At 40.5% G+C, this 72,089-nt stretch overlaps 1 protein-coding gene across 2 annotated transcripts; it reads right to left on the bottom strand.

The window, feature by feature from the left end:
* Positions 1-25,852: 25,852 nt before the first annotated feature.
* FUT9 (fucosyltransferase 9) lies at positions 25,853-69,954 on the bottom strand. Of its 2 annotated transcripts, none has more exons than XM_080998753.1 (2): positions 69,670-69,954; positions 25,853-28,485 (listed from the first exon to the last, which is right to left on the bottom strand). In XM_080998753.1, the coding sequence occupies exons 1-2, from the start codon at positions 69,809-69,811 to the stop codon at positions 27,401-27,403; spliced, it is 1,227 nt and encodes a 408-aa protein (XP_080854879.1). In that variant the 5' UTR covers positions 69,812-69,954; the 3' UTR covers positions 25,853-27,400. The 2 variants fall into 2 exon arrangements, with proteins under 2 accessions (XP_080854879.1, XP_080854880.1); XM_080998754.1 differs by lacking the exon at positions 69,670-69,954 and adding an exon at positions 68,817-69,575.
* Positions 69,955-72,089: the final 2,135 nt, after the last annotated feature.

Below are 72,089 nucleotides of genomic sequence, written 5' to 3'. Positions count from 1 at the left end.
AGCTGCAGAGAATAGATCCTTGTGATTAACAGCTCTTTAGTGAGCACCTGAAAGGTAAATAAATCCTAAAGTATGCTTAGAACCATTTGTTAGGCTAGAATGGGACTTATTAATTATGAAGAAATGAATTTAGTAAAGCTGGCAGAATGAAAAATTGTCATACGCTTTGCAAATCATTTGTAACCTCTGGAGACCACACAGGCATGCTCGCCCATAGGCAAAAGATTTATAATGAAAAACCTTGCTGAAAAATGGGAAGTTCAGTTCTTCTCCCACCTCTTAAATATATCAGAAATCCATTGCCTTCAACAAGGGTGTGACTGCAGTCCCATGAGCAAGAACAATGCTCTAATTGTGGGGGGCAAGGTAGTGGGAAGCTTAAGGAAGTCCACATGCCAAGGTGTTTTGAAGGAGGCCTGGCAATGGCCACACCAGGCAGAAGCAGAGCTGTGATTTGTGCCAGGTGGGTGCAAGTTGCTTGCAGTTTTAAGACACTGTCAAAAATATCATGTGGCACCATGCCTGGGTGTTGGGGGAAGAATAAGTGACTAGGGAGGGACCACAACTTAAAGTGAATGGAGAGCCAGTGTGGTGTAGTGGTTAGAATGTTGGACTAGGACCTGGGAGACCAGAGTTCAAGTCCCCACTTGGAAATGAAGCTCGTTGGGTAACCTTGGGCCAGCCACTCCCTTTCAGCTCAACCTTCCTCACAGATTTGTTCTGAGGATTAAATGGGGGGAGGGAGAACCCTTGAGCTTACTGGAGAAACACCATGAGCTTACTGGAGAAACAGGTGGATATAAATGCATTAAACAAATAAGTAAATAAATGGCCCACTTGCGCTGAGGAGTGCTGGGACAATAGTGGCATGTCTAGCATGGGCACAGCATGGCTGGTGGACTAAGGTTGTGCTAAAGTCCAATGCGGCCCTTCTTCGTTCTGTTCTTAATGTACAAAGGAAGCAGAAATATGCCCAAAGCCAGCAAGGTATTGATTCTCCCAGCACCATAATTCAACAATGCCATGTAGCTTTTTCTGCAGATGGTTCCTGTCACTCTTTCCTCTCCCTTCCTTTTCAAATTAAGAAAATCCTTGTTAGAGTTTCAGAATTAGTACTTCAAGAAGCAAGGTGTTTGGCAGATGGTTATCAGAGGAAGAGGGTGTTACAGGGATTCTCAGGCATTTAAAAGCCTATGATCAAAATTAACTTCACAAGAGCAAATACAAATGATTCAGCAGTTTGTTTGTTTTAAGTGGGACTTGGAAGAAGTATATGTATGGTTCCTTTGAGAACAATTGTATCGCCTGTACAGGGCCAGCCCACCCATGAGACAAGGTGAAGCAACTACCTCAGGTGGCAAGATCCACCAGGGCAGCAGATCCCAATCTTTCTTCTCTCCCCCTGTCACTAATGTAGATCTCCCCTCACCCCTTCTTACCTGGCATAGGGATGCTATTTTGGAGACTACCCCTCAGGTGCCAAAATGTCACAGGGCAGCCCTGTACCTGTAAAATGCATCTCCCTTTTGATGGCTTTTAGAGGTTCTAGAAAGTGGGCAGAAATGTTTGTGGACACTGCATGCTAGTGTATGGCGATGTTAATCATAATGCAGAGTCATTCATCAGCTTGGAATCCTGTGTGTCATTGTTTGAAACCAGGGGACAGCATCTGCCAGGCTCTCCTGGTGGATCTCCTAAGAGGGAAAATGTAGTGCTTTGTTTATGAAACTGAAAATTAAGGCATTCACTTCCACTGAACAGTACACTGAAAAGTAACACAAAAAAAATCCTGGAGCACTATGGAATTTGCAGTATCAAGAAAAGTATGCTGCTGCCAGCCATGTAATGCTGCATCTGGGAACATCATTATGTCTGGACTAGAATTGGGGAGTGTGAGGATGCTTGGTGTTGTGCATGCACAGGACATGAGTGCAGGCTTTATAAGCTATTCCTTGCACCCAGTAGCCTATGTTCTAGTATATGTTCACCAGTCACTTCATGACCGAGTAGGAATTTTTTTGCCTATCTGCACATTGGGCAGGTGTGGGTTTTTTTTGCCTCAATTTAGGTGGTGTTGGTGTTTAATGTCCAGTGCTGTTAAATAGGTTGATTTGTTTTCATGCTTAAGTTGGTCACATTGTTGGCAGGGAGATGCAGGAAAGGTTAAGGTTAGCTTAGGAAACAGGTTAGCATCCTTAGGGACCTTTGAAGGTGCAGAGTGTTTCCGGAGACCAGCTGCTTTAGGTCGTGAGGCACATACCTAGGATATGGAACATCCTTGAAGCTCACCTGCCAAACCCTCCCAGAGTTGTGGGGCCCAGAAGGTGGTGAGTCAGGAAGACCTCCCTACTTGCCATAATGCATTGGGGCAATGCCTCATCATGCCCTTTGGAATAGGCAGGGTTTGAAGTTAAGCTAGGTTTCTGCTCGTCTAATTTCCCCTGCAGATATAGTTTAAATAAAATGCGGTCCTAGTTCAAGCCATCACTTGTGTCTCGCCTCTTCCTTCCCGGGTCTGGTCACAAATAACCTCTCAAGCCAGAGCTGTTGTTCACCATGTGAAGCAATTTCTTGCACAGGGAGTCCAGCTGGTCTTTTGATGAAATCTTTGAGGACTGTGAAAAGCAAACTTCTTGAAAATTCAACACAGACTACGAAACATGTTATCGCTGCAGCATAATTGTAACACTACAATCAACCATTCTCAATAATTGTAAAGAGACTGGGTGGTTATGAAGTGGGGAGCTGGGGGCTGGATGAGGCCTGCAGAGATCTGATAACTGCTTAGTTTCTGCCTCTCTGCTCCATAATTGTCCCCTCTCCTAAGCCTCCTTTCCTCTTGTTCCTGAACTGAACAGGGGAGGGAAGCAGCACACAGCACAAAAACCAAGTGGTGGGATGGAGGAAGTGTGCATGTATGCATGTGATTTGGGTGCAGGTATGTGTGTACCTGCTTGTATGCTGTGGCCTCACTCACTCTGGACTTCAGCTCTAACCATTGCAGATATGTGGTTCCTAAACAACTTTTCCTAAGGGAATACAGCCCCATGGTCAGGAGTTTCCCCATTTCTGCTGTAAAGGAACCTACACAGGACTTTAAAAGATACTGAATTGATCTTTTACTGGTAATGAAAGGTTTATGGATATGGAGGGTTGGTGAAGTCAGGTCACCTTGTGTGCCACATCCCCAGGTTCCTATTTCTCCACATTATGTCTGTTGCAAGAAATATGGAGAATGAAAAGAGGGGGTTGGCCTATCCCTAAACCTTTAAACCTTTGGTCTGGAGAAATGAGCTTTATTTCATTAGAGGAAGCCTGTATCAGGTTCCGTTGTTTGCAGTCTGCACTTTGGAATGTGATCTGAATATCCCATTCCTTTTTAATTATATTGATTGAGACTGTCTTTTGTGAGCAGAACAACAACAAAAAATCAATCCCTAAATAGACTTGTGGTGAAGATCAGGTGGCGATTCAATGATGTGTTCTTTTCAAGGTATTTCCTATACTTCCTATATGTGAAAGATAAAATTTGCTCTCATATTGCTGAACTAAGGAGGAAGACTGTGATAACAAGCAATTCTGTTGCAAGTTCTCAGAAAGTTAAAATGAAAGCATACAAAGGAATTATAATATGGGTTATGACTTCATATAGGCTTAGGTTGCAATCCTACCAGTCTCTAACATTGGATGTTCTCTGGGTGGTTTTTTTTTGGGGGGGGGGGGATTCCTGAATGCAAATTGTTCTGGACAGGGTTGCACTTTTTTTTGTGAGACCCAGTTTGCAGTTTGGCAATGCTCCTGGACCCAGAACCGCTTCTGAACAGCCAGGTGGTTGTGTGGTTAGGAGTGCCTTTGCCTCATTTCAACTAATGCACCAACTAACTGTCCCTTCCAGCTGAAAGCAGAGATTGCATCCAGGTTAGGTTACTGTGACGCACTCTATATGCTGCCCTTGGAAAGTGTTATGTACTGAGTTGAATAGGATCCAAACTGTAGCAGTCTGATTGGTCCTAGAACAATAGGATCCAAAAGGCAGCAGTCTGATTGGTCCTAGAACAATAGGATTCAGAATGCAGCAGTCTGATTGGTCCTAGAACAATGCAGCAGCATGATTGGTTGGCAGGAACCACCCAATCCTGCTCCAGATAGAAGTGAATCCACAACCTGATTGGCTTACAGTAGAATTCCAGAATTAGCCAATCATGTGCAGCCCATTGTGTAAATAATGTATATAAAGCAGATACTGTGAGGGGACTTTTATTCATTCCTCCTCACCACTATGAGCTGAATAAAGAGCATGAAATCACTTTGCGACTCTGAGTATATTTCACTGGCGACGAAGGTGGGATCCCGCTGAGCTGACTGCCACACACAGCACCGCAGCACCGCCAACTGCCGCACCGCTGCCTTGCACCGTGTATCCAGGCTTCAGCTCCGGGGCACAAGGAACTCAGAATGGCAGCCAACAGCAGCTTCTCGCCATTCAACCCAGCATCTGGAGACTGGGAAGCGTACGCCTCCCGTTTCACCTTCCTCCTAGAAGCCAAAGGGGTCACCGACGAAGAAGACGCCAAGAAGAGGGCGATATTCTTCAGCGTCTGCGGAGAGGAGACGTTTGAAATCGCCCGGGCTCTCCTTGCGCCTGAAGACGTCGCTACTGTTCCATACAAAACAATAATGGAACAGCTGAAGGGGCACTTTTCGCCGCAGCCCTCAGTGGTGGCTCGTCGAAATGCCTTCTACGCAAAGCGGCAAGCCCCTGGGGAAACCATAACTGGGTTTGTGACCTCTCTCCGCCAAGCCGCCCGGTTCTGCAACTTCTCAGAGCTGGAGAACATGCTTCGTGACCGCCTCGTCGGTGGCCTGAAGGATGAGAAGCTGCAACGACGCCTCTACGCTAAGAAGGACCTAACGTTCCAGGTCGCTCTGGAGGAGGCCCTGGCAACAGAAGCTGCCGAGAGGTCGACCCAAGAGGCACGGCCGAGCCTGCCATCCCAACCGAGGGTCCACCATGAAGACCTCACCGACGACTCAGGATCCGACAGGGAGGAGGTGCACCGAGTACAGCAGCGCACTCAAGCAGCGCACAGACCACAGCTGCCTCGACGAGAAGGAGGGAACTGCGCAAGCTGCGGGGAGAGTCACGAGAGGAGGACCTGCCGTTTCCGCAACGCAGAGTGCAGGCAGTGCAGAAAATCGGGACACATCGCCCAGGTGTGTCGGGCTCGGCCCACCCGACACCAGGCATCAGATGACCAATCCAAGAGCCCCAGGTCCCGGGGCCCAACGCACCAAGGCAACTCGACGGAGCTCACGGACTTCCAGGTATACCAGTTGCCCCACCCCAACGTAGAGAAAATTTATGTAGAGGTACAGATAGAGGGGGCCCCATGCCGCATGGAGCTTGACACGGGTTCAACTCTATCCATAATCTCGGCAAGGACCTTAAGGAAACTGTGTCCCACTGGGGGTCCCAAACTCTGGCCGGCCCCATTCACCCTCCGGGACTTCCAGAAACGTAAGGTCCCCACAATGGGGGTGGGGACCTTCAGGGTGCAATACCGAGGGCGGACGCGGCAACTGGACTTGCTTGTGGTCAAGGGCCCCTACATTAGCTTACTGGGATTGGCATGGTTTGGACCACTGGGGCTAGCTGTCACCGGGGTGAACCACACTAGCTTACAAGTGGACGTGGACGCCATATGCAAGGAATTTCCAGGGGTTTTCGATGGGAAATTGGGACAGTATACGGGCCCCCCCATTGCGCTACAGCTTGACCCCGCAGTACGACCGGTCAGGCTCAAGGCCCGCCGGGTCCCGTTCGCCTTGAAACCCCGTATAGACGAGGAATTGGACCGACTCGTAGAGCAAGGAGTGCTGGAGCCGGTGCCTAATGCTCCCTGGGAAACCCCAATCGTCACACCCGTCAAGCCTAATGGTTCGGTCCGCATCTGCGCAGACTACAAATGTACCATAAACAAGGCCCTCACGGCCCACGCATACCCAGTGCCAGTGGTCAGCCATGTCCTTGCCACCCTGGCTGGGTCGAAAATTTTTGGCAAGCTGGACTTGGCCCAAGCATATCAACAGCTGCCAGTAGATGAGGCCACAGCAGAGGCACAGACGATTGTGACGCACAGAGGAGCGTTCAGGGTAAAGCGGCTGCAATTCGGTGTCAGCGTGGCACCGGGCATATTCCAGAATATAATGGACTCTCTCCTTAAAGGGATTCCTGGCGTCACCCCCTTCTTCGATGATGTGTTGATTGCCGGCCCCACACCAGAGGAGTTTGAGGACCGCCTCCGCACCGTTCTGCACCGTTTCCAGACGGCGGGTCTCAAGGTGAAGCGGGAAAAATGTCTACTAGGAGTGCCTCAGGTGGACTTTCTGGGATTTATGGTGGACGCAGAAGGGGTCCACCCGACTGGGGACAAGGTACGGGCCATTTGTGATGCCCCAGCGCCCAAGAGCAAGACTGAACTTCAGGCCTTCTTGGGACTATTGAACTTTTACCATTCCTTCCTTCCCCACAAGGCGGCGGTAGCGGAGCCCCTACACAGACTCCTGGACAAGCGGGCCCCTTGGGTGTGGGGCCAGCGCCAGGAGGCCGCATTCCAGGCAGTCAAGGACTTGCTTGTCTCAAACTCGGTCTTGGCACACTTCGACGAGAGGCTGCCGGTGGTGCTAGCATGCGACGCCTCACCCTATGGCATTGGAGCTGTCCTGGGGCACCAACTCCCGGATGGAAGAGAGGTACCGGTGGCGTACTTTTCCCAGACACTCAACACAACCGAGCGGAACTACTCGCAAATCGACAAGGAGGGTCTGGCAATCGTAAAGGGAGTAAAAAAATTCCATGATTTCTTGTACGGGCGGCCCTTCACCGTGGTGACTGACCACAAGCCGTTGCTTGGCTTGTTTGCCCCCGAAAAGCAGACCCCCCAAGTGCTGTCTCCTCGCGTCCTCAGGTGGTCAATTTTCCTTGCCAGCTACCAGTATGCACTGATTCACCGACCTGGGAAGGCGATGGGCCATGCGGACGCCCTCAGCAGGCTACCACTACCGGAAACAGGCCCTGACCCAGCACCTGCACAAGAGGTTATGAGCCTGGAGCTGCTTCCCGACCGCCCCATTCAGGCACAAGAAGTTGCACACCATTCCAAGAAAGATAGGGTCATCTCCCGGGTCCTGGACTGGGTGTGGAGGGGATGGCCCAGCAGCAGCCCCGGGCCAGAATTCGCCAGCTACACAACCCGCAAACATGAACTGTCGGCCCACAAGGGGTGCCTGTTATGGGGAAGCAGAGTCGTTGTTCCCCAGCCCCTCTGCAAAAGGGTCCTCACAGCCCTACACGAGACACATCCAGGGGTAGTAAGAATGAAGGCCCTTGCCAGGAGTTATGTGTGGTGGCCGGGGATCGATGGAGAGATAGAGGCCTGGGTCAAACACTGCCAGGCCTGCCAAGAATCCCGCCCAGACCCCCCAAGGGCCCCAGTCCAGTCCTGGGAGTCCGCCCGAGCACCATGGTCACGCCTGCATGTGGATTTCGCTGGCCCCTTTCAGGGGAAAACATTCTTCATAGTGGTGGACTCCTACACCAAATGGCTGGAAGTCGCACTGGTACCGTCCACTTCCACGTCCGCAGCCATCCGGGTACTACGCAGGCTGTTTGCAACCCACGGGCTCCCTGACACTCTCGTCTCAGACAACGGGACTGCATTTACGTCAGGAGAATTCCAAACCTTCACAGCGCAGAACGCCATCCGCCACATCCGTTCGGCGCCGTTCCACCCTGCCACCAATGGCCAAGCAGAACGCATGGTGCGGACCACCAAGGACACCCTTCGCCGCATGACGCAAGGGGACTGGGAGTACCGCCTTGCCACATTCCTTCTAGCACAGCACAGCACCCCCAGCTCAACGACTGGCCGGAGCCCCGCTGAACTACTAATGGGTCGGCGCCTTGCAATCAGATTGGACCGCCTTCACCCCGATAGAGCTCAGGATGAGGTAGTGGTGGGGGAAGGCAGGAACCCCCGGACCTTCGAGGCCCAGGACCCAGTGTACGCAAAGAATTTTGGGGCAGGCCCAGCATGGGTACCCGCCACAATCACCAGGGTCACTGGCCCCGTGTCGTACGAGGTGCTAACGGATGGGGGGCAATGCTGGCGCCGCCACTGCGACCAGATACGGCGACGATTCCCGGGAGAAAACCAGGAGGAGGACAGGTCAGAGGAGTCCCAAGGGAACAGCGGGGCAGTGAGGCCCATAGAGCAGGAGGGGCCAGCAGGAGAGGCAGAATCAGTAAATACAGAGAGGACCCGTGAGGCCGAAAGGACACCGGAACCAGAACCACGACTGAGCGAGCCGGTTGCACCAGACCAAACAGCCGCATCACAGCCAGCATCCTTGGAACACGAGCCAGAACCCGGAGCCCGGACCAGGGAACACCCCAGGCCACAACGCACACGTAGGCCGCCGGCATACCTTGAGGACTATGAATGCGACCTCCCGGGCAGGACTGGAACTTAGAGGGGAGGGGTGTTATGTACTGAGTTGAATAGGATCCAAACTGTAGCAGTCTGATTGGTCCTAGAACAATAGGATCCAAAAGGCAGCAGTCTGATTGGTCCTAGAACAATAGGATTCAGAATGCAGCAGTCTGATTGGTCCTAGAACAATGCAGCAGCATGATTGGTTGGCAGGAACCACCCAATCCTGCTCCAGATAGAAGTGAATCCACAACCTGATTGGCTTACAGTAGAATTCCAGAATTAGCCAATCATGTGCAGCCCATTGTGTAAATAATGTATATAAAGCAGATACTGTGAGGGGACTTTTATTCATTCCTCCTCACCACTATGAGCTGAATAAAGAGCATGAAATCACTTTGCGACTCTGAGTATATTTCAGAAAGCATCTAGAATAGGCACCCCCAAACTCAGCCCTTCAGCTGTTTTGGGACTACAACTCCCATCATCCCTGGCTAACCAGACTAGTGGTCAGGGATGATGGGAATTGTACTCCCAAAACAGCTGGAGGGCTGAGTTTGGGGATGCCTGATCTAGAAACTTCAGAATGTGGAAAATGCTGTAGCCAAAGTAATTTATTGCACTCAGTTTTCTGACCATATCTTGTTGCTTGTTTTATGAAAACCTCAAATGTCTTGGGACCATGATCTTTGAAGGATTGCCTCTTCCTGCAAATGGGAAGAGATAACAGCATCTTTTCAGTCGCACATCCAAATTGTGGGGCTCCCTCTCAAAGAAGGTTAGATCGGTCCCTTTTCTGTTGCCATTCAGCAGGCGGTTAATAGATTTTATTTTTGTTCCACCAGGCTTTTAACATATTTCAGTTCAAGGTTTTATCTGTTTTCTGTCTGTGGTTTTTTGGGTTTTTTTTTTTTTTTTTGCTCCGATTGCTGTTGCTTTAATTGCATCGGCATTTTATTATTGTAAACTGCTTGGGGATTATTTGTAAAGCTGAAAGGCAGTGTATAAACCTTTTATAAGATTTTAAAAATAAATCAGCAACTGACAGCTCCCCTGAGAGATATTATCACAGTATAGAGTGACCATTGAACTTGTGGGTGATACAGAGTTATTGTATGGCAACCCGGCACTCTTTACCTCCTTCTGAAACAAGCTTTTGCCTGAAAATAGATGCTCATCAAGTACAGATTGATATTTTTGTGTGGAACAGAGAGAGGCATCTGTCTCCTTCATTCATATTTGCCTGTACCATGATGATAACGTTACTTTTTTTAAATGTCCCATCAATTTCAGTAAAACTTACTTCTGAATAAGTAAGGCTGCAATTCTAGACACACTTACCTCATATTTAATTCCACTGAACTCAAAAGGGTTTACTTCTGAGTAGACATATAGAGGAATACACTCATTTAAAGTTGTTAGCTTTATATTCTGATCCTAAGCATGTTTTGCAGCCTGTGCCTACAATCCTAACCGCACTTACCAGGGAGTAAGTCCCACCTAAATCAATAGTACTTACTTCTGGTTAGACATCATTAGGATTGTGCTGTAAATGCCCCTTATTTCAATATACATAATAAGTATGGCCTGGCCAACGTAAAATTGCCTACAAAATTGCCCTTTAATTTGAGTTCAACATGCTTCTGCTTAAAGAAATCAGGAAAAATATATTTACTTGGATTGATCGTATCTAAATGTAGGCCTGGAAATCCAAGCCCCACAAATCGGGTGGGGGGATTGAGATTCCCCCATTTTTTTATGAAGCCTTTTTGTCATCTCCCACCCCAAAATTTGCAAAATGGGGGATGGGCTATGAAATATTTTCTTTAATACTGGTGGAAAAAAAGGTTTAGACAAAGTGTTCACATATTTACTCCCACAAAATGATTTCTAAAACTGTGTAACAGAAAAAAACTTTTATGTAAGACTGTGTACAGTATCAGACCATTACCAATTCCTGTATTCTCAAAAGCAAGAACAAGGTTCATTTCTGCCTCTTGGAGGGCACTGCCACTGGCAAAAGGAATAAAGCCTTCCTCTTATTGACACAGTTGGTGGATCTATTTCTGTCCTCTTGACTAGGACTCAAAGGATTGGGAGAAAATACAGAGCAACATAATTTTGTGGCTATCAAATTCATGTTGCTGTGAGTCTATTTGATCCAGGATTCAAAGGCGGATATTTAAGTGATGACAGAACAGCTTCTGCATTTGACTTGATTATAGGCAAAGGGGAGAGAAAAGGCAGAACAGGTGAATGCAGGCTCCTTATGAAGATGCAAAAAGGGGCAAGGGTTATTTTTCAGTCAGGATTCTTCCCTTCTGAGTACTGTGCAATCACTCTATATTAAAAAAATGGAGCATTGTTTGCTTTCCAGGGACACAGTTTATATTCAAAGCACATCTTCCAGTGCTTTGAATACAAACTGATTTCTCTGCAGAAGGAAAAATGCTCTGGTCTGGGGAGCATTCTCCCCTCTACAGAGACTTCAGAGGGGCTTTCTGTAACCTTGATGCCTCTTTGAAGGTGCACTCCCTGTGCCACTCAGCTAATTGGCAGTTAAGAGTGACCACCTTTTGAACTGGACAGGTGCGAATCACTTGCTCTCATTGTGACATCAGGTGATTGGCAGGTGGGTGATAAGATGTCTTGCTGGGAGTGAGAATAGGGGGCTGGACCCAGTCCCACACCACTGCCCTATGTCCACTATTATCCCAGCCTGGGTTCCCATTTGTATGCAACTGTAGCATTGGTCCCACTAACCTGTGGCCCATGTGTGACTACTTCAATAGCGACATCTTTCCCAGCTGGTTATTGCCCAGTGTGGAATGAGTTTATGACTGGGTGACCCGTATCATGGGGCCTGCCCATATAGTTTCAGTTACATACAGCAGTTACACACGTACCACAGGGAAGCATCACTAGTGGTACGTGTGAAGAGAAGGCACAGAATGAGCATAGCATGAAGTGGCTCCTTTGTAGAACAGGTGCAGCTGGCAGGAAAATGATGCCTATTATAAGGAGAGAAACAATGACGGATTCAACAATCAGAGGTTCAGTCGGGTGTAATTATAATGAGTTGGTTTTAATATACCATGAGAGAGGTATACAATATTTTATGGCTATGGTGGATTAGGTAGGGAGTTCTCTTTGGGAAACACATTAGAAAATAGGATGCACTCTCAGGCAACAGATCAATAAACATAATTAGCTGCACAAAAGATTAACACAAATTATTTAAAAAGTATTATTGAAATTCTGTTTGGGAACAGTGTAATGTGATGTATGTTAGCGAACACAGCAATATAGGAACAATGTAATCAAGAATGCCTTTGTGCTGAAATCATTGTACGTCTTGGAGAATTTTAATTACCGTGTTAATAAGATATGCTGAAGAAAGCGGTGTGATTTATTATTGCCTTATTTATTAATTTATAAAAGTTCTCTGGGCGGTTTACAATAAAAGTTTGACAGTTACATACAAAATTAAAGCTATAAAACCTAAATGCAACTTAAAACTAGCAGCAGAGGATGGAACAGTGTAATAAAGCTCACAGCAGCACCGAAACATTTCTGAGGTCTTAAAACACAAGGAACAATGAATTCAAAATTCAAAAAGATGAAAAATCCTGAGAAAATCAGAAAAATGATCTTCACTTAACATCAAAGAGATCAGGGCATAAGCCTCTAGCGAACCTGTCTGGGGAGAGCATTGCATAGCATGGGCACCATTCCTGAAAAGGCCTTCTGCCTTACACAAGGTTTTTCAACAGTGTCATGTTTCTTATGTGCTAACAAAGAAAGCCTTGATTCTTGGGGCTTACTTGTTCATGTCTTTCTACAGTTCTGATCTTCTCTCTTGTTTCTACAAAGGCCATTGGACGAAGCTTACAAACTAAGGGTTTTATTCAGTGTTGGTCATACTAAGAAATTATTTGAAATTAATGAACAAGGCCAATTGAGGTCCATTGATTTCAGTGGGCCTACTTTGAGTAAGGGATTATCCACACTTACCTTTCCTCTGTGCTTTCCAGCCACCCTTTAAAGATCCATGTCCAAGTACTCTTCCCCCATGAAAACCTGCTCTTTAAAGCTGAATCAGAACTCAAGCCAACTTTATGAATCCAATGCACAGCCTTAGCTTCTACAAATAACCTCACACACATCTCTCTATCCAGGTAACCACGCACACATCTCTCAATCCAGGTAAACAAGAGACACTATCACAATTCAAAGATGCATCCCAGCCAGGTGAAAGTACTTGAGGGGGGTGTAGAGCAGGGCTGATGGAGGAATATGGTATGGGAAGGCATGTCCCATAGCTGTCAACTTTCAGATTTGAAAATAAGGGATCAGCAGCCTCGAAAATAAGGGCTCAGCAGCCTCACCTGTCCCGGGGACAGTCTACAGGATATCTAACAATCCAGGATAGCAGTGGGAAGCAGCGGGAAACGGCGCTGGAATAAGGGAATTTCCTGCAAAAAAAGGGAAGGTTGACAGCTATGGTATGGCCTAGTGTTGTGTTGGGGTAACACATCAGGAGGAAAGCAGGTCTCTCAAACACAACACTCCCTTGCTACTACAAAACAAGAATGGAAAAAGAAACTAACTCCGGAGCTCTGCAGCATGCAAACCAGAGGCACTTAAGAGGTCCAAAAAGTATTACCTTGAAACTCAGTGCCCCTGGCATACATAACACCTAGGGCATCCTTTGTCAACTGGTGTCCTCCATCTGTTTGGGCTACAACTCCCATCAGCACACTGTGCTGACTATGGATGATGTGGCAAAGGCTGGTCTGGGGAGTGTCCTGAGGGCTGGAATGCTGTATTTGTCCAGTGCTCCTGAGGTTTCCTAGCCTATTTGGACTTTAGGAATAACCCCCCACTGGTTTGTCTGTGTCTAGATCACATGTTCTTATGAACACTCTTTTCATCTTTATAGCCTGCAAAGCTGCAGTGGGAATAGAATATCTCCTCAAAGATTAAGGTTGTTTTTACCATTTTTCTAAGAGGCTCTGAGTAATAATGTTAAGTGATATTGCTTTCAAAGCATACGGGTAAGAGGATGCCTTTTTGTATCAAACAAATAGCAGATAAGAACATCTCCTTACATGCAGCGCAAAAGATAATTTGGCAGAGGAGGCTGACTTTTGATGACGGCCTGAATTTTTAGCTTACAGTCCTTTAGGAAGAAGAGGTTGAAAGAATGATGCACTCTGACCAAATTAATTTATGTTTGAGTTCCCACCTCATTCCAGATCTCAAGGTCTGGCTGGCGTGACAGACTGGCTTCAGGTACTGACTCTCAAGACAAAGGCTTTCTGCCTCAGTAGAATCCAGGAGGGAATGGGAGAAGGAGAGCACAGCTTAAGTTCATACTCTCCAACATGCCCCAGAGGAAAATTGGGACCCATGTCTTTTGGGGCTGTGACCCCACAGGAACTAGGTGACTCACATAAGAACATAGCACCCCAAAATGTATGTCTTTCGGGGCTATGATTTTGTGGGAGCCAGCTGACTCATGTGAGAAGATGACTTCCCAAAATGGGATGTATCACTTAAATTGGGACAGTTGAGGGGTATATAAGTTGCTTTTGGGACTTGTCTATTGGGGAGAAAGTGAATTAGGCTGAAATAGAGGACCTAGGTGATTTGCTCTAAGCCTGTCTTTATCAGATATATAGTTGTCCTATCCTTTAAATGACCCTAGGGTTCTGGATAGGGCTGGCCCAAAAAAGCACAGAGGAATTAAAAAATGTTTCACCCACACTGCTGTTTTCTTTTTTTTTTTTTTTAAAGCAATTTATTGGGTTTTACAATAAAAGTAAACATAATAAACAATATAACATTTGTCTTAACATAGTTTCACATTTTCTTTGGACTTCCTCACATCTCCCGCTCCCACTTTCATCGTTGTAACATTTTGTCAGCAATTTATCATCTTATTTAAATTCTTATATCCCTTCTATATTTCATAATCTTATAATTCTCGAAAAGAGTTAAATTTTCACAGTCTTGCTTATTTTCTTAAAAACTTCTAAATTTAGTGGTGCTCAGTTATTTTAGTCTAGCATCTTATTTAGCATTCACTCAAATTACAATGCTTTTGTAAATAATTCTTAAATTTCTTCCAATCCTCCTCAATCCTCTCTTCTCCCAGGTCACGAATTCTGCCGGTCATTTCAGCCAGTTCCATGTAGTCTATCAGTTGCATCTGCCATTCTTCCAGTGTGGGTAGATCTTGAGTTTTCCAGTGTTTTGCGAGAAGTATCCTTGCTGCTGTTGTTGCATACATAAAAAATGTCTGGTCCTTCTTTGCCACCCCTTGGCCGACAATACCCAAAAGGAAAGCCTCTGGTTTCTTAGTGAAGGTATATTTAAATACCTTTTTCAATTCATTATAAATCATTTCCCAGAACGCCTTCACTTTAGGGCAAGTCCACCAGAGGTGGAAGAACGTTCCCTCACACTCTTTACATTTCCAACACTTATTATCAGACAGGTGGTAAATTTTTGCGAGTTTGACTGGGGTCATATACCATCTATAAATCATTTTCATTACATTTTCTTTCAGAGCGTTACATGCAGTAAATTTCAATCCATTACTCCACAACCTCTCCCAGTCCTCAAACATGATATTATACCCAATGTCCTGTGCCCACCTTATCATAGCCGATTTAACCGTTTCATCTTGTGTATTCCATTTCAACAGCAAGTTATACATCCTTGAAAGTACCTTAATCTTTGGTTCTAACAATTCTGTTTCTAGTTTCGATTTCTCCACCTGGAACCCTAGTTTCTTATCATTTTTAAAAACTTCTTTAATCTGAGCGTAATGTAACCAATCTCGCACTTTGTCTTTCATTTTCTCCAAACTCTGCAATTTCCAATTGTCTCCATCCTTTTCTAGTATTTCCCAATATTTTGGCCATTTAGCCTCCATATTGGGTCTTTTTCGGGCCTTAGCTTCCAGAGGTGAAAGCCACCTTGGTGTTTTATTTTCCAGCAAGTCTTTATATTTTGTCCAGACATTAAACAGTGATTTTCTGACAATATGGTTCTTAAAGGCCTTATTTGCTTTAACCTTGTCATACCATAAATATGCATGCCATCCAAAAGCATTGTTAAACCCTTCCAAATCTAACACATCAGTGTCTTCAAGAAGTAGCCAGTCTTTTAGCCAGCAGAACGCTGCGGCTTCATAATACAACTTTAAGTCTGGCAGGGCAAAGCCCCCTCTTTGTTTTGCATCGGTTAATATCTTAAACTTAATTCTGGGCTTTTTGCCCTGCCAGACAAACTTAGAAATGTCTCTCTGCCACTTCTGAAAGCACTCCGTTTTGTCCAAAACCTGAAGTGTTTGAAATAAAAACAACATCCTTGGCAATACGTTCATCTTGATAGCAGCAATTCGGCCTAACAAAGAAAGTTTCAATTTTGACCAACTATCTAAGTCTCTCTTAATTTCTGTCCAGCATTTTTCATAATTGTCCTTAAATAGACTTAGATTTTTTGCTGTTATGTTTACCCCTAGGTATTTTACTTTTTTAACCACATTAAGTTCCGTCTCATTCTGAAACCGTTCTGACTCTGTATCAGTCAAACACTGCTGTTTTCTGTTTGAATGCTTCTTCTTTCAAGAGATGCAAAATCACTTTGGTAGACTGGACAATCAGAGCTCTGACAGTATAAAGCTAACAACTTTTTAAAAAGGTGAATTTGGGGGAATCAAAATGGCTGCTACAATGAAAGAGATAAATTATAGCTCTATTCAGATCACATATAGAACATTTCCACTGAAAACATTGGACACAAAAAGCAATATTTATTTCAAATCAAGTGAGATTTGGATCAGAATCACAGGCAGAGATCTCTAAATCAAACACAAAGGAAAAAGTACTTTTAAATTGTGTCTTTTATTTTAAATATACCTATTACAACAACTTTATACACATATTGATAGCTATTTACATATCCAGTGTTTATCATCTTCTGGGGAGAATTTCTGTGCTAATCTTTTAAAAAATCAATGAAGTGCTTGAAAACTTGCGGAAAATAAAATTCCACACATCATTGAAGTCTTTATTACAGTTCCAGTTCCCTGGCATTCCACAAAAGGGAGTTTTGCAGACTGTCACATGTAATAGGTTTTCATAAACAGAACCACAGATAATCAGACACACAGAAATTCACAACATAAAGGAGGAGGGGAAAATGCAACCACATATTTATACTTCCACATATTAAGGTGGCAAAATAGTAATCCAAACAACAGGAAACCTGGCTTTATTTGAGGTTACACTTGGGAGCACAAAGAGGAAACCTTCAACTTGTAATTAATATAAAAGTATACACATATTTTTTACAAGGCCGTTTGTCCTTTCATGGCTTCTTAAAATGTATATTTTAGAAGTGAGCTATAATTTCCCACTGCAGTTTATATCACTGTTGGATATTTCCCTATATTTATGTACAATAAATGATATGATAAACACAATGGTGCAAGTGTCTGGAATAATAAAGCAGTCCTGCTTTAATATTATTATGCAAGTAAATGGAAACTTGGCTTCTGAATTGCTGGGTGTGGGAGGAAATACAAAAAGGGAACAACCCCTTTCTGCAAGGCTAGAGTAGTTCACCCAACCAGAAAACTGAACCATGCTTCTGAACTCCCTATGAATTTGGTTGTTAATACTGAAAGTACTTGCTTTACCCAAAATCCTGTTTTACAAACTCATACCCATGTGATGTGGGAGCTGCTTCGCTCTCTGTGGGTGAATAAGCCATACCCTCTTTCATTTCCCAGCAACCAGGATATTACATTGTCATGACTGGGTAAATTCTTCAGTTTGCACATGCTACAGCGGCCTTTTCCCTCTTGACAAAACCATGTGGAGTTCAATCATTGCTTTTGATAGTATGCAATTTAAAGAGTTATGGTGCAGCAAACAAGACGGCTCACTATTGTTTTCAGCTCTGTTCCAGCTTCCACCGGATAATCAGTTATTGATAATTTAACCAACACATATTTATTATATGTCAACATTATTCACTATCAGAATGAAAGAACAGCAAGACTAATAGCACCCTTTTTCATTTTGTAAGACATTTCAAGTAATTTGGCAAGCTAGTGATTGCGTAATTCAAAAGCATCTTGGCTCACAGTTTCAAATGCTGATCTGTATCTTAAGATATTCTCTAGCAACCTGCTATTCTACATCAATGTTAGCTAAGGGTTATATATTTCACAGACATGGAAAAATACAAAAATAAGTAGAAAAAGTGATTTATGAAAGTAGCCAATATAAAAATTAAAACCATTGGTGTGTTGGGTGTGGTCATTGTTGCTTGAGTCAAAATAGTTAATTATACATCACATTAACACTCAGAAAAACAAGATAATTAGATAAAGTCAGCAAAATATTTTACATACTGTACATTTGGCATGTTTTAGATTTTTAAAGTTTTTTACAAAGTAGTGCAAAATTACAGTGCATTAATACAAGATATAAGAAGTCCTATATAACAAATATTTTGCCCATTTTTAACCTTTGTGCTCATTCACTGGAAACAAGTTTGCACATTAAGACTAACAGCACAAACCTATGCATGTTTACGAAAAAGTGAATCCTGCCGAGTTCAGTAAGTTCTAAGTAAATATGCATAGGTTTACAGCAGTTGTCACAGAGAACATCCATTAATTGGCCCTTGAAATATTTAAAATGTGTGAAAGGATGTAACATTTCAATATTGACTTTCTGGTTGCATGTTGACATAATACAGAAACGTTGGAACGGCCCAGCAATTCCTTCTGCAATCCATGTCAGAGAAGAACAAAGGAAGTCCCCCCCCCCCTTTTGCTATTGAAGGCTTGATGGATTTTCCATTGGGTTTACTAAAGGTGTTGCCTTCACCCATTTGTAAGTGCTCCTGACATTTGCATTCGTTTGCCTCCCTTGGATTAAAAATTGATCATTTTTTTCTTTTATTGTCTAGAAAAGTAAGTTGGAGGTTTAACTTGTAGAATTAATCACAAGAAGCATGATCAACCAGAAATTAAGAACTTTTACGTCTCTCTCATTTCAGTAGTAGAATTATGCCAGTACTAATATTGGCTCAGTCACTCTCAAAATCCTTTGCGTACATCTAATACATAGTGAATGATTTCACTGACTAAAACTACTTAAACCTCTGCACTTTAAAAATTGCCAGTGCTGCTAATAACATCCTTAGGAAAGCTCATGTTTTCGCAATTCATTCTTACTACACTGTGTTACTCCAGGATGAAAAAATTATGGCTGTGATATAAAAAGACCAATGTGCAAGGACTTGAGAGAAGACGTTTTAGGGTAAGTGAGAGACAAAACATGGTGTAAAGGGGAAGTGAAAAATCTCCATGAGCAGAAGACCATGGGTAGCTTTTCAGACCCTAGTTTATAGTCTTCCAAAAATGGGATACTTGGTTGAAAGTAGGAAAGCTGCCAGCAGTATGTTATAGTACACATTCTCCATTTTTGGAACACATGCTCAGTGTGTATAATATATATCCCCCATTTAAATACATTTTTTGGCATGTGCAATAGTGATTCTGATATGCTTCAATTAACACTATAGTGTTAATTCTGATCTGCTCACTTATATCTGTGCATCCAAAACAAGTGTATGGCCCTTCTGATTGCCCTCAGTGAATGAACAGTTTGCAATCAGATCTTTAGCCACTAAAGACTGAAGTGATATATTTATAGTTCACATTAAACAGCTATCAAAACCATTTTGGTTTCAATTGGATTATCAGCCAAAAAACAAAAGGCTTTGTATAGCTTTGTCACATCACTATGCTGACCGCCTCTCCATGACTACACGCAAATGGTACTTTGAGTTAGCTGTAAAGGGACACAAGCTCCCAATGAATTTCATATAACATAATGAAAAGAACGTATGATAGCTTGAAGGAGGCTGTTTTCCTGAGGAATTATTTCTATAGGAACACATATTGTGTAAAGTCATGCTTTAAAATTGTCCTAGTTTGCATGTGAGCATTCAGTACCGGTTGTACCACTTAAAGGCAATTTAGGATTACAGGTTTAAAGGTTGTATGGGGAAAGTAGTCCTCTTGAAAGCACAAATTCAATGCCCGTAATAGAAGGAAAAATTAAGTCGTATGAAGATTTTGTTAGGAAAATAAAAAAAGGAGTGATTCTCTTATTTTGATTGACACACTAGATAAATTAATGGAGAAGTGCTTGAGGAAAGAAACAGAATTTAAGAATATTAATGATGAGTATAAATAAAGGCATGTTATCTACAGTATATCAGATACTGATAGAAAGTAGAAGTTTAAAAGAAGAATTGCTCAGGATGGAACAAGAATAGGAATATAATGGATAACATTTTGTGGTATTTATGGACAAAAGGAATGAAAATGTCACACTGCATTAAGCCTAACTGAAGAAGTGTTTATATAAAGGCATTTAACTCCATGGCATCTGACTCCATAGAGGCTAAAATAAATGTATTCAAATATATCTGCTACCTGTTGGCACTGTGGTTGTATAGTAGAAAGTGTAGTTCGAAAAGTTGTGCTTAGGACAACTGATTTAACATCTCCTAATGGATAGCAGTGTTTTAATAACCCAATATTGGTGGAAAAGGAGGTTTCCATCAATAAAGCAGTAAAAGAAAAATGCTGGTTATTATTAAGTTGCTTAAAACTCATATATGCATTGCAATACAGTGAAGGTAGAATTCAATATATTCAAAATGTTGAGATGATATACGTTGGTTTTTTCCAAAACAGGAAAAATAATGATTTAAAAATGTGTAATCGAGTTAAGATGATGGCATACTGTGGTACCCCAGTGAATACCTGGTTCAGATATAACAACCTAGGATATCAAAGCATGGTTTCATCCCAGCTTGTTTTAGGTGCTCATAATACAACAGTTCCTACCTCAGAATAGGGTTTTGATTGAATTAAATACATGGTGCTCTATATCACCATAACATGATATCATTTTACAATTGTAGTTTATGGATTTGTGGTTTATTTCTTGGATGAAAACTTGAATAGGTGAAAGGAAAGGAAAAAGGTGATGGAAAATATTCCAGTAAAATGCAACTGGCAGATGAAAAAGGTAGATGGAAGTGAAGCAGGAGCCTCACATATGGAACAGGATTAGCCCTACCATGTAAATGAAGAACCCCTAATGAAGAATCCCCAAACCTTAAAAACAAATCTCTTTAGAATAGTTTCCTTGGGACTGAACTAGATTTTTCAGAAGATCTGCAGCTACCACAACTGTACATCTCTTCCCCCTCTTGCTCATATGTCATTGTTAAAACACCTGTGAGTTCCTAGAAGAGCATGCTGAGTGAAGAGGTGGATTGTTTCATCTGGCAAGCCAAAATGTTTACACTGACAAGAATGATCAAAAGAGCATGCAATTGAATTCCTCCTGCATATGATAATAATAATAATAATTATAGTGTTATTTGCTCCCTAGGAGGGGTGCTGTGTGGGATTTTTGTTTTCACATCAACTGCCAAGATGGGTCCTATGCACCTATGGGTGGGGAGGACATTTCCAGTTCTGATAAAGTATTTTGGGCCAGCCATGCTTCTAATTACACAGTGAAACTATGTCACAGCAGGCACTGGATCTAGATAAGGAAGAAAGGGTAGAAGCTGTGTCAGGAAATTATCAACACACTTGAAAAATTGCCTTAGATGCCAGCATCCTTCAGAGTTGAGATTGGTCTGCTGTAGTTTCACGCATTCCAGCAATCAACAGAGTGTTGAAATTAGCATAATTGTAACATGTGTGACATTGTCCATCATAACTTACAACTGAAGTTTTTGCTGGGCCTGTTTTTGCTGGTCTTCAGAGAACTAGAGTGACATCACAAGCAGGACTTCCATTCCTCTCATCACCCTTGCACCCCACAAATCTGTTCTGGAGAGTTCCCCTAACCCTCTGTAGCAGATTTAGGGGGCATGCATGGGCTTGCAGGGAGAGGGGGATTTGTTCAAGCTGTGATATCTGCTCTTAGGTTTTTGCTATTTGTTTTGATTTTATGCTATGCACCAGAAAGGTAGCGCCTGTAGGCAATTATACAACTTCAAACCTACTTTAACATTTTGAACAAGCAAAAGGAATCCATCTAGTTTATCAATTCAAATATATGTTCTTCAGTACAAGACAGAATCAGTTGCCATTGAAAACAATACAATGCCAATATGACTCAAAAGAAGAGAGCTCAGGTTCTAAATTACTTCGACATGGTATGCTCTTTTGGATTCATTTCCCCAACACAAAATAACACAGATTTGATAATACAACCTTCAGTTTGCTTTGCAGCATATTGCTTTCCAAAAAGCAAAACAAAACACATAAAACATACAAACATTGCCCATATATTTGATTACACACATACACATTCAAAGAAAATTTGCCCTAAGGACTGAGAACAATGTTTCACTTACAGGACAGGGCTTTTCAACTCCAACCTCCTCACTCCAGCTTCCAGCACCACTGAAAGCCAATTTTGAGGTTTGTGAATGCTGTGGAATATGGCACAGGACACAGTGCATGGAGCTGGGAATCTACATAAATCATGGGTCTCCCTTATGTGAGCAGAAATGCCATTCAGCTCACAGTAGCTACCTCTGAATCCAAGCCAGGATTTCCCTTTTAGATAACGAAGGTTAAGATTTCATTCTATCACATTCATGCACATTATCAGTTTTCTCTTGTAGTGTAACAATGTTAATGCTGGTGAACAGCGGAGATTCACAGTTTCCCGCAATAGAGCTTTTTTTTGAAACAGTGGTAATACCTACACAGATGATACAAATGTGTGTGTGCATAGGGGAAGTATCAAAGTTTCACTTGGAAATAAAGGTGTCAGCTTCCCCCTCTAATTTAATAGCTTTTTGTTCTTAAATGTCACATTTTCCAAACCTTTGAAGATACTGCCCTGATAAAGAGTTCCATGCTTCCTGTAGTGCAGGAATTCCCAAACTGTGGTCCATAGACTCCTAGTGGTCTGCAACCTTCACTTGGGTGGTCTGTAGCATGCCCACATTGAATATTCATACTGATTTTTAATTGTATTTTTGTTGCTTCTTTTATTTTTATTGTATGGAATGCAAACTGTAATAAAATAAAATACAATAGAAGCAATAAAATGCAATTAAAAATCAAAGAGCACCTAGCACAGCATGGCACAATGGCTACAACAGATAGAAAAATCATTAAGTAGTCTGCTAAGACAATCTGCAACTTTTAAGTCTTCTGTGGGAAAACAAGTTTGGGAACTACTGCTGTAGCATACAAACAGAGCTCTAATGAACAGAATGCTTCCTCATTCAGAAAAGAACACCGAGATCTGTTTCCTCCATTGAAATAAATGGGGAAGCTGTTGCAGCCATGTCTTATCACTTAGATATTAGGTAAACAATTACCATCTTCTCAAACAAAGAAAATGGAAAAGATCGATGCATTATAGAACCATTTGCCTAAATGCTCTGGGGAACATGCAAATCATTTTGAAAGTCCAAAGTTCATACAAAAATGAGCTCAATTTACATACAATTAACGGACACAGAGTTTCATTGCAACCCCACGTTATATTTCAGATAACAAAGGTTCATTTATACAATATCTATCACTTAAAGATTATCCATTATTCATTATCCTTATTGCCCAGAGGTCACATAAGAATAAAGCACTAAGGACATATTTACATAAGTTGCTAGACTGGGTATGGATGAAAATAAAACAAATACAGGGGAAAAGAATTTTGAATCACAGATAGAGTTATCACAATGCATAGTTGTACAAACACTGTAGCCCTATTTGGGTGCTCCCAATACTTGTTTAAAAAGAATGGGGCTATGTCTGCTGATCCTGCCCTTGCTGGTTATGCCCTGATACACTGTACGTAGAAAGGTGCCTGTTCTACGTACAGTATGTAGGGTTCTCCTGCAATGTGGAACCCAGATCTCCCTTCATCATGGGGAGAATCCATGTGTGTAGAGGGTGTGTCCTCTGCAGACATGCTCTCACATGCATGCATGGTAAAGGGCAAGGACACGATAGGAGGATTTGAAGCTAGCTCTCCCTCTCATATGATTGCTAATTTTGTTGATGGGCAGACATCAAATAGGGCTTGACAGAAAATGAATTCCAAATGTTTGCCCCCAAAACTCTTTTTTTTCCTTTTTTTTTTGCTGAGAAATATGAGAAAGGTAATGCTTCATTTTGAATTCTACTGACTAGTAAACGTATCACATACTGAAATGTGAGCCTTAGAGTTCAAAGCACAACTTTTGTGCACAAAGACATATTAGTTTCGTAGATGGGTGCAGGTTCAAATTCAACTGCTTTGTATCATCTTGTAGTTGTGCATTAAAAAAAATGATTTGTTTCTGAGTTGTTCTGTGCACCTTTTCAATCTGATTTCTGAGCAACTTTATATAAAATTGAGCTTTGTGTGCCCCATTCACTATCATGGGGAGTTTAAGAACAGCTATAACATTTTCTCCTTTCTCCCAAAGTAGATGGAATTTACAGGAACAGGAGCCCCAACCCAACCTCCCCCAAAGCAAAAAACCTCTTTGTACAATAGGATGGGCAGGGGCCCCTGCTGAGCACCAAGTGTGTGTGTCTGAGGGCACCACACCAGGGACCCCTGTTCTAATACCTACAATTTTTACCTTTTTAATAAAATACATTTAAGCAAACAGCTTAGTCCTTCTCTCAGGGGAAGTGTCTACTTTCAGTGCCTAAAAGGCTGTTCTTTTTTATTGCATTGATTTAGTGTTAACGAAACCCTCGATTCATACATTCATAAAAGGACAGGAATAGATTTTAGCCACAAAGTACTGAGACAATGTAAAACCCTTTGAAACAGAAGGATGGGTGCTTCTCCCCAAACACATTAAGAAACACATGGATTGGACTTGCTATATATAGGTAGATCAATGTATCTTAGGGGCAATAGTATTCTGCAAGTAGAAAGCCATCACCTAATATTCAATATCCTATGTGCCAACAGTCCACACAATGTGGGGCATTTATAAATGTGATCCAAGTAAATCAAAATGTTCTATTGCCATTGCCCATCAAAATAAACCACCATTTTAATCAGGTTTCTGCTCACTGACAATAGTGGCCAATGTGGTGGGGCAGTGCCACAGATTTGCATCCAAACACCAGTGTTGCTACAGGTTACTTGGCTAGTGCTGGGGCAGGGACGGAGCAAGGTTAGGGCTGTGCAGGTGTGCTGGTGGAAGTGCTGGATTGGCTCTGCCAGCCCCTATCTTCCCACTGCTCTGCCCCAGAGCTATTCAGGTAAGCTGCCTCACCTCACTGGCTGCTACTGCTCATTCCTTCTGAAAGTGTGGAGAACATGGAGCACCACATCTGTCATCAACTCCCAAACTGTATGCACAACCCCTTTGGAAGATAATGAACACTGACAACTCTGAAGACATCGACAACCTTCTAGTCGCTGTCCTGCTTTCTCTTCTTTCACTTTCCCAACAGATGAAAGGTTCTGTCAGCCTTCATGATTCATTCTGCAGCCTTCTGTTGTACTGTGGTCTTGATAATCATGCTTTTATGTTTATTGTTAAAACATGAAGTAATCAAAAGCATTTGTATTCATCAACTTAGAAAGAAATATGAACTGAAATGTTTGCTTAGATCTCTGACCTTAAAATATTTGTGCCCCAATAAAAGGCTGCAGTATCATCACAACATAATGACATAGGGGAGGTGCATTAATATCACCACTGAGAAACTCTATTCTATGGGCTTAAATTCAAGCCCAAAACAGCTGTAGCCTGATCTAGCAATTTGCAAACATTTCCCACCAGTAAGTGTCCCAGTACTGTCTTAATTGTGCACACAGCTCAGGGATCACTTCTGAGACTGAATATTCCTATCATAGCAGCCTGCTAATGGCTGAATCATTGTCAGATGGTTACATCTGAGAAGTAGATAATTTGCAACTGTCAGAAATACAAGGCTAACAATAGAATTCTAAATAAAAAAATCCTTCCAGTAGCACCTTTAAGACCAACTAAGTTAGTTCTTGGTATGAGCTTTCGTGTGCAAGCACACTTCATCAGATACCAAATACTTCGTATCTGAAGAAGTGTGCTTGCACACGAAAGCTCATACCAAGAACTAACTTAGTTGGTCTTAAAGGTGCTACTGGAAGGTATCTGAAGAAGTGTGCTTGCACACGAAAGCTCATACCAAGAACTAACTTAGTTGGTCTTAAAGGTGCTACTGGAAGGATTTTTTTATTTTGACTATGGCAGACCAACACGGCTACCTATCTGTAAATAGAATTCTGTGCACCCAGCTACCCAGAAGTCCCACTTAGTTCAGTGGTGATTACTCCCAGGTATAAGATTGTCACCTAACTGATAAATCTTTTACTCTTTTCAAGGCATTAGATAAAATATCTACCTACTGTTGAAACAGTGGTCCTATCAGATAAACAACAACAAAAAAGATTGCTTATTGCTTATGGGAGGGACCAAGCTCAGAAGTGGAGCATGAGCTTTGTTATGCAGAAGGCCCCAGGCTGAACTGGTGGGATCTCCAGTTAAAAGCATCAGGTAGCAGTTGATGTGGAAATATTTCTGCATCCTGAAATGATGAACAGCCTCTGCTAGATGGACAAATAGTCTTACCTGGTATAAAGCTGCTTCCTTTGTCCCCAAATGGAAACAGACTTTCATTTGCTGCCTTCTGAATCTTCATTTCAACAAAGCACTCAGTTCGTATTTAATTCTGACTGTGTGGTTTCAAAGCATGCCACTTAATACTTCGCCAAGGATAGAAAATGTTCACTTTGTCAATCAACTAGCATTCTAGAGTAGATGGAGGAAAATGCACATTTTTAAAAAAATGTATTTGTTTACCAAGGCCAGATTTCAAATAATTAGGAAACTAGTTCCATGAGCTAAACGGGTCTTTAGACTTATTTTTACTCAGTAGAAGCCTTCCATGCTTCATAGAAAACTGCTTTTGGAACTGTACCTTGTACGCAGTATATAAAATGGCATAGAAGGTCACATGTGTATTTCACTAAAGAGTTGAACTCACAAATATTTTTTCTTTGAATCCTATATTGAATCTTAGCTAGAAATTTTAATTTTTTTTCTAAGCCTGTTTTCTCCCAGAAAGAAACTATCTGAGCCAGTGTAAACACCATTACTCTATGTATTGGCCAGTGACTGCTGTATTACAAACAAATAAAAAATGGGGGGAAGTTTTAAAAAGAAATGGTAAACAATAAATTACTATTCAGTGCACATAACCAGCTATATACATAGCAGGATTTCCAACAAAATATAAATAAGATAGCATGCCAGTGGCTCAGGAGGAATAATTTGTGCAACCATGGTGCACCAGTTTCACATACAGATCTCTAATAAGTGTCCACATAAGTTACTTCTCAGTTTTTCTCAGTACACATTGCAAAAAATGATATTTGTGTTTGCATTTGATGAAAATATAACAAGAAGTCACCATAGCGCTGATTGCTTTAACAAAATAATTAAACTTCTGTTCAGGCTGCCAGCTCTTAATTCCTTTTCAAAGTCACATCTATATAAAATAAAATGATCAACTCTCCAAATAAGTCAACAACACAGAACATGGCCAATGTCCGTGACATCATTAGTCTTTTTTAATGAGATACCTTTCTGTGGAAAGTAAGGAGAGTTTTGGATGAATGATCCAGAGATAGTGTAACTGGAATATGTTGTATCCAGGAAACAAAGATGTCACATATTCTGGAGGGATTCCCCCCACCATCTTCACTTGGAATAATGGTTTTGTTAGATTTTAAAAATATATATGTAAAGTGCAAGTAAGGGATAGGAGTTTAATTCCAAAACCATTTTTCTAAATTGCCAACCGACCTGTATTCCTGGTGTCTTTTTACATGGTCACAGGCAAGGCATGCATGTGATTCCCAAAATCGAGGAAGGTGCACTGAAAAATCCTTCCTCCAGTCGAAGTAGCTAACATACAGTTTATCATTTTTGTCGAGCAAAAGAAGATACTCTGAGAGGTCCCTTGGAGAGAGAAAATCCTCCACGTGAATGAAAGAACTAGCAGGGATGTAATTCTCATAGTTTTCTCTAGGAGGACCTAGAACGACTGGCACAGATCCAGCAAGAAAAGCATTGTAAAGCTTCTCTGTGATATAGTCTCTGTGGATAGAATTCTCAAAGGAAAGGTAAAACTTACAAGCGGAGATGGTTGGGATCAAATTTTTATCACTCACATAGTCTCCAAATGCTTGTCCATAGGTATGGATCTCAAGGTATTTACTTAGTTCATTATAATATTTGACCCTAGCATGCTCTGGGTTCCAGTTACTCACCACCCAACACACCAGTCTTTCTTTATTCGGCATTTCAAATGGAAAGGAGCTTGTGCTAACTACCATAAAGCCATAAGGCACTTGAATGTCTGAATCTCGACGATAAGTGAGGGTCAAATTGAATAGATGCTCAATCCCACTCTTTTGTGGAGTGTGTGTTGGTGATTCCAAGTTCATCCAGATCCATTTTTGAAATGGTGGCCTAGGTTGCTGAGGTAAATTAGTCAGATCCCAACTGATATCTCTGTGGTGAATAAGAACGGCATGAGACTGGTTATATAGTGTGCGGTCTGTAGTCAGATGGCACCCGTGGATGTTAAATGTTGGGCAGAATTTCAGATCAAATGTCTGGCCAAACGGCCATACCCATATCAGAATAGTTGTCTCATTGATATAATCATTTTTGGTGGAGAAGAAGTTCTTCATTTTTAGAACAGAGCTGGCTGATTCAATGGGACCAGATATCCAGCTGTTTGTCGGTTTGATATAAATAAGCAGACATGCCATGAAGCATCCCAGCACAATGAAGATAAACAGAAATGGCCGGAAAATTCCTTTGGGTGATGATGTCATAATTTGATCTGTGAAGGGAAGATGGAAATAGGAAGTCATCATCAAGCGTTAAATTATTGTAATGTTACCCCATGGTAACAATGTCATACATTATACATTATTGTTCCACTAAGTGGTGGAACAACACCATCTGAGAAAAATCTGCTTCAGGAATCCTATAAGTAAATAAATGGCTCACTGGTAGAGCAGTTGTTCTGCATGCAGGATTTCCCAAGTTGAGTCACCAATATTTCCTAATGAGTTGTTGTTTTGTTGGCAAAATTTTCAAAATATCAGGAAAAAGCAGGTGAAACATTTGTTTGAGCTATATTTGTAATTGATACATCTCTTTCCATAAGTGTAAATCAATACTTCAAGGGACATTGGAATCTAATTTACATCTCATCTAAGTTACTGTTACTTCTTCCCATATTCCCCCTTGGATAGAGAATATGTCAGATGGATGGAGTGATATGCAAGGAAATCCTTTATCAAACATTATCTCCACAACCCCTCAATATTCCTGCAAGCAGCTGCCTTAGCAGAAATGAATTAAACTCTGCTAAAGTACCGTATTTTTCACCCCATAGGACACACTTTTCCCCCTCCAAAAATGAAGGGGAAATGTGTGTGCATCTTATGGGGCGAATGCAGCCTTTCGTTGAAGCCTGGAGAGCGAGAGGCGTCGGTGCGCACCGACCCCTCTCGCTCTCCAGGCTTCAGGAAGCTATCCGCAAGCCTCGCGCGCCCGGCAGGAGGTCCCACCAGGCGCGCAAGGCTTGCGGGTGGCAGCCTGCAGCCCGAAGCACGGGGTGTGCTGCAGATGTCCGCAGCCTGTTCTGGGGGCTGGGGTCAGGGGAAGCTCGGGCTTCCCCCACGCCAGCCCCGCGCCTGGGGGGAAAATATTTTTTCCCCCCTTTATTCCCCCCCCCAATCTAGGTGCGTCCTATGGGGCGAAAAATACGGTAGATGGGTGGTTACATTTTTACATGTTTTAAATATAATAGTAATAATAAGTTTAATAAAATATTTTATGGAAAGATTTGAAGGAGAGTAAAATGACCTGATAGCAAATAAACAGTCTAATATTCTTTTTTCTTTTATTTATTTATTTCAGCAAAAAAACAGTCTTTGTGGCAGCTTAAAGACACAGTAAATTTTAGTCACAGTAAATTATTTTCCCAGGATACTCAAATCACAGTGATTGGGATTTTTATTAAAATCGTATTGCTTATGTTTGATGCATTTTGTATGTTCTTTTGATACAGAAGATCAATTTAATTAATTAATAAATTCTACAGAAAGGTTTAGTTCAATTTATGGGGATTTCTATCAATAGCTCTTAGCTGTGATAGGTACATGGAGTCTTTAATTCAGAATACGAGAGACAAGTCCGGTTGGCTGCTGTTGGAAAGAGATACTTGTTGCTTTGTGCAAAACTTTGCTCCTGGTTTCTATACCTTACTACCACCCTTAATGTCCCAAACAAATTTTGATTGCTGCAAACTGGGAGCCCCAGTGAATGCTAACTTTGCACACCCACCATCATGTTAAACTGTGAAAATTTCTACCATTGATGCAGGCCAACACAAGTTCTCATGGTTGTAATCCTCTTGCTAAGAATGAATCTCAATGAATGAAAAAAATGCCAAATTCCTCCACGGAGAGTTTCTGTCTTCTCTCATTCATCCTAACAACATAAACATTTGTGTTTCTTATACAGTGTGAATCATATAAGATATGCTAGTTAAGTTATTGAATATTTATGTTTTCCCAAAAAGATAATACAATCTGAGTAAAAAAGGCAGAACTTCATTTTGTTCTGACTAATTATTTTTAATAAGACACTCTATAAATTTAGTAAAGTGTATTGATTTCTGGAGAAAAGGCAATCCAGAAGAAGAAAGAGAAAGAAAAATGTGTCTTTACATTCAGGAGAGAAAAGTCCCACAGAGAAAAATCAATAATGCTCTGTTATGAGAATGAGTCACACAAGTCAGATCATTCACTAGTGATTACAGTGAGAGAAATCAAACATTTGATTGAAGTCAATAGCATAGCTCTCATTGAATTTAATGGTGTTTGATTGCACCCAATAATGGTAGATTATGTCCAACAACTGTACATAAAGCTAAGTACCCCAACAGATCAAAGCAAACAAATATAATGAAAAGGTACCGCAGAAACCAGAAAACTAGAACATATAATATTAAATGTCTTTACAAACATTTCTATTGAAAACTATAATATGTAAAATCTTCCCCTCCCCCTTAAAAAATACTATGAAAATTTGATCTACATCATTGTTTAATACATAAGGTTTAATTTACAAGCCACCATCATCTGTAAGGAAGCTAACTAAAATTTTCCACATCAAATTATTTACTGCTCAGTAATACAGCTATTTTTATTGCAGCTCTTGAAAAACAAACAATACATTTATGTTATGAGTGTATAACAGACAATTGCTTTTGATTTGCTTGAGAATGTAGATCTTGCAAATAACATCAATGAATGTTGCACTGACTGTAAATATGTGCAGAATAATCAAGTCCAAGGTAAGATTTCAATGGAAGCTGGAGCCAAACTAAATGGTTGGTGGTAGATACAGGGACAGGAAACACACATGTTGCAAGAGAAGTTGGGAAGAGGGTCGCAGGAGGAAAGAAGCATGAGAAAAGCTTTTCATGTTCTCAGCATCCATGGCCCAGTGCTACCTGCAGAGCACTCCCTTCTACTCTTACCTAACCCTCCCTCCAACCCAGCCTGGGGATATGGCTTTCCCTTCACCTTCAGACGCAAGGGATGTGTTGTTGTTGTTCTTTAGTCGTTTAGTCGTGTCCGACTCTTCGTGACGCCATGGACCAGAGCACGCCAGGCACTTCTGTCTTCCACTGCCTCCTGCAGTTGGGTCAAACTCATGCTGGTAGCTTTGAGAACACTATCCAACCATCTCGTCCTCTGTCGTCCCCTTCTCCTTGTGCCCTCCATCTTTCCCAACATCAGGGTTTTTTCCAGGGAGTCTTCTCTTCTCATGAGGTGGCCAAAGTACTGGAGCCTCAGCAAGGGATGTAGCTTCAATGTAACTACAGAATTAACTATGGGTCCTTTAATGATTGCAGACAGCTATCCATTGTGGTTCTGGAAAAGAGGCTTAGGGATTCTATAGCAGGCAGGGTAATGTGGGAAATGTTTCCTAAAGGAAAAAAGTTTCGGGGGGAAACTCTCCCCTAAACATTTTAAAGAGCATAACAGATGGCTCAGCAGAGCTTCTATACTTCCAGTGTTCCAAAGATAGTAATACCTGACTGGAATTCTACATTATTTCAGATAACAAATAGAACAAAATGCTTTATCATCCAAATACGTTTTTTGGATGGATAATCCTTAGCTGATAAAGTTAAATGAAATGGAATAAATTCCAACTGTTCTGATACCAGCCTTGCAAACTGAACGTGCTTCTGTAGAAAAGTTCTAATACAATTTCAAAACCAGACTAAATATGATCAGTCTCCCATAAGTCAGTTGGAAAGGTACTTTAAATTTGAGTTTTGTGAAAGTCATGAATATGTAATTTGGAAACTGATGTTGTTTTACCACTCTAGCCATTTCTCCTTTTATTTCACCAGGATTACACACTGTTCCTTTCTTAGCTAAAATAGAGGGCTTTTCTTGGAAGGCATGCTGCCAAGGAAAATCTGTCATAAACTGTATTTTGTAATGTCATTTCTACAAATTCTAAGAATAATCAACATATTTCCATGGCAGTTATTTTAAGCACAAAGTTCTGATTAACCATTGTTTATTGAAGCAAGCCTACATCATAAACAAAGGTTTGAAGTTGGCACGCTTGAGTAAATTGTAGTTAAAACTAACCACCGTTTGGATAAACTGAAGTTGTGGTAAAAAGGGAAGGGACAGCCTGCAGGCTACATTTGATATAGTGTATCAGTGCTGTATCTGTGTAGAGGATTTGATAATATGTTTCACATATCAGTTTTACAGCCTCGGTTTTCTTCATATTTGTACTTTTGTCTCACATTTCAATGGCATCGAAGCCAATAAAAAGGGATCAGCAATGGTTTACGGTGGTACCTCGGGTTACATACCCGTCAGGTTACATACGCTTCAGGTTACAGACTCCACTAACCCAGAAATAGTACCTCGGGTTAAGAACTTTGCTTCAGAATGAGAACAGAAATTGTGCTCCAGCAGCGCAGCAGCAGCAGAAGGCCCCATTAGCTAAAGTGGTGCTTCAGGTTAAGAACGGACCTCAGGAATGAATTAAGTACTTAACCTGAGGTACCACTGTATTTAGGTGTGACCATCAGCAATAAGGGTTGTTTCCTCAGAATGTACCTTATGCCAAAAGAAATCTTGTGATTTTGACACATGAGATCTACAATGGTCAGTGGATAGAGTTCACACTTGGCCATATAGTTTAGATCACCAGTTCAATTGCTTTGGGAACTTGACTATCAGTCATAGTTTCCATTTTTTCATAGTTTCTGAATACCACTTGCTGGAAACCACAGGAGGGGATAGCTCTTCCAGGTCCTACTTTCAGACTCTCTATAGACGTCTGGTTGGCCACTGTGAAAACAGTACACTAGACTAGATGAGCCACTGGACTATTCCAGTAGGTTCTTATGATCTTCTATTTATCATGGGAATGGTTCTATTTAATTGCCATCTCCAAATTTTACTTATGTTCATGTTTTCCTTGTCATGCCCACTGGCTTTTATATTTATTCATATTTATATGTGTTCATCATTGTATAGATATTTATTCTGTTTTTATTGTTTTGTAAATCTTATGACATTTTTAGCCTCCTTATTGCAAGCCATATTGAAGCTATCTTGTGAAGCGCAAGGTGTAAATAATTTAAATGCAATGAATAAAATCACAAAACAATGGCAGGTTGGATTTTCTGGTCTTTTGCATGTGGTACACCACTGTACTAGGGTGGGTGTGGTGAGGAATTAGTGAGGCCATAAGCCTCACTCCATAGTGTAGGAGCCAGCTAAAATGAAAATCTTCCTTGCTTTTTTGGAAAATCTTCCTTGTTATTTCTTGCCGCTAAGAACCATTTCTTAGTATCCTGCATCAATCCTAATTAATACAATTTTAGGATGAGGCATTCAATATTTTCTTGATTTCTTTCTCCCTTTCTATAAGCCCCGTCTCTCACAAAAGACTGACATTTCCAAATCAATCCTATTCTGCTACTGTGTTATGTGTGCTGCATCACTGATCAGGCATGTAGGTAGCCCATTACCAATGTACATTGTTTTCTTCTATAGCAATCTAGAAATCCTCCATTGTAAAGCTAAGGAAACATACTCTCAGTGGATTCATCATATTGTTTAATGTCCTTTTTTAGAATGACAATATGGAGGAGGCATCTTTGATGAATTTCAGTAAAGGGGTAATTTTCATTTTCCTTCCGAATCCCTCTGGTACTGGAGCTAAAAAAAGAAAAGTACTAAGAAGAAAATATGATGATGTGCAACCAGAAGATTAAATATTAAAGGTCAGCAAGTGCTTGCTTTATACTTCTTGCAGCACAAAATCATACATAAAATTAATTTTTAAAAGCTGCTTATAGAACTGTTGTGCAGTGTATTACGAAGCTACTGAATTTTAGACAGAGATTTGAATTTTAATGTAAATCCATGGGGAAGCTATCAACATCTAAAAATCTGCACATCATAATAAAACACACATTTAAATCTTAGGATGGACTCAAATGATTTTTCTTCTTCTTATCACCATGAAGTTGTTCCCCTCCCCATTGCCTTGTAATGAGATCTACTTCACACAAAGGATCATAACAAAAAAGTTTCAGCTGCAAGACTTGCATTTGGCAAAGCTTATTCAAGACCCAAACTTGTGTAGAATTTATCTATGACTCAATTCCATCCAGAACACATTGTGTAGGCAGTTAGAAAAGCCCTTCCTAAGCATTTAGGGCAAACAATTATGTCTATAGTTTCTTTTTTTCATAATCAGGGGTGGTCCTGACATGCAGCAAGGTGAAGTGACATTTTGAAGTTGGGGGCAGGCAGAGGAGAGTAGATAAGCTGGTTTCTGCAGGGTGCAAATAAGACTTTTAAAGCATTGGCTAGGTGGAGAGGGCACTTGCATCTCTGCTTGAGGCAGCAGAATGTCTTGGGACAGCAGTATACAGAAAGCTTGACAGCACTATATATGTCAGCTAGCACATTGCTTTATTATCTTTTATTTTAATCAATTTTAGTCAAATTTTCTTCCTCACCTGACTTGACAAGGCTCAATAGGACAAAATTTGAGAACTTCAGCAACAGAAAAATGTGTTGAATTCAACTTTCCAACTTGTTTAATAGCAAACAGCTTTTACTAGATTCCACAGCTACCTGAGTTCCACAGCTTGGGCAGCTAATGTGGGGCTTTCCTAATATTGTGGACTACAACTCCCATCATCCATAGATAGCATGGTCAATGGTCAGGGATGGTAAAAAGTAAAAGGTAAAGGACCCTTGGATGGTTAAGTCCAGTCAAAGGTGACTATGGGGTGCGGCACTTATATTGTTTCAGGTCGAGGGAGCCGGTGTTTGTCCACAGACAACTTTTCTGGATCATGTGGCCAGCATGACTAAACCGCTTCTGGTGTGACGGGACACCGTGACAAGTGCTAGAGTGCACGGAAATGCCGTTTACCTTTCCCCCACTGCCGTACCTATCTACTCACACTGGTATGCTTTCGAACTGCTAGGTTGGCAGAAGCTGAGAAAGAGCAATAGGAGCTCACCCCATCACATGGATTCTAACCATTGACCTTTCAATTGGCAAGCCCAAGAAGCTCAGTGGTTTAGACCACAGTGCCACTTGCTTCCTATAAGTCAAGGAAGATGACGAAGAGGAACAGCATATGTAGGAACCATGTTGAATACCCCTGTTCAATAGGAGATCTATATTGTAAATAGGAATCTTCTGTAGGAGCTTTCTCCAAAGCAGCACTATTGCATTTTTAATACAGAAATTTTCAGAATGAGACATAATAAATAAGGATTGTAAGAGGTTTTCCCCTGAAAGACTATGAAAGTAAAGAAAAATGGTTGTATGACAGCTTGGACAGGGTGGTCGCCACAAGCAGCAATAGCAGTGCTATTTTTCTAGAAAAAGATTTGCCAGAACTCACCATGAACACATCCCTTGTTTTCTCATAATAGCAATGGCCCCACCTGAGAGGTACCAGAACTGAGTTCTGTTGAGATCTGGCAGGGAAAAAAAAGCCCTGAGCAATAGGAACGTGTATGAGAGATGTAGTTAAAATGCCTATGTATTTTAGGAAAGTAGGTATAGTGTTATCTACTCCCAGAAAAGAAAAGATGTGCATTTTATATTGATATGACTACAATTCTAAAAATATGTCAAGTGTATCAGAAGCCTAAGGCTATTTTAAAAAGTATTTGAAACACTGTCATACAAATAAATCACAGAAGCAACTACAATCTGAAGATCAATAGATATCTAGAAAAATATTCTGCCTGCGCCAAACAGATACCCTTCATTAGATGAGTTTGCAGTTTCCTTCAGGAAAACAGTACTGTTTTCACCTAGCTATGTGTCTGATAAAAGCCAGTCCCAATAAATATGCCAAGTATCTGTTGCTATTCTTTGGTTAGTTAATTTACGAAAAAACAGGTCATAATTATACACCATGTTCCTGTCTAGTTTTAAATCGCCCCCAAACAATAAAAGCAATTTATAACTTCCTTTTCATTAAGTTTTGCTAGACCAACTCAAAAATTTTATGTAAAAGTGGTCGGTGTATATTATCCTTCAGGAAAAAAAAAAAAGAATACATCATGAAGTGTCTGGTTTTTTTAATTGCCTGGAAATTTTCAACTATAGAAATGGCAACTGGATCATATAATTTGTAGTGTTAAATTCAGGAGAAGTTACTCCTAACAAAGTGTTTAGGATTAGAGTTGAGGCAGTTATGGCTGCTTTAGGATTAGATGTTCTCTTTCAAGCTGCCATTTTTGGGAGTCAGTGAAGCAGAAACAAATGGCTATTGTCAGGGATATAAATGTTGAGGCTGCAGGCGTATTTCACACAACTCAATTAAAGAGTCTCAATCATTCTTAAAGCCAGCCAAGAACAGGTCCAACTTTCAATAAAATGCCACTGTATTCTTGATATTAACTGGAACAATGCTTGTTAAATAATCAGAATAGCAAGCTAGGTTGCAATCTGCTCAACATACAGCAGATGAAATCAAGCCATTGAAGCAATCAGGGCCAAAATGATCCGCAAAGAGACTGACAGTGGTCTGACAGTGGTTCACAAGCTATTTTATTCGTTTATTTAGGATATTTATAGATTACTTGATCAAAAAGCTTTCCATTTATGAGTGATCGGAGGAATAGGGTAATCTCAATCTGTGCATTGGTTGGGTTGCATTGTTTCACAAGCAGCTCTGGAAACAAATGGCTGCTTGTGATGAAATCAATGTGAAATAACAGTGATTGCATAAAATGTACATGAACCATTTTCCCACAAATCTAATTTTGGTGTGCAGGTCTCACTTTTGCCTTTGGTTGCTTGGAAGTGCCAGGGCAAAACTGTGGCATGACTGATTGGGGTTAGGCATGTGACACAGAAAGTATAAGCGCGGAAGTAAATTTTGATAGAAAACAAATATTTAAGTAGATCTGGAGTTTATATGTGAACTCTATTTTGAAACATATGGACTATGAAATTCTTGACTTTGGATTCATTTATTTTAATGTTGTGTTGAGGTTGCTGCAGTTTGGGCATTGTGTATCTTTGATATTTCTGTGTTTTATTTTTTCTTATTGTGAGTTTTTAAAGTTCTTTATTTTTTTAATCCAATTTTTAGCCCAGATGCTGCCTTTACAAGGAAGCTTAGAAGACTCTAAAACACATGAAAGTAAAATTACAACACACACACAAAATGGCAGCTGCTAAATATTTTATTTCCAAGTAGGTCAAACTTCAGGAAAACACACTTGAAAAAAATGTATCTTCTAATAACTGACATATATTCAGAGGTTTAGAACTTTGTATACCAATCTCAGAAATAAAACTTCTAAAAACCACAGTCTCATGTTTCAAAAACTTGACTCAATTTCAATTCATGCAACATTTAAATTCTGTTCTGTTCTAGAATTACATGTGGTTTTAAAAATGTAAACCATGGTGCTTAAAGGATTACCAGTAGATTGTTAAAGGACAATGTCAACTTCACTGTCAATGGAAAGAAAATGCTGCAGATACACTTGTGACATAATTTGAAATGTTGGTATACTTTGAATATCCAATTTGCTTATCTCTTCAGCATCATATTCGTTCCACTTTCATGGCTGAAGAGATCTCAATCCCCCTTTTTTGTAAAAGCCTGTATTCAATTAAAAAAGTATTTCCTTTTACAACTTTTTATATTGGTTCTTAAAAGATCAAATGCTTTCCTTCATCTCTTGTGTATACACTTGAACCTGCACTCATTGTCCCATCAAGAGTTTCCTTTAATTTGATCTTCAGAAAGATTCTATCCCTCAAAGGATTTTATCAGTGCCAGTTCCTTTGTCTACAGACAAGCCTTTATGAGAATGAGGGCTGTTTCCTTACTCCCTTGGAACAGGGGGTTCTTTTCACTAATTTTAATAACTATTGTAAAAAAACACAGGGACACATTTTCTATGTTTGATGTCTACATTTTTTCTATTCCCATTTACAACTACATTTTTATTTCCATAATATGTTTTCTGGCAAAAGTCATTATAAAATGCAAAACATTTTGATAGTGCATTATGTTAAAAACAAGGCGTATATGCTTTTGAATATAACCACACAGTTTCCTTTTCCAAAGGAAGAGGAGCTGCCATTATTTCCCTTTTTGCTGCAGCCCCCTGAGCCTCATTGAATTAGCTCCAGAGGCTTCTCAACATAAGGCTGTTGAGTTCTGGTGCTGAAGATGGAGTCTGAAAATTCTCAATGCACTCATGGATAATGAGGTACAGCCTTTCAATCTCAGCCATGCAGTATCAAGGTCCAAGGTCATATTACACATAGCACATGCCTAGACCCCTAGTGCTGTATCATGTTCTGATATGATCAGCCCCACTTTTTAAATCTTGAAAATATTCTGTATTTCATTCACACAGAACCCACAGCACATAGCTGGGCACACAGCACTAAGCTGTGTTTTTTTTGTGTGTGTCATTATATTTGCTTATTTGTTTTAGAATATACTCTACATCTGAATAAAAAAAGTTTTAAATAATCTTCAACGCATGTACAACAATGAGACCCTTTCATCTTTCCATTGAAATAAGGGTGTACATTAGTTAACTGGTTCTATCCTCCGCAACTGAGTATAAATAGTTCTTAAGTGACAGGGTGAGCTCCCATTGCTCGGTCCCAGCTGCTGCCAATCTAGCAGTTCGAAAGCACATCAAAGTGCAAGTAGATAAATAGGTACCACTCCAGCGGGAAGGTAAACGGCGTTTCCGTGCGCTGCTCTGGTTTCACCAGAAGCAGCGTAGTCATGCTGACCACATGACCCGGAAAAACTGTTTGTGGACAAACGTTGGCTCCCTCGGCCTGTAAAGTGAGATGAGAGCCGCAACCCCAGAGTCGTTCATGACTGGAGTTAACTGTCAGGGGTCCTTTACCTTTTAAGTGGCACAATTGCAGCCTCATGTAGACCAGTTCAATGTTATATGGAAAGGCAAGTATCTTTTCTTAAAGGAGAGCATTAACTGTTCACCTCACTTGTAAAAAAAAAAAAAGGTTTAATGAATGTCCAACCTTGTGTGTTGGTAAAAAAATAAGACACCTGCAGATCTACGAGCATGCAAAGAGAATTCTTAAGACTTTATATACAAAAGTAGCGCAAAACAGGAAATAAGTGATGCAATCACCACTACTATTGCTGCCACCACACATGTGTGTGCAGTTTCCAGTGGTTACGAACACACTCTTTCAGTAACTGGCCTGGGCCACTGTACATCATTCCGAGTCCTCAGAATCTGGAAATACTATACTCGACTACCTGGTTATGCCTTCTACACCAGGAAGATTCATCACCCTGCCTCCATGGATATTCAGTGTTGCCAACAGTAAATTCCCTCTAGGATATGCCTAGCAAGAAAGCCAGTCCCTTTCACCCTCACATTCTTCTCTCCTAGACACATACAATTTCACATCTGCCGTTATGCTCACCACTGGTCCTGATATGCTCCTTCTCTGCTCCAATTTCAAAGCCACATAAACCATTTGCTTCTCTCACACTCAGCACACACACATACACACACGTTCTTCCCTAGCCCTTTACAAACTCAAACGTCCTCTGACTGTCTCACCCCGGCAGGCAAGTAAGCCGTGTTCTCCCTCTCCCTAGCTCAGTATTGACTCCGATCTCCTGCTTGTACCGGTTGGTGAGCACGCTGGTGAGCAAACTGGGCACTGAGCTATGTTCTGATCAAGCAGTTCCCTGATATCAGCATTTCTTTCCAAATCTTAAGGCAGAGCCTTGTATTGCAGTCCTTTGAAAGCAGCCACCAATGCATATTTCAGTTTTAAGAAAGGTTTGAAGTGCATCTCATGTACATCCAACTATAGAAGTTACACCATCTGAATTCTCTATTTTCCCCCCAATGTCTGCTGTGTTGACAGTTATGGGCTCCAAACTAATTTAACCTGTTGTTTTGAAACTGTGATGAGTACATTTGCTACATCGGTTTTAGTGGCTTCTGTCCCACTAAAATCTAAGTATCAAAGAAATAGCTCACTGCCCTTTTTACAGAGATGCAATCTGAATTGCAACTAATTATCCCTTTATGGGAACATGCAAGTTTTCCTGGCCTTGGTGATGTAACTATACCTTTTCTTCAAGTCACCAATCCTTCATTATAAACCCACTCAGTTTTCTTCATCTCTCTGTTTATTAATACTATTTTGAATGGTGTTATTGGTGATTTCATTTTAACTAAGTAGAGCAGCTTTCCCCCCAAAAAATAAAATAAAAATAGAAATAGTTATAAGCTGCTAAACATTTAGATAATATCACAGCTGGGTGCAACAATAAAACAAAACCAATAAAAGACAGTACTTGAAAAAATAGCAAGTGCTATCAGTTAATAGGCTCATCTTTCTGAGAAAAACCTCTAAAAATAAATGTGGAGTGCAGGTTGGCATTCAAGGGAATATACACAATCTTAGTGTCTTTCTAATCTCAGTGGGTGGTGTGTTCCACAAGATGGCAGCCAATAAGACATGGAGTGAACCTCTGGTTCAAGTCACACTGTAAGGAAGTCCCCCACTGATGACCATAGTGAGTTATCTGAATTTGCACTTGGCAAATCTGTGATTTTGGATCAAATATGTTTCACACATGCATATTATCTGTAGTTTTGATCTTAGCAATTTATGAAGAAGGGTTCAAAACGTGACAGTCTTTTTCTAAGGCTGCCTCTTTGCATAAATAGTACATAATTTCTCTGCAATTTTATGAAAGAGCATAGATAAGTATTGCCCTTCTTCTGAGAGCATTAGTGTCAATGAATTTGGTCCCCTTGGCCAATGTGCTATGCAAATTGTAGCATATTATAATGCTTTCTATGATTAATCCCTCTCACTGTATTCAGAATGTGATGTACAGAATGGAAGTGGGACCATCAAGAAAATTTTGCAATATGGAGTGCTACAGTTCACTGCTCCAGTTAGTTAGCCAGAATGTTTTTTATCATCTATGAGTCCCCCTTGCCCCCCCCCATGCAAAAAAGTTTTTTTTGTACTTCCACAAACCTTTGGGTCCCCCAAAGCATAATGGTATCTCATGTGGGTGTGATACCATTTTGGCTACACAAGGTAGAACACAGATTTAATTTTAGCACCAGTAAAACCCATCAGCTTTGATTTCAAGTAATGTAGTGATGGTGCTATTGAGAGACTAAAATTACATGTGATGGTCATCTACCAAATTATTACTTATCATTAATCTGTATGTAGCTTTTACTTGAGCAAAACATGTTGTTATCGTACTGCGTCATTTGAGAAAGCAAGTAAATTGCACCAAAGCAGCTGATAACACAAAGGAATTGACAAACATCATTTCCTCAGGGTTTATTGTATTTCTAATTCACTTACTTGAAAAGTGAAGCATTGTGCTGCTGCATACAATGTGGTGTGTGTGTGTGTGTGTGTGTGTTTAAGTGTGTGTTTAAGAGTTTAAGTGTCCTACCAGTTAGCATATCTTCCTGGTTCAGCTCATTCCAAAGGTAGTAAGAGTAACAACAACTGCTACTACTTTTTATTCTTCATATTTCACCCATCTGACTGGGTTGCCCCAGCCATTCTGGGTAGCTTTAATCAGTATGCCTATACACTCTCCACAGCAGTTATTTGTTTCTCTGGTTTTTCATAGTAAATTTATGGTTGCATATTCAGTATTGAATTATTGCAACATATGTGTTAGCTTGTATGTGTGAATGAATTTACTAGACCAGTTTACTAGACTCTAGAATTTACTAGACTCACAGAACAAATAGCAGATTCTGAACTTTCAAAGCCTTTTCCTTTTAGATACAATGTCCATGGATTCAGCTAGTCAATGGATTCAGTTCACATACTCAACGGAGAATTATCAAGCACTGCATAATCAAGAAAGGAGAAATTATGCTGCGTACATGCATTTGTGAATCAGGCTGTCCCTTGCAACTCATTGTGTATTCTCTGTACATATTCTCACACCCTTTTGGTTCATTGGATGGGCTTGCATTTAAAAAAGGCAGAAATGCCTGCTGTGGTCTAAAAACAAGCAAACCACAAGCAAAACATTGAGGAAGGGAGGAAGGAAGGAAGGACAGAGACCTTGAAATATCTTTCTGGATTTATCAAGAGTCATGAACTGTGTACATATAGAGTGTACAAGAAAACAAAAAGGTGAAGGAAAGGGGACAATGGCTGATATGAAACTATTGCAAAAATCATTTGTCCAAATGACAACAAAACATAGTGGTAAGATTAGTATCCTGTGTCCCTCAGTCTGAAGCTCAGGGGGAAGCCATTTTAGAGCGGGCCTTTTCAGTGGTGAATCCCTAGCTATAGAATGCCTAAGGAAGCCTGCCTGGCTCCTGTTTAAGAATTATAAGTTCTGGTTTTAAATCCCTGTGGTATGGTGGGTGGTTTTAATTTACATATTTAATGTTATGTGCTAAATATGGTATTTTATCATGCTCATTTTGTATTTGAGTTTTTATGTTGATTGTCTATTAAGCTTATTGTGGTTTTATTATAATATGGTTTTATTTTTATATTTTATTCTTTTATTCTGCATGACAATGAGAAAATGTATTTTATGAGGCAGCTCACAAATCTGATTAATAAAAATAAAATGAAATGAAAGCAAGTGGAAGGAGGCATCTAACTAAAAGGGATTTACATCTGTGAAAACCTATGTATGCTTTGGAAAAATGAAATCCTTTGCATACTTACTTGGATGTTAAGTCCCACTGTATATTCTGGGACTGACTTCTGGATAAAGGTGAAGGTGAACAGGTCTGGTTTGCAAATCCAGTTCAAAATAGCCAGAACATTTGTAGCAATACCTAGTTGCTTTTCATCTCTGTCAATAACCACATATTGGCCACAGATATGACAGCTAAGTGGCTGTTCTTTTCTTCAGTTTGTGCTTTTCTGGTCCCTTCCCACTCCTTCTCCTCCTCTCCCGAATCTTATGCTGTTGTGTATGGCCCATTCCTCCTTTTAAAAGGGAAAAAAAAATCTTTTCAGACCTCTGCAGTCTATTTTTACACACAATCTAAATTTAGATGGCTTTCCTCTCCCTCTGTTTCTGTCACTGTTTTTCTCCTTCCTACTTCAAACCAGGGTTGATGCATCTTCCCTTTGCACCACTGTGTGTGGGAAGAAAATGTGTTAAAATTTGAAAAGTGCCTTGGAGATAAAAATTCAAGTAAGCACTGCACTGTCTGCCCCTGGCTAAGGATAAAATGGATCTGAAAGAGCACAAGAGATGGGCTGAGGGGTGATGCAGTGTCAAGACAGAGTAGGTCAAGTAAAGAAGCCTGTGTGTCTAGGGTATTAACTATGTGTGCTCAAAGAAAATAAGCTTGATGGGAAATATTGTGGCTTTCCCTACAAATCTTCATTAAGAAGAACCAAGAATGGGAGCTCATTAAAAACATGGCAAGAATACAAGCGAAAGAAAATAGGTCTATAATATAAAATGATAGTCGCTTAAGGGATTACTAATGGGATGTATTATTAAGACATAGAATTACATTCCATATGAGCCCTCATTATAGATGAGATCTTCCAGAGTAGCATTGCTCCAAGTCACAGAACCAATTCATGGGCCACTGGAGCAACACAAGAACCATTCTGCCAGGCTGAATCTTACATAAAGAAATACCAGATGGCTTGGATAAACAATGTGACCTCTAGTGGGAATGGGAAAGAAATCTGTTTCAATTCACTTTTAAAGGTGGATCAATTGAGTTTGCAGCCTCCAAAATAATTAACACTTTCTAAAACACAACCATCCTTCAAAATTGGCACTTATGCAAATTTTGAAATGCAGTTCCCCAACCAATGTTTATGAAGGTGCATATATTAGGTAACACTGTGCATAGAAATGAATACATTGGTGAAAATAACATACAAAAATGCAGTCCACTAAGAGAAATTGCTTGCATTCATTCTATTAGATGTATGTATGCATATGAAAGGATAAAGTCTCATGCCACTCCACCTCTCTCTCTGTACCCAGCATCTATGCCCGATCATGTAATAACTGCTACTGGATTGGGTCCATTCAATGACAATAAGACAGAAATAATGCATGTTATGGATTCATGGAATTGTTGTTTCCAGCTGTGTGGTCCTGTTGGCAGAAAACTCCTTTATTGCATTTGAATAAAATTCAGCAAACAAAGAACAAAAAACCCAATCCTGCAGGTATCAGCATACTTCAATTTTCACTGAAACATAATTCCTCTCTGCAACAGTCACTTCTGTTGCAAAAGGAACAAAATACTGAATTTATTAAAACTGAAATTAATTGCATATTTTTAAGGGATGGAACTTAGTCTCTTATGACCAAGCTCTAAAGAGCTGTGTAGTTTTGTAATTGCTGCCATAACTTTGGCTTTTAAGAAATGGTCTGCCAAAGGAATTAATGATAACATGAGGAACTTTATTAAATTAGCTGTATTTCTAGATACTTATTATTAAATGAGTGTTCAGCACTTGAAATAGCATCACAAAATCTTAGTCTCAGGGTGTGTGTGTGTCCCTACACATAATAAAGACAAATTAATCACTCTGGAATTCATAATATTTCAGCAATTTATAACAGGGTATGGCAATGTCACTTTTTTTTTTTTTGGCAATGTCACTTATGAAGTGTCATAAAATTCAGGGAACGTTTTTCTTTGAAGATAACATTTTCCTGTATTGGTAAGCTCTTATAATTTCAAGTATCAGGGTAAGTTTTATTTCTAGCATTAAATCAAAGACATTGTTACAGTTATTTCCTAGCAGCTACAGTAAACATGGATGGAGTAGATGCTCACTCAGATCTGAGACGTTTTGACATGGAATGGCTCTAGAACCATGCAACATCAAAAAGCAAATAATTTCTGAAATCCAAGCCACTTCATATGTCCATGTTACACTAGATAAAAAGAGACAGAAAGCTGGATTCTTCCCACATCTATTTCTGGGCCTCATGCAAGAGATGGGGAAATGTGATTATTATCCCTGCTACCTACAGCTAATCTCCTAAAGAAGTCGGAATGTCCCAATTTTGCATGGAAGTCAGGAAGGATGTCATATAAGGAAACAACCTTTTCAGTCTTCTAATTTGTGGAATGCATGCAAAGTAGATATTTAAAAATATGAATCTTGAAACAGAAAAGTTCAAATGGTCAATTTAATTTTGGCTTCTACTGCAATATACATATTTCCAGCACCCCCAAAGTGATATCATACAACTTTTTGTAAACTGCTTTGAGGTTGTTCCTCACCCTCAGTGGTATATAAGTTTATGAAATAAAATAAACAGCACTTGTTTATCAGTTCTCTAGAATTTGTGAACTTTGGGTAGCTTATCCCATTTTTTGTTCCCAAATGAGACTTGTACTTTTTATCCTACATCAAGCTTAAGAAAATTTCAGCTCAACAATGAATAAACAAATAGTACATCAATGGAACACCCATATGGTAATCAGCAGAGAAAGAAACCAATCACCCTGTAAAATTAAACCTAGGTGTAATTTCATGCATTCTATCTATGTGGCTGCTCTCTCCTACCTGTTTTTGATGTTTTATTCCAGTGTAGTGAAAAAAGCTCTCAGCACAGCTGATGTTATCTGCTTTTGCTATCTTGAGTTTTGAGTTTTGAACCTATTTTGAAAAGGTTTTTTATTATTATAGATAGCTAGAAACTGCAGTCCAGAGCACATCTAAATAGGCAGACTTTCATTTCATGACAGGGACAGTCATAGGTTCACAGATGCCTGAGGATGTCTTGCATAGGACTGCATTGTTTCAAAAGATTCAGCGAAGGACATTCAATTGAAAACATCCACCACACCATTCTCCCTATCTGTGCAAAGCTATAGTGTCAATGAGAAGACTATTATCCCTGAGGTAGTAGCTGTACATAGGTGTAGAGCTTTCACATGGGGCAGACAGATCCTAGTACTGTATAGTTTCCAGAGAGTTTGACAGGGGAACAGCATATGTGAATTGTGAACAGGATAATACCACATGAAATTTTTGAACTTGTCTCTGAAAACACTCCTATTGATTTAAACAAAATTGGCCCAATTGAAATGCCATTGTGCTTCTGTTTAAGTAGTCTGTGAACAGCTGTGAGATACTGTATATTTTTAGTAGTAATCATGTTTAACTGCTTGCATAACATAAAACTAATGTACAATTAAATTTATATTTAATTTCAGACTAATTTTAAAGACCATGAATATCCAGTGTTTATGAATAGTAATGGACACGCCAGTATGTCATAATGATGCATCAAAAATTACTATACTGTGCAGTGCAAATTGATGGTTTTTTAAAAATAAAAATCTAATCAATTTGAGTCCTTTTGAGATGTGGGTATAGGGATGGAAATAGAACAAACAATTATCAGAATGCTTCTTCAGCAAGGTAAGTGATGAAGTCCATTTTCTTGTTTTATGGAATAAGAATAACTGAATAATAATTTTGAATCCTTTTGCTTTCATAAAGTGAAAATCAAAAAATTATAAAATCTCAGATAAAGGTTTATTTTGTGTTTAATAACATATGGAACACCGAAAGGTCATGTATCTGACTGTTAATGATTTATAGTCATTCTTTGTCTCACTAGAAGCAACTGCAAGTTGTCAGATTTCTATGTCTGATTACCAAACACGCTTCTGAAGACTGAAAATGGAATTTGCTTTCTAACATGCCACTGTAAGTGAAACATTTGCTAACTTCTCCAGACCACCTAGCAACAAAATTCACATTGGCAGAGAAAACAAGTAAATATTTGTATGGAATTATCAAATGTAAACTTTTGGTAATCTTTGAGGTGCTATTGAAGAATTGCTTTTCGCTAAATCAGCCCTTCCAGCCATCTTTCCATTCTGCCCGTATCAGGGTTTATTCTAACCTGCAGTGCCTTTTTGCGCACTGTCAAAAAGAAAAAAGAAAAAAGTGCAGTGTGAAATAAGTTTTTTGTGCAGTTGGGCATAAGGATATTAAATAAGGATCTGGGTAGCTTCTAAAAAAAAGAAATAAATGAAAAAATATAAAAAGAAATAGAAAATGTCACCAACTTTGTGCTTGTCCTAGATAGCAAGGAGCACTTTCCAAAAGCAAAGCGGTGTGGTTTAGTGTTCATATGCCTGTGTCCAGAAGCTACAGCTCTACCCAAGCCTTGAAGCTATGCTTCTTGCTCAACACCTTCAGTAGAACTTAGGCCTTGAACCACAGTTAGTTTTCTCTCTTTCAGCAGGCACCTTGGCAAATAACAGGAAAGCTCCCCAACTGTCCTTTCAGCTTTTTGTGCAGGTTCTTTCACCTTCTTCCTCCAGCCTTCCTGCCTTTGTTTTGTCAATTGTAACAGCAACTGCAACATAGGACAGGTCTCTGCTATGCAATGCTACAGTTGCCAGGATTCCTGGAGCTTTATTCCTGTTTGAAAGCATTGTTTTTGTCTTTCATCTAACCTGGAAAAGTAATCATTGAAGAAGACTAGTATCAAATAACTAGTCTCCTGGAAAGTTCAGAAGGCCACATCTCAGGGAGACTCTCAGAAAGAGACAAGGCCATTATGCTCAACAGATTGCAAGGCTTTATAAGCCAAACAAGGTAGTCCAAGAAGGGTAAGGTCCCCAGATAAACTGAAGGACTAGGATATATATACTGAGGTACCCTATGATACATAACAATAGAGCTAATAAGAAATAAACTGTTGTTAAATGGAAATTTGACCTCTCTACAGATTTGCTTCTGCATACATGTGAACTTTCGTCTTCTTTGTGCCTTCATTTACATGAGTCAGGCAGCTTCTCTTAAATTCTAGTTCCTTTTGCAAAGAGACAATTGATCTTATAACACAACAGAAACCAAATAATTTTAAAAAATATTAGGAAATTTCTATTTTACTGTGTATGTATAAAAGTGTTAATTACCTTAGGAGTTACAATTTATTTCCCCTTGTTCTCTCTTTAAACTTTAAAAATATAATAATTATACATTGTCACAGCTGTACCTCTGAGCAGACTGCTCTGAAAGTATTTAAATGAATTCTTTGCTGGCAAAATCTATTAAGAGGTTCAGCATTCAGTGACATGTCATGAGAAATAAACTGTCTATTTTTATTTTGCTAGAAGGAGCTCAGTATTTTATTTTCCAACATTTATATCAAAAACCCTCATACTTACCTCCACAAAACAAGCTTTTGATCTTCTGCTATGTACCATATGCTCACATGCTCATGCTTTGTTGCAAATTTCCTGCTCAGAATGCTGCCATAAAATTAATCTTATATAAGCAAATACCAAAGCAATGCTTTCATAATGTAGAAGTCAAATATTGTGCCTAAGAAGTTAAATCAAGATCACTTGATTACTGCTGAACCCTTGATAGCGCCCTGTCGAATGTGTCAAATATCAACTCAAGACGTAATTATTTGAGGTGGAAACACTGGCTGATAATGGAAATCCTGTCTGTGGTGATTGATCTTTGATAGCTCATTCACCCATGCAAGTCATCACTTTATGCGATAGGCAGTGAATGATGAACATACACATGGTAACCATACTCTACAGCTCATTGAACTCCACACCATTTGGGAAGGGTAAATAAAAGTGGCAGTTTGTCACAAGGTTACCATTGCTGGACTGGATTTTTTTTCTTTTTCAAAACTTAGCTTCTTGAAACATTTTATTTCCGCTCCAGATGCAATGGCTACATTGAATAACCCTGTTCAATAACCAGTTCTGCTGAAAAGTCAGAGAATAACAGAGAATAAAATTATTCTACAGAGAATAACCCTGTTCAATAACCAGTTCTGCTGAAAAGTCATTTTGAGAGGAGGAAGGGGATGATACATACTTCGTACTAGCCAAGTGGGATTCTTGGAAGGCTAGTTGCCACAGCTGCCACTCCCTTCATATCTTCCCTCCTCTACTTTTGTGGAAGCAACTGGTGGACAAGCAGCACCTCGCAGGGAAAGTATAACCCAAGGGCAGCCAGTTGTTGACTCCTTTTGTATATATATTATGAAATACTACACTGAAGGCTTGGACACCATGAATGCAATGCCTATCCTAAACTGTTGACATGAAGCTCCAGTCTTCAGTCAAGTATAAACACAGTCGGTCTGGAAATTGGCTGGGATAGTGACAAGACAGGAATGGGTGCATCAGTGCCACCCTAATCAGTAGACAAAGGATAAGGCAAATAGGGAGAGGGAAGCAACAGCCCTATACTTTGGAAGCTCCACAGCTTGCAGAGGCCAACATCTGGAAGTTTCACCACCCTGGAGCAGGAAAGCTAAAGAAAAGAAATAAGTATCCTGGACTCTGGGGAAAGAAGCCAGGCAGAGACTGTGATTCACAGAACTCTGCAGATCTATGCAGGGGTGGGAGAGAATAAGACAGAAACTAAACTTAGGGACTGTATAATAACTAATTCAATGAGATGGCCAAACAATATTACTTCAAGGTTAAGATCTTGATAAGAAGAGCTTAGGGCCTCCATTAAGGATAACAGCCTCACCAGGTCTTCTCTTTTTAATTTTTTATAAATTTTTCTGCTCGCAGAATAACTCCTAGTAGCTCCTGAGTGGTTTCCCCTTTCTGATTTATTTTCTTTTAAAACTTTTTGCCACTGATAACCACAACAATGTTAGCAACAGAAGCAGAGGTTTCATTCTGGTGGTTCAGGAAGTTAAGATTTTAAATAATTTCTATAGGTCACTTTTTTCACACATGCTAAAGGCAAAATATTATCCTGATGTTGCATGCTATGAAGTTTTAAAATGCCATCCCTCTGTACTCAGGAGGGAGATGGATTTATTCTGTTCTGGTTGAAGTCAGGCTGGAGACACATGACTATGGAACATAAGAGCATTCATTCCCTGCCACATGGGGCATACTGGCCAATCAGGTAGGCGGCAGTGATTAGCTATTTAGACCTTCTGGTGCGGTTGGAGCCAACTAGTGCCTCCTTGCCTTGTTTTACATCATGCAGGTTATGACATGCATGGATCAGAGATGGGTTTGCCCATTAATAGGGCTGTTTTACATAACGGTTTCACTTTTAGTCTACTAGCTCTTTGGTTTTGCTCACTGCTTCTTGCAGAACTTTGTAATATATCAGAGTTACCTTTAGTCCAAAATAATGTTTTGTGTCTATCACCTAAAGCTATTTCTGTCAAATACTGCAGAATGGACTATCATTGTAATTGGAATCATATGTTGTGTTTATTGTATTATGGTTTATGTATTATATTATTTTTTGTAAGCTGCTTTGAATTTAATCTAAAAAGAAAAGCAAGGTATAAAAATTTAAATTATTAGATGTTGGAAATGTTTTAAAATAAGGGTATACCACTGTGAAATATTATAGTGTCTATTTAAAATATTTAGTTTTTTTACATTCACTGTAAATTATTATTTCCAATTATAAAGCCCAAACACTATTAGAGAAAAATGTAATTAAGGAATATCTCACTGTCTACATTACAGCCTCCTTAATCAAACTAAGGAACATGAAAACTGTGTTATTCAGTAAATTAAATTTCACTGTTTTCTTTGGAACTTATCTCTTGTCTGTCCATTATAGTATCAGCTGCTGTTCAGTTTATATGTAAAGCTTTGAGATGTGTTCTATCTAAAGAAATGAAAGGCAGTTCAATCACATCATATTTGATCAAAGTGCAGCTGACAGACATCATGGCCCTCAGCCAAACAATTGCTTACTACGTCTGCTGTTGCTTACTATTCTTACAGAGAGCAATCTACCAAGGATTCTTCAGAAGGCAGGGGATGCCAAGAAAAAACGCAACTGGAGGACTGAACACATTGGAAGCAGAACCACAAAAGTGAACAGCGCTGAATTTTAAATGTCAATTGACTGCAATTTTGCCAAATGAATGCATAGTGTGAGGATACTACGTAATACTGGCAGCCACAGCAAATGGCATTGCTTACAATGTTCCAGAATTTTACAGTGGAATAGAACTGTGCATCATTTATCCTGGAATGAGATGAAAGGTCCACTCTGAAGATGAGTACTGTGTAACTCACATCTATTTCAGATGAATTAACTTTCTCAGTTACTATATACAACCTACAACGTTTGATGTTGTTTGTGTGAGCAATTGTGGAATGTCAGTGTCTGCTTTAAAAGACCATTGGATATAACATTGTAAATTAGCATAATATTTCCATCTTTGACCTTTTAATATGATATTTAATTCCCAATTAAGAAAGGAAGGATATTCTTAAAACTGTTGTTGGCATACCTGGGTGTTAAATGCAGGCAATGACAACCACCAATGATAATGACTTGGCTGGCATTATAAGGCTCCAATCATGAACATTTACTTGTTAAGTAGGGTTTATTTATTACATCACTCACTTCTGAACAAAGATGTGTCGAATTGGATTCTCACCTGGTTGTGGACTGTTACAGTTGTGTACAGAATGAAAAATATTAGAGAAAGAACCAATTTCTGTGAAAAACAACTGACTTGTTGCCTGAATACAATGCTCTCAGAACTGCACCCTAAACATGTCTATAGGTCATCAGGTTAAGACGCATGCTACCTTTACAAGAAAAACAATATGCCAGACTGGCATAGGCAGTGGATAATTTGAAAATATAGCACCCTACTTTAGGTTCTTCCAGAAATATTCATTAAAAATATATTTTAAAAAGGAGAGATACAGATTACTCTATTAGTAAATACAAGTTACTACTTGTTTTTCCACATTTACTGCTGCAGTATTTTGTAAGCCAAGCAAATGGCTATGGTCTTCCCAAATAAAATAAAAAAAACTCTCAGATGTCTGACTAACATCAATTATTACTCTAATAGACATGATCTTTTCCTTTCAAGGCACTTCCCACATATTGATGATTTGGGGTTAAAGCAACAGCTCTGAACTGACAGATGACTTCCTGGTGAGGTTTGAGATGCTGGTGACATTTTCCCTCCTTCACAGTGGAGAAACTGATATAGATGGTCTGTCCTTAGAGACTTGTGGAATCTCACTGATGATTTGTTAATTATTCTATATGTTTTATGCTTATTTGTGATGTTCTATTACAATCTATCATGTTATTGTTATTTATTGTTTGTAAGCTGCTTTGGGATTCATTTGAATGAAAAGTGGCATAGAAATATAATAAAACAAAATATGCCCATGTGATTCCTAAAACTGGCTGGGGGGGGGGGGCGTAGGGAGAACTCCTAGAACAGCACATGGCAGAAGGGGGGTTGTTCTGCTTGACAAGCTGATATGCTGCAGAAGACAGAACTTTTGTAATAGCATGATGTTGAATGCCTTGGTTTTTTGCCTCTTGAACTCTGTTTAGTATCTCATTTCTATCTTGGCCCACCAAGCCTTTCCTCCTAAGTTTTACCCCATCCTCCAATAAGTTCATTTATTTTATTTAAATGCAAACTTCTACCCCACTATTCTAATGCATGCACTTCATTCAGGGTGGTTTACAAGTATAATTAAAACCATAACTTCTAATGAAATAGTAATATACAAAGCAAGCACTGAGTTCAGCAGATAAAAATAAGAATAAACAGATTCTTCTGAATCTATCTTCTGAATTGGTGTGTCCTGGCTCTGGTCTGACATAACCATAATTTGACAGTTCCATTATAGTTAGGTGAATAAGGAGCATTTGCATGTTCTAAACAGAAGTGACAGTTTCAACCTGTCTAGGACATAGTGAAATAATTAGCAGTCATTTTCTGATGGACTTAGATGCGTAATAGGAGCAAGTCTTAGTGGCTACTGATTTAACAAAAGCAAGGTACGAACAAAAATGGATTCAAAATACCACTGTGGGAAACTACATGTTCTAATTTGATGAAATGCAAAAAGCATCTTGCACAATTTTTTGATCTCAGGAAAACGACACTCCAGCCAAATTAACTGAAGGTAACTAGAAGCATAAGCCTTTTGCAAATGTTCTGTTCATGTCATCTGTATGTGTGGTATACAGGCCATTGGAGTATATGAATTACAGGCCACTGTGTGGGCAGTCATTAAACACATGGAGGTTTCTGTGTTGCAAAATGGATCTTCAGACTCTGCAAACTAGATGTGCAGTGCAAATTAACATGAATCTAAAACGCGTACTTGTATTGTTAATTTATAAAGCAGGGATAGGGGTCTACTCTATACTGCAAAATAAGCATGTGAGAAAACAAAGTTAAATTTGCTCCTTCTTTCACCACACCTTGCTGTGCTGTGTAGATTTATGGCATTTTCTCCCTGCCTGGCACACTTCCAGTACTGAAGGTAGGCTGGGGAAAATATGACTTAAAAGAGCACAACTTAGCTAGGCAAGATGGAGGAAGGCTGGATTTTGTTTCTTTCCTTGTGAACTCCTTTGATTGTGCAGCAACTAGACCCTCATCCTCATCCTTGTTTTATACTACATTAATAAGGCAAACTCATACAAAAATGAGACACAACTGCCCCACACATCGAGTTTGTCTGTAAAGGCCACTACATGGGGGAAATATACTTAATCCTTTCAATTTTTGCCATTTTTCTACTAAAAGATGAGCTCAAATCACTTAACTTCCCCTAAAATAAACATATATGGGTACCTGAGAACAAAAAGGGTGGGTGGTGACTTCTGCATTAATCTGCAGTCTCTATATGGTTCAGCACTAAGTGCTGACTCAGAGAACACAGAGCTACTGGGTGACAAGGACTTAAATCCCAATCATGTACACCTTTATTTCTAAATAAATTATACTATAGCTTTAGGGTGCTAATGAGTCTTTAGCACAAATTATTTCCCCCTCCTTATGACAGTGATGTTGTTTTACTTTCTCTTTTAGTTTAATGTAGGAAAGTCCCTGAAACTTTGCACATCATAGGAAAATGTTCTGCAATGTATATTATTCCTCATCATTATATTTATTCACCCCACAAAACCAACAAAATATTAGATGTCATACCATTACATTATTATTTTTTAAAAAAAATATGTGCCTCCCTTGTATTATATAGAGTTTGTGGTGATGCCATTTTGGTATTGCTGCAGGGCTAGAAAAGATGTATTAATTCAGCCACCAATGTTTTAGACAAAGCGTTGTGCTCCATTGTACGGAATTTAATGTCTATATGTTTGTTCCTTGTTCAGTGGAACTTCCATAGTGCTCAGTTGCTTCACTCAAAGTAGTTTTGTCCTTTGCTTCAAAGCCTGACCATTTCCCATTATTGCACTTCATGTTATCAAACTTCCGGTGCTCATGAATAGAGTTCTCCTTTCATAACTCCTGTGATTGCTCCTCTCATTTCAGCAAAAGGAAATCCAGCATTTTTACTGAAAATTAAGCTGACATGTTCATTATACCACCCTTTTTACTGAATGAAACATATTCACACAAAAGAAAGCTTGTCTAGGGCATCTGTTCATAAGGAGGTACTGTTTTCCTGGGAACTTGAAAAGTTTTACCTATTGACAAACGGGAGAAGCAAAATGGAACAAAACTGAATGCAACTAAATGTGCCTCAGATTTCCAAAGGTGAAATCAAGGGTGATCAGTTACATTCTCCACTACTACTGACCCTTTAAAGCTATTGAATAGAGAGTTTAAATATTAGAACAATGAGAAGTAAGAACTTCACAATGGAGATCTGACATTTCCTTATCTTCTAATAATAGTTTAAAAGATATTACACAAAGGAGAATTTCTTAATCACTTCATAGCCAAAAATTTGAAAAGAGATGTGCAAAAAGTCATTGAGGTTTTTATAAGATTGTTGATGCTAAAGATTTGCAAGGTATTGAGGCTACAGACATACCCAGTTCCAGTTACTGGGACTCCATCAGACTGTTAGAGAGCAAAATTAGGAAAGAACTGTTTTTTGCTGTATTGCAGCAAGAGCCACCCAAAAGAGTACTATTTTTAAATTATCACTGCTAAAATATATGTTAGGCTGCATTAATCTAATAACAATTTTCTAATATATTTTTTCTGCTGCATTCATATGCCAAGATCCAAGCCCATGAAAGTGTTGTTATTTTAAATGAAAGCCTAACTTTAATTCAGTGGTTTAGCTGTCTTCAATGATAATAATTCAACTTGATATAATTAGAATTAAGGATCTGCTTACAGCCTGACACAGTTGCATGTTATTTACAACAAATCTACTTATTTATGGAATAATTCAGTTTAATATTGCATCTTTTATTATTGTTGTGTAGACAGAAGGCATCTACTTGTGATTTAATGAAATTGCATACAGAGAGGTTTATGTTGTTTGCAATATTTAGGTTTAATCATCATCCTGTTCTGTACTGTCTAAATAAAACCTTCCACATTCTAGAACCTGCAAGTGAATATGCTGCAGGCTACATTCACACAAAATATGTATGACAGAAAGGAACTCATTTGCTGCTTTTCAATTATGTTAGTGTGTAGAATGGTGGGTCACAACCAGCCCAAGGGTCTAATAGCCACACCAAACCTCAAAGATTGGCCTGCCAAGCTATTGTTAGTGAGCTACACCCACCTTTACAGTGCCTGATGATGCCAGGTATGGGAAAGTTCAAACTGTAGGTCCTGCAATGTGCACTCATGATTCTTCTTTTGCATGCAAAATCCAGTGCTTCTTGAGTTTCTGCACATTTTTCTTTATAGCTGCAACTTGAAGACAAGTCACAGATAAAATTTACAATCTCCTGATGTTATATGATCCCTTGTGATTGACAGGTGGGTGGCCCTTTCCATATGCCAAAGTGATCCGTGAAAGGCTGGTAATTTCTGGCTGGTTGCATTTCCCCACCTCTCACATAAAACACAGGACAAATGCTAAGAATTGCAGGTTTGCAATGTCAAATAATTTTGGAAAAGAAAAGAAAAGGAGCTCTGCAATTATTTATTTTAAATTGGGATGCTTAAATGCTTACCAGCCACCACAGAATATTTCAGTCATTCCTCCAACCTTTGCCAGTGGCTTAGCAACAAACTAGATGTGATTGCACAAGAACATGCTGAAAATGAGTACCCCTATGTAAAAAGAGGGAAAAGCCCTGCCCAGTTAGGACAGCAAGACATGTCAAACAATACACATCTTTTCCTGTGTCCCTCCATGTACTTTTGGTATCCAAATATTACCAAAATAAAGAAAACAGTGACAAGATGATAAGTGGTATGGATGGAATTAATGGAATGCCTTTGGTGAACAACAAACACTCTGACCATGGCTCCCTTAAAGCTCTACAATTTTACCTCACAGTTTGCAAATAATAATATGGGCACAGCATATTCTAGAGGGCAAGGAAAACATTAATTGTATAATTAATTATTATGAGGGAAAAATAAATATTTTACAAAGCTGCACAGCAAGGGGAAAAATCATAATTGCTGAGTGCAATAAACACTCAAGGAAAGCAAAAGAAAATTATATCACTGTGACATTTTCAAATTAAAAGCAAAAAAGTCAAAATTGCATCCACTAGTTCAATCATGAACCTTTTATTGTAATGTAGAAATGTTGGTTGAGGTGGCCAAGTAGACGACATCCCTTCTAGAAAGCGCTGTCAAAAGTGGGTCTACTTCACATTGCTACATAAGAAGCCGTGATAGCCCTATTAAAAAACAAAACAGTCAATGGAGCAAGGGGATATTAGTCTCATGTTCACCTGGATCTTGTCCTAATATATGCTCTCAAAATAATATCTCTGCATTAAAAGTTTCTCTGAAACTGCCCAAATTCAGACACTATTTGTGGACTGTTATATGAAGCCTAATGTCTATAGGTGACTTGCTAGTCTTAGAGTGAAATATAGAGCCCATGATAATAAATACACAATCTATATTTCATTTGCTATACAGAATCTATTTCTAATGGGTTAACCTTTGCTTGCTATACAAGAAAATTTCTGATTTCAACAGAGATTAAAACTGCATGTTATCACTGATTTAAATGCTTCTTTGTGTTAACAATTATCTGCAGCATATTCTTCTCTGTTCAGAGAACTTCTTATAAATTTATTTACTTTTAAAATAAATACCAGTAGATTTTACCCCTACTGTGGGATTTTAATCACATTTCTAACTACATATAATCATCATTATTTTGAAAATAGTTTTTATTCATTTCAAATGTTTCTGCTATAAAGAAGTCTGCATCAGACCAAATAAAATGACAACCATCCTAAACAGTTTATGAAGTAGTTTGAGGAAAGGTCAAATGCCAGGCATGCCACAGAAAGATATACTGAAGGGAAGCACATATGCCAATTAAAGAGCTTCAATTTCCAATGGATTAAGGACCGCTGAAATGCCCCTGGTATAATTTACAGATGGTAGTGCCACTACCACCTGTATTTTAATACTTTACTCTTAGCACATAGAATTCAGACCTATAGTATCTCAAAGTGAAGAACCAGAGATCAGCTCTCCTCCTAGTAATTAAGTGCCTTGAGGCAGAATAGTCAGTGTGGGCAAGACTGCCCAAGCAAAGGCTCAGTACTCAACCTCAGGTCTCTAAGATAGTTAGTAAAGCAAAAGAAATACTAGCTTCATTTAAATAAAACAAACAGTGTTTCTGAACTGGTCCTAACACTGGATATAAATCCTAAAAACCAGTCTCAGTAACTTACAAATGAGAGCAAGTCATTCTTCTGCGTGCCTAAAGGATGGGTTCTGGAAGATAAGAGGCCGAGCTTCCCCAGACCAAAAAAGCATGTTTAAAACCATCCATTTTTTAACGTGATTTAGCAGTAGGAAGGCTAGCATGAGAGAAAGCCAGCATCAAAATGGGACTTTGGGTTTCTAAGGTTTAATATGTACATGATATATTGGTCATGGGGAAAAAAACCTTATGAGGTGTAAACCTGAGAAGATATTTCATTTTGTAAACCTGAGAAGATATTTCATTTTGATCCAGATATTTCATCTGGATCAACTCAGTGAAACCATTTTCTTTTGGATTTATGCACACCTCAGGTGATGTTTCTGTTCCTTGCTGTTACAGAGGAACAAAGCCTCTAGCAAACATAGTGACAAGAGGGTTGAGGCTTTGGGTACTGTTACAATGTTTAAAAGAGTAAAATGTGTAACTTACTCACTGTGGGTTGTGTCCAACTAAACCATACTCAGAGTAGATGCATTGAAATCAATGGACTCAAGTTAGTTGTGACTAACAAGGCCATTGATTTTAAAGGGACTTAGTTGGATATAGCATTGTGTTTGAACATCAACAATAATCAATTCCTTTGGTGAGGATTCCTACCTTGATAGCATCTAGTAGTGCAGATGGAGAAGCAGGAGTTCAGCAAAATATTTTTCAAACTTGTTGCTGCTGTTGTGGCTCTCAAATAGTACTGAGTAAACATGTGAAGAATAGTACACTAGCAAGGCAATTCTACCATGCATGTATGACGTGGAATGGGTGGTGGCAGATAATTTAACATAGAAATTGCCATATCTACTGCCGGGCAATTTTGCTTTGGGCAAGGCAGGAGGTGAGTGCATAGAAGTTTTTTACCCCCTGAGTCACACCTGTGACTCTTCACCAGTCTGACTCATCTTTGCCTCTTGGCTTCCCTCCTACCCTGTTTCAGCTTTTCCCTCTGATTCTGGACTTCTCTGCCACAGACATTCCCAGCTCACTAAGCCCTGTTACCCCTTCAGCTTCCAACACCCCTTCAGCTTCCAACACCTCCTCTTCCCATTCTTTTCCCTCTGCCCACTCATCATTGTCCCACCAAGACAACTTGGGCTCTAAGCCATCTTTCCTTCCACCACCTCTCTGCATCCAACTAGTCCATGACAAGCAATGGATATGTTATACTGCTTAATAATAATGCTCTTAAAATATAACAGGTACCACCCCCCAAAAATACTCTTATCGTATAGAATAATGTTAAACAATGCAATACCAAAAATGATGTGAATTAAACTGTGGCCAATAGTCCATGTGCTAATTTTGGAATTAATTTTAAAAATTTCCTACATTAAATTAGATAAGAGCAGAACAAACCCTCAAAACAAGAAAGAAAGAACGAAAGAGGCATATAAATAGGGAAATCTGTTCATTCTTATCTGAATATGCATATGCTGCAGTCAATGTCTAAATTTTGGTATTCACAAAATTCAACCAGTATTGTCAGTATTTACATGTGCCTGCCAACATTCATAACATTTTGAACGTTCACTATAACATAAATCACAACAATTTCATCAGTATAAATTCCTGTTTTGCATTTTGTATGGCTTCCTGTAACAAGTAATGCAATCCATATATATATATATATATATATATATATATATATATATAACCAACAACTGCTAATTTGTGTGTGAATATGTTAATAAGTATTTAAGAGATTGCAATTCCCTGATTCAAATATTGAAGATCACACTATTATATTTGTGTTGCCAATGCCTATACTGAAAACATTTAATAGCATTTTAAAGAATCAAAGTATATAGATATGTGTTCAAAAATTGTAACTGAGCAAAAAGTTACTCCAATTATCTTATCCTTAACTGTCTCAACTCCTGAAGCTCAAGGTGATGAAGCCAACACTCTAGCTTCACTCGCATGCTTTCAACAGCGCTTAAAAACACTAATGAGCGAAGGAATGCTCTAGAAAGCTGGAAAGAACATACAATGCCCACCAAAATTGTCTTTATTGTGCTGTAGGGGAGAAAAAGCACTACTTGTACCCTCTGATTTGTGTCTTCTCCTCCTGCTGGAGAATGCTAGTGTGTATATCATGTTTCAAGTAAAGAACTTATATGATATAACTCTGCTTTCGGATAACACTCACCTTGTGCCCAAGGGACACGTAGCTAAACAACTCTCATATTAGAGTCATACCAAGCTGAGAATGGTACCCAAGATTCTACTTGCCCCCAAACTACCATTCCTATTCCCCTAAGGCCTAGCAATTTACCTATGGCAACAGGAAAGACAGAAGGTGGTCTTAGGGGTGTCATCTCCAGCTGGGGATGGACTGGAGCCACTAATCTCATAAACCTGGGGTGGGTGCGGATGCTGCTTTTTTCAGAGGGCATTCTTTCTGGCAGAAATTGTGCCAATAGGATGGTCTCAGTCCCATCCCTAGCATGAGAATATGCTCTGTCAGTATTTGCTGCTGCCTCCAACACTATCACCAGTAAGTTTCTGGGTCCATGGGGAAAGGGAAAAGGGACAGAAGGTGGTTGCTCCATGAACTTGAATTGCACTGACAAATCTTTAATCTTTTTGGGTTGAACCAGCATAAGGAAGAAATTTGGTCCGGTTCACATTTCAGTGCAAAACTCTTTAATTAATATGAAAAAATACACAAACTGAAATGCAGCTATGTTTTGAAATTCATGCTTCTCTCTGAACAAGCAACGTTTAAAAAAATGTGTATCAGGAGAAATTTGCATTAAATTGCTGGTGAATTTTAATGAGAACTTCTTTTTTTTAACATCACAATGATGTGGGAATGTGGAGAAGCGGACCTAAAATTGGAAATATAACAATGTGAGAGAAACCAAAATTCACAGATTTGTCCTTCCTTAGCTGAACCTTGGCATCCTTATGTAGTACTAGTCAACAGCAAGTGAAAACCTTTTCTACCCAACTACTTCTGTGAGTGTTTTAAATTAGGGGAGGGAGGAGTTTGCTGCTGCTGCTTTTGTGATTGTACTATATTGGCACGTTCTTTTGATGTATTTTTTTATTTGATTATTTTCTTGTCTTGTCTCGTTGAAATTTTAACTTGCTTTTATCTGTGTATTCTAACCTAGGTGCAGTTACTTTTTCTGAGACAGTAGAAAATCCTTAACACATCTAAGTAGGCATCTTGCCAGAGCTGCCTGGCCATCCTCCAGAAGCAGTTCAAGACATATTTATTAGAACTGGCTTCTGGTGGCCAGGACCACATGGGATGAGGGTTTAATCCTTGGAGACTCCAGATCTAGCATAGGTGGGTCTTGAAACTACACGTTGTAGTAGTTTCCCCCTCATAACAAGAATGCTCCTGTTCAGGATTTCTGCTAGCCAGCCATGAATTCATCCAGGATACTATATGACCGGGGTAAGAAACTGGACTTGGCCAGTAGGTCACATTATTATCTTCCACACCCCTTGAAGTCCAAGACTGTCAGGTGGCTGGAGTCACCCACCCACTGATCACCTGATCTCACAATGGTATCAGGTAGCCTCCAGAACCTCCATTCAAAGCACTATTGAGTCTTCAAAAGTCTCTTAAAGTTCTGGGCAAAATAGTGCTCATTTGCTTTGGAATTTGGACAAATTGGTTGCCACTGGTGGAGCTGGTACCTTCCCCTTGTTTCCCCATTTGGGTTACAATCCTGTTGGCACTCACTACCTGAGTTCATTATTAAAGCAAGTGGCACCTTTACTTATTCTAATTCTGGGAAAAGTTACTAGAAAGGACTGGAAATGAATCTGTAAACATTAGAAAACTCAGTTTGCAAAAGTTGTTCCTAACTTGCCATTACATTTCCATAAGAAGTCTGGTTTAATGTTGGGTAACATGGCAGAATAATAAGCCCTAATCAGATCCTAGTTTATTACACGGGTTTGTTAATCAACATTAAGCTAGAGTTCCTAAGTTTGGATGCAATGAAGAATTTGGGGTTAATGTAAGCAATGATCTCTATCCTGAAGCTGATGTACTAGTAGAGGAGGGGAGGGAGGAGTGTGGAGCCATGGCACTAGTTCACAGGCTGCAGATGAAATCGAAATGAATATCTGAACACAGCCAATTAATGCCTATATAATAAAACTGTCACTGCATAACTGGTACATTTATTCTCATAACATTACATCAGTCTGCAGGGCTGCCATATTTTATTCCCCATGACTTTAACAGCTGAACAGGCAGAATTCACAGATGATCATGTCCCCATCAGTGCACTTGTTGAATTTCTGTCTGTCATGCAGAAGGTATAGACACAGAAGCTGTCTTAAGGGAGGCATCAATGCTTTCATGACATCCACATGAATTACTCTAAGGCTGCTCAGAAGTGTGTGAAGTAGACCTCACTTGAAACTTGGGTGGTAGTCTTTAGGGGAAATAAGGGAAGAAACACTAGTGTTGTTCTGCCACACTTGCACATATCCTTGCACAAGAATTCACACAGTGTAAGTTTTTGTTGCAGGTGCCACTTGTTACATTCTATTTTAGAACGCTGAAAATGCAGGTTTTGAATTATTTAACTTATCAATGCATGCTTCAAAGAACTGATTTTTTATTTCATCATTCTCTGTGAAAACTGGTTATGTAAAAGTACATTCAAAATGAAAAAATACAAAGAGGAAAAAAGGAGAAGCAATGGAAACAGCAAAATTATATTGACCTTGGTAAGGCAAAAGTAAAGGTAAAGGACCCCTGACAGTTAAGTCCAGTCGCAGAGGACTCTGGGGTTGCAGCGCTCATCTCACTTTACAAGCCAAGGGAGCTGGCGTTTGTCCGCAGACAGTTTTTCTGGGTCATGTGGCCAGCATGACTAAGCCGCTTCTGGCACAATAAAACACCAAGACCAGAGCAGTGCACAGAACCGTCGTTTACCTTCCCACCAGAGCGGTGCCAATTTATCTACTTGCACTTTTTGGTGTGCTTTCAAACTGCTAGGTTGGCAGGAGCTGGGACCGAGCAACGGAAGCTCACCCCATCATGGGGATTTGAACCGCCGACCTTCTGATCAGCAAGCCCAAGAGACTCAGTGGTTTAGACCACAGTGCCACTTGCATCCCTGACCTTGGTAAGAGTACATACCAAATTTGTGATTTCCACCAAGACCTCTTTGAATTCATACAATTCATGATGGGCCTCACCATCTTACTTAGCCTATGCAATAATAATAATTTTAAAATGCTGCAATGGTGTCTTCATTTACTCACTGTAGTAAGATTATCCATTTATTTAACAATCAGCTGAAATAATCCCCAGTGATTTCAGGGCAACTTACTTTCAAAAAAGTTTGTTTAGAATGAAGGTGTTGCAGGATGGAATTATTAAATCATCAAGCATAAGTCAAGGACAATAGTATTCATGAGTAATTCCTAATGGACATGGATAATATTGCTCCTAGATCCCTTATGTCTGTGCATGATGTAGTCGATTAATACTGTCATAACATTGTCATTGTGCAGGCTTTATGCAATGCCACTGTAATTGCTTATAGTACATTGCCAGAATAAGAAACAAAAATGGTTGGAGTTGGGGAGTAGTGGCAAGGGAGATGCCAAACCTTTTTGATCTTATACTCTCCTCAATTACAACATAATGTGACAAACCAACAGCAAATTTGGGCTAAATTAAAACACTCCCACCGAAACCAATGGTGAAACCAATGTGAATGTCTCCATCATCAGCTCTCAACACTTTGCTTTCTTGTTTACACGAGAAAGGTAAAGGTAAAGGTACCCCTGCCCGTACGGGCCAGTCGTGTCCGACTTTAGGGTTGTGCGCCCATCTCACTTAAGAGGCCGGGGGCCAGCGCTGTCTGGAGACACTTCCGGGTCACGTGGCCAGCGTGACGAAGCTGCTCTGGCGAGCCAGCACCAGCGCAGCACACGGAAACGCTGTTTACCTTCCCGCTATAAAGCGGTACCTATTTATCTACTTGCACTTTAGGGGTGCTTTCGAACTGCTAGGTGGGCAGGAGCTGGGACCGAAAGACGGGAGCTCACCCCGCCGCGGGGATTCGAACCGCCGACCATGCGATCGGCAAGCCCTAGGCGCTGAGGTTTTACCCACAGCGCCACCCGCGTCCCTTGTTTACATGAGAAAAGAGGATTCCAAATAACTAATCAAATAATCCTGACAAAATACCAGGACTATATAAGTCCAGCAAAGCAAAACAGCTCAGTTATGATAGCACAGGGCTACACCATGCCTATAAGAATGGGAAGTGGGTCTCGGCTATGGATTTATTTATTTATTTATTTATTTATTTAGCAGGTTTTATATACAAAGTGATTGCAGTAAAACCCCAAAACGGTTTACAAATAGAATAAAATAACAGAAATAGCAGCAAAAAAATCCAACTATGTAAAACACTCAAAAACAATTAAAATCAGCAATAAACTAAAAGCCAGATTGAAACACATGTCCACAATCTACATGTTTGTATAGGCTTGCCAAAACAAAAACATTTTTAGCAAGTGTCGAAAGGAGTACACTGAAGGTGCCTGCCCAATGCTCTTAGTGAAAGAAGCTACTCTACATGAACACAATGGAAACTGCACAGACAGGAATCTGCAAAGTCACAAGAAATGTATCTCACATCAAACCACGTTTCACTGCCACTGAAAGACCCGAATATGATAACTTAATAGAAAGGGACAATGTCATCCTGCTCACCACCCCTGCTGCATCAAATCCAGCACTCGATGGTCAGTGCTACCAAGCAAGGACCAGACATCATGCTCCAAGCTATTTGCAGGATTATGTTATATGAAGGAATCTGTTCTTCTGAATCATAGGTGAATTTTCCAGTTTTATTCCATTGCTTTATTTGTTTAGTTTTATTATTTTAGTTGCAGTTTTTATTGTACAGTTGTAAAAGTGTTGTCAAGTGTTTTAGGATTTCTCAACTGTTCTGCGGTTTTATATTTAGGGGGAAAGGAAGGGTGTAACCTTTATGGAAAATGTAGGGTACATTTGTAAGATTGGGATAATGGACTGAGCAGGGAGGGGGAGACCATGCCCCAGAGCATTATGTCTGCATTTCTTCCTTAAGCACCCAAAGAAAAGAGATGGAACTCCCAAGCACTCTTAACACATGACCATGGAGGGTCTCCATATCCCAGGCATGTCCAAAGTCTATTTTGGGGGCCTAATCCAGCCTGCCGGTCAGTTTAATCCAGCCTCTTTGGTAGCTTATTTCCTGGGGTAAAATCCTAAAAAAACTCCAGCAACTTCTGCAACAATTTTGAAAAAAGTTTGGACACCACTGCCATATCCCATAAATTCTGTCCTGAAACATGGGGGATTCAGTGTCCTAGCTTACAAAGTCTCCCTTATTTAACAGGTTGAATCAATGCCTCTCATACAGGGGATATATGCACTTTGCATATACAGGGACATCATTGGCCACAAAACCCCAAACCAGCTCCATTATAAGTACCGTAAGTGATGTCCACCTGATTGTGTAATGAATTGTGCAACATGACTTCCCCTACACTTTCCCCTCCCTGTAATCCCTCATGTGTCCCCCATATGTGTTTCAGGGGTCCCCACAAACAGTCCCAAGCAGATTTGGGGAGTGTGCAGGGGGGCTGCAGAGAGCAAGAGAGGAAGGGAAAATCCAATTGTATTGGGCACAATGTTGGCTGTCACCCATTCTATTAAATCCCAAGTCATTTGAAATTGGTTATTTTGAAAGAGATACTTAATGTGATATAAATGTTTAAGGTTTATGATTTAAGTAGAAAAAATATATATGCATGTTTGCTGAAACAAAACCTAAGAGCCTTAAACACTTGAAAGTTCCAAATATTATATAGTATTACAGTATTGTTATTTTCATTATATTCTTTATTGTTGTCTGTTCTGGTTATCACATTAATACTTTTCATGCCCTTGGAACCTCGAAAGGACTTTTTCTTTCCATTGCCTCTTCTTCAGTGAAGAATTTCAGCCACTGTTCTCTAATTCATTACAGAAGTTTATATCTTTACCTGTATCACACCATTTTAATGTTTTCAATAATGTTTCCAATATAATATCTTCTTCAGTTGTTCCAACCAACTGATTGCATATGATTAACACAGAATCACAGATTAGAATTCAGTTGCATTTTCCAAAACACACCCACCCCCAAATCAACATTTGGACTCAGCTGCATTCTAGTTTTTTAAAACACAGTAAATTCTCATAGTATTATTTTAAATATACATTTTGCTATATAACCCCCTGTACTTAAAATATTATTTCATGAAATAATATAATTCAGATATTTCAGATATATGAAACTATCATTTAAGAGCATTAGTAGTGGAAATCTCTTTTATCCAGCATATTTCTTCCTCCCCACCCCCTTGCAGGTAAAATTAACCAATTTAGTCATACACATTTATAAACCAGTGAGATGATTGAACACCCCCCCCCCCACTACTTCAGCCATCCACTCAGCCATAATGCTCAGCCATTGGCCTTGGACGACTTAACTTCTTACCTTGACAGAGATGTTACAAAGACAAAGCGAGATAAGCATATACTGTTGAACTTTGACATTTTGTTTTAATAAATCAAAATCCAAGGTATATAAATAAAGAACACACACAGAAGTATGAATTGCCAGCCCAATCCTTCTTAAAAGTCAATAAGCCCCAAGCATCTTCCATATACCTGTGTTGAAGTATTATTCTAAATTCAGTCTATGCTAAAATTCACCTTTACCCCGTCAGTGATTATTCTGGTGCAGATATTCCCCAGGTGTAGATGGCATACTAGAATTTCATGCTGATTTGGCAAAACCAATCTGGGTGCAGGTCACCATAATGAGTGCATCTCATATACCTAAAATGTGCTTGTGGATGGGGGCTAAACCTTTCTATTCAGCATCCAAGGCTGTTTCGTCATATCAGTGATCTTTGCAGAATTAAGCCTGCGTATGTTAATCTCTTAACAGTAGGTTGGCTGGCATTTGCTTGAAGAAGTGGGATCAATGAATTAAAATTGTTTCCCCTAGTCCTGCCTTAGTCTCACGCCAATGGAGCTAACTATATGTATGGTGGGGGCAAATGGAGAGCCCTTGTGCACAACAGCATGCAGGCATGCAGCCACCTGTCACACACAGAGGATCTCTAGATTGGGTTCAGTGCCTGGAGTTTTCCTAACTAAGCACCGTCATCAGAGTTTTATTGAACCAGCAGCAACAGGCTTATGTCAAACTGTAAGGTATCTGAAGCAACTGCTGCTACATGGATCATGGTGCCTGTTCATGATGTTGGTTCAGTTTAAGGGATAAAAGATCCAGCTGATATTTGCTTTAATGTAATGTACAATCCAATAATAAATGTTCCAATTAATTCCAATTTCTTAATAAATTACTTTATCTAACCAGTGTTTGTACTAAGGCAAGTCTGCAGAATTCTTCTTTGTCTATAGATGCAATTATTTCTTATTTTATTCCCTTTATTACTAGTACATAGCAATTATTCTACTTAATTTTTCATTCCCTATATTATGCTGAACATATTAGACACTTATTTTATTTTTGCAAACAAAGGCACTGTGTTGCATTTTCCATTCTATTTCTTCCTCTAGTTATTTTATTGTACTGTAGTCCTTTCCTATTCTCCATAGAACAAAGGTTTCTAAATATATGGAGGTAAACTTCTCAGAGGTCTAGGCTGAAGTGGTACAAATGCAAAAGCCTTTAAAACGAGGGGGAGGGAGAATTCTATGTTTAAGTTACAACCCTCCACATGTGGCTAATGAAATAATGCTTACCTTAAAAGGGTGGGGGGAAGTGAAGGTTAAGATGAAACAAGGAACCACAAATGTAGCATTTGTATATATATGCATACAATGGTGTCACGTGTGAAAAAAGAGAGAACAAGGAACCACTTCTCTCTTTTTTCACATGTGACACCATTGTATGCATATATATACAAATGCTATATTTTTTCTGAAAATAATTTTTTGGGGAAGAGAAATCAGAGCAGTAGCTTTTGAGCTACAGCTTAATATGGTGATAGAAAAACAAACCCTCCATGACATAACCATTACTAGTAATGACAGACTGACTCATTGCCATAAAAACCCATGGAACTGATAGTTCTGAACTACCAACAACGTTTCAACTATTAGCAATTACTACCTAGTTTTCAGCAATCCAGGAGCTCTCAAAAGTTACTGTCAATGCTCACAAATCAAGTGCAGGTTCACAAATCAAGTGCTACAACCTTGGTTTCTAGGTAGATACCAGTATTCAAAAAGACATTTCACTGCGCCTGTGAAACTTACTGTGTGTGAATGTGGTGTGTGTGTGCTTTTAAAGCATTCCGTCCTATAATCCAAAATCTATGCTGCTGCAGTATAAACGAAGAAAAGTCCCTTTGTCATATTTGACAGACACACATGCACTGAAAACCGAAAACCCAAATAAGAATTATAGTAGGATTACTACTACATGCTCCAATTTCTTCAGTTCAGCAGAACCATTATTACAATAAACACTGACTCAGGTGTGTGTGTGTGTGTATGCTCATATTTCCAAGATTACAAGATTGCAGAGTTACTTCAGCAACAGGCTCAAAAACCTATGTTTCTAATGTAGCCAGCGATGCTGTCTATAAAGTAATGATGGGGTGTTGGGGGAGGTGAGTGGAGGGAGAAACTGCTGTCATAACAACCCTTCCACAGAGCACTACTGAAATACTGAAAATAGTCTGAAAATACTACACAGCCTACAGCGATATAAAGGGAGGGGGAAGAGAAAAAAGGCATTTCAGTAATGCAACATCCCCATTCTCCCATCTGGAAGGAGACCTAAGAAGAGGGGTGGGGTGCTTTGGCCATTCATTCTTGGCGTCTCCTTCCTGCCTTCGCCCTGAGAGCATCCTAACGGCTTACCTATGGCCCCCAATCACATCACCGCAGCCCTGGGGAGCCAGGTGTGCAGGGTGCCCTCTTCTTCTGCATAGATGGCATTCTTTGCTCAGTCGCGAGGAATGGTCCAGCGCTCCCGTGGAGAAGTCCTGGCGCGAGCCCAGCCAGCTAGCGGGCAAGCAGGAATCTCTTTTAAAGACTTCATTGTACGGCAAGGAGCAGGAGGAGGAGGAGGAGGAGGAGGAGGAGGAGGAGGGAAAGGAGAGAAGCCTGCAAGGGCACGAAGGGACTGTCGAGGGGGAAAACCTCCACAGCTCCTCTTCACCCACTTCTCTCTTTCGAAACAAGCACCAAAAAAACCAGGAAAAGTTAATAGCTGCTCTGAAAGGAGCAGCTCTCAGAGAAAGGTCTCTTCGGCTGGGCTGAGGACTCAAAATGGGTAAAAAAAGGATGAGCGAAAGGAAGAAGGGAAATGCCTCCTGGGTGCCCAGTGACCCCAGAGGCCAAGAGGGACACGTGCTATTCAAAAACCACGCTGGAGGGTTCTGGGGCGCTGGACCCGAGGAGATTGGGAAGCTGTTGTTTCTATCCTCGTCCCAAGAACAGGCTCCCTTTCTCGCTCTCCCTCCTCAGACGGTCTCCTCAGCTATGAGGGGCTGCCCAAAGGCGAGCCTGCTCCCTTTCCCTGCGGGGCAGGAATGCCGCTGACTGACTGACTGACTGACTGACTTGTCCCCCTCAGGCAGCCGCCCGCCCGCCCACCACTTGCCCCGAAGACCGAGAGCGCGCCAAAATTCACCCCTCGCCCGCCCCCCGCCGCCACCCCCTTCGCCGGCTAGAGCAGGTGCTCCGAGGGAGGAGCCACTCCTTCACTCACCCGTCCTCGGTGGGAAAAGGCGGGAGCGCAGCCGAGGCGCCGCCCTGGGGGCAGTGGGGCAAGAGGAGCAGCACGAGCAAGAGCGGGCGCAGGGGGGAGCGGCCGAGCCGGGGCTGCTCCTGCGCGCGCTCTCGCTGCCCATCCTCGGCGCCGGTGCTGGATGGAGGAGGCTCGGAGAAAGAGAGAGAGAGAAGCAGGAGAGGGAGACACGGAGAGAGAAAGGACTCAGCCTGGGGCTCGCGCACGCGCGCGACCGGCGCGCGCGCGACCGAGCGAGGTGGGGGGGGGGAGAGGGTGGCTGGGCTGCTGGTGGCGATGTGAGGCGCGCGCGGGGTCGCTGCTGCTGCTGCTGCTGTGGAAGACGCCGGCTGGTGTCGCCGCGGTCTTCCCGCTTCGCCTCCCACCCCCACCCCCCTGCAGCAAAGCCTCGCGGTTTCGACCCGCTCGCCGAGGAAGTCGGAGCCGCTCGGCCGGGCTGGGGTGGGCGAGAAGGAGAGCCGAGGCTGACGGAGCGCGCAGGCAGAGGGGTCTCCTTTTGTGAGGGGCCTCCACCCCCTCGGTTTCTCGCGGCCCCCTCTTGGCGCCGCGCACCCACAGCAGCTCCTTCCGCGGGGAAGGTCGTTCTGTGGGAGAAGGGCAGCGAGAGCCCCCGGCCGCCCCCTCGCTCGCTCTCGGCTCTCCGTCTTCTTCCCCTCCCGCTCGGCGCCCCCCGCTTCTCCAGCGCTGCCTCCTTCAGAAAAGGAGGAGAAAAAGAGGCAGGCAAATCAGGGTTATGCAAAAGCCAGGCAGAAGCATCCCTCATGGATGTGTGACACATCGCAAGACGGGCTTTTCCTTCCTGGCTGCTATGATGATTTGTCCCCCTTGTGTGTGGTTTTGCCACATCGCCTTTGTTGGCAACAACGTAACGCGCGTGCAACAATGAGGAGGCGAGGAAAGCGGATGGCCAAAGACATGTCCCTTTCAGATCGGAGAGGGGGGTGGGGGTGGGTAGGCTGGATCTGCCTCTTCGCCTTTGCAAATAAAGGTATCATCCAAACACGTCCGAGCTGGGCAGCCGAGCGTAAAGGCAGATCCAGCAGCAGCACCCGACGCTTGCGCACGTGCTGCTCTCAGTATTTGTTTTCTTGTCTAGCTGGGAAGGAAGAAAGGAGTTCGGGATACAGAAAGGATGCTCTGTTCTGAGCACTTGATTCTAGCCAGCCAAACAGACGCAGGAAGGGGACCTTCTGAAAATAGAAACAGCCTTACACTGGGATCAGGAAGAAGTTTGCGATGCAGAGCTTTGCAGGAATGCACAGGACATCTCAAGGGATTTGTTAAAACTAACAAATAGTGCCATCAAGTAAATTTACGTTTAAGCCTATCAAAACTTATTTTGACGTGCAAGGCCCAAGGGGGGGGGATGTAAATATATGGAAATTAGGCAAGCAGGTGCCAACAACAGATACTGGACTGTCAGCAGCTACCTAAGCCATACTTTTTCAACCAAGTGTAATTCTGAACACTGAATGCCTACAGCTCATACATATAGGAAGCTGTAATCCACACTGGTTTCTCGCTGCTCTAATTGGCAGAAAAGAACCACCTATGATGGACAGAGTGAATGATATCTGGGAGGAAAGTATCTGCTTTGTTTCCTCTGTGGCACTTCTTGAACTCTCTGCTCCACTCAGGTTCTGGTGTTCTGCCTCATCCTAATTAAGGACTAGGTAAGACACACAACAGCAATGAGACAGAATTGAGTGGCACTGCAAAGTGCTTTGGAGCACAGATTTTTAAAACAAATCTGAATCGAAATGGTACAAAAAAATAAAATTGATATATTGGCTAATAACAAGAAAATAAAGACAGAACACATTTGAATACAGTAGAAGGTATATTTCAAAATACCATGTGCTTAGACATGAATGTGGGTAGCACTGCTGTTTTCTTACCCTACCAGTATTCAGCTGGAAACTGAATACTATGATGATGATGATGGATTGCTGCTCCTCTCCCTCAGGTCCCAGGATGTGTTACACATTAACACAATACTAAAAACACTTACTAGACCAGATGAACATCTGGACTGGCCTACCATAGCTCCTCTTATATTCTACAGTGTTACAACAAGAAGGGGTCAAATGCAAAAACGTGGGGGGAGATTGAGGAGACAAGAAGAACATATGGACATAGACTGCAGGGAGCAGCTCATCCGCTCTGCTCTGCAGCTGATCTTTGCAGAGCATGGTATAAATGCCATCACTAAATGGCTAAATGCTGGCACAGAAGCAGAAGGTGAAAGAGGATATAGGAATTACCTGAACATGAGCCAATAGTATAATGCCTCTTTTCAATGGCCTCTGCGTGTTATATGTGCCAGAGGTGTGCATTCAGTCTAGGTGAATCCAAGAACTGAAGCAAGCTGCCTCAGAAAG

The sequence above is a fragment of the Podarcis pityusensis genome (assembly GCF_964106645.2).
Source record: "Podarcis pityusensis genome assembly, chromosome: 3".
In the NCBI taxonomy this organism is placed as follows: domain Eukaryota; kingdom Metazoa; phylum Chordata; class Lepidosauria; order Squamata; family Lacertidae; genus Podarcis; species Podarcis pityusensis.
Note: the sequence above shows the minus strand (reverse complement) of the source record. Positions and strands in the feature narration are given on the sequence as shown.

Coding starts and splice junctions, on each gene's coding strand:
- FUT9 (XM_080998753.1), bottom strand. CDS start 69,811: ATGGGCAGCGAGAGCGCGCGCAGGAGCAGCCCCGGCTCGGCCGCTCCC. Junction 28,486..69,669: donor CCTTTTCCCACCGAGGACGG/GTGAGTGAAGGA, acceptor TTCCCTTCACAG/ATCAAATTATGACATCATCA.